The sequence below is a fragment of the Mchenga conophoros genome, unplaced genomic scaffold, assembly GCF_057382185.1.
Source record: "Mchenga conophoros isolate Kocher_MC1m ecotype Shallow Benthic unplaced genomic scaffold, M_conophoros_male_GT1.1 unmapped_scaffold_5, whole genome shotgun sequence".
Lineage (NCBI taxonomy): Eukaryota > Metazoa > Chordata > Actinopteri > Cichliformes > Cichlidae > Mchenga > Mchenga conophoros.
The window spans coordinates 170117-241489 of NW_028182332.1; the positions used below are offsets into that span (position 1 = coordinate 170117).

The following is a 71373-nucleotide window of genomic DNA, read 5'->3' on the forward strand; positions in this document are numbered from 1 at the left end:
CATTCATCAGTGATTTAAAGATCAAGGCTAAATGTTGTCACTTTGGGGACCTCACTGACGAGATGCTCAGTGATCGTATCGTCTGTGGTGTCATTAGCGACACGTTGAGAAAGGCTCTGCTAAGAGACAGCGAGCTAACACTTGCTAAAGCTATCTCGGTGTGTCGAATACACGAAATGACTGAAAAAAACAGCAAGACACTAGCAACACAAGCTACCAGTGTCGACGCAGTAAAGCCCATTCTGAACAGCAAGCACAAGCCTAAGCCCCTTTCATTCCCACAGACTGTCACCAATTGCTCCAATTGTGGAGGCAGCCACGCGGCCAAGCGAGACAAGTGTCCAGCATTTGGACAACAGTGTCACAACTGTAAAAAACTGAATCACTACAAAAGTTGCTGCAAGTCTAAACCACGCAGCCATCACAGAGCCCCTAACAGACAGACTGCAAGGCGGCTTGTGAACGAATTAACAGTGAGTGAGCCACCACTTCAAGATGAAACGTTTTACGTGGATGGTGTAGAGCTTGACAGACAGATTGACTGCATCCACGCTAAAGCTAATAAAAAAGATGAGGGATTTGTCACAATACACATAAATGGCGTGCCCACAGAGATGAAAGTAGATACGGGAGCGAAATGCAACGTCATGTCACTCAAGACTTTCGAAACAGTGAATGGCGGAAGACAGACTGTTAAACAAGAGAATCCTGTGAGCCTTGTTGCCTATGGAGGCACGAGAATTCAGACCACTGGAACTGTTACACTCCCTTGTTGCTTAAAGAAGCAGTGTCACACGTTGCCTTTCTTTTTGGTGGATAGAGAAGTGCAACCGCTGCTAGGATCTCGAGCATGCATGGAAATGGGCATTGTGAAAATGAGCCCTGAGGTCCACCAGATCAGCACAGAAAGCTGCACAGATTTCAGCTCCCACATATTCACACAATACCATGACCTGTTCAGTGATGAACTGGGGGAACTTCCAGTCACATACTCAATGATACTAGACCCTGATGTACAGCCTGTGGTCCGTCCAGCCCACCGCATCCCCGTCGCGATGCAAGAAAGAGTCAAAGCTGAACTTGAACGCATGCAACGCATCGGCGTTGTAACACCAGTCACCGAGCCTACTGACTGGGTGTCCTCAATGGTGGCAGCACACAAGAAAGACAAGCATGAGATCAAACTGTGCATAAATCCAAAAGACCTCAACACAGCACTGAAAAGACCCCATCACCCAATGCGCAGCGTTGAGGAAGTGGCAGCACAGATGTCAGGAGCGACAGTGTTCTCAGTGCTAGATGCAAAAAACTCCTTCTGGCAAATACGGCTCGACGAGAAATCCTCAATGCTGACCACATTCAGCACCCCATTTGGGCGATACAGGTTTCTGCGGATGCCCTTTGGTATCAACTCAGCCAGTGAGGTGTTCCAGCGCTCCATGGAACAGCTGTTTGCCGGTTACCCGTGCTCGGTCATTGTGGATGACATCATCATCGGAGGACACGGAGTGGCCGAGCATGATGCCAACCTGAAAAAAGTGCTGACACGTGCTCGAGAGATCAAACTCAGGCTAAACCCTGACAAGTGCAAATTTCGCCTAGATCAAGTGTCATATGTGGGCCACATCTTCACAAGGGACGGTCTAAAAGCAGACCCCTCCAAAACCACAGCAGTAGGAGCAATGCCAGTGCCCACGGATGTCACGTCGCTACAGCGCTTCCTCGGTATGGTTAATTACCTTGGGAAATACATACCGAACCTTAGTGAGATTGCCGCACCCCTAAGGAAACTAACCCACAAGGAGACTGCGTGGTGCTGGTTCCCACAGCACCAAGAGGCTTTCGACCACCTCAAATCATGCCTCTCCAGCCCGCCAGTATTGGCGTATTACAACGTCAAGGAGCCAGTCACACTGACATGTGATGCATCATGCTATGGGCTGGGTGCCGCGTGTTTGCAAAATGGCAGACCGGTGGCCTTCGCCTCGCGTGCTCTCACTGACACAGAGACGCGATATGCTCAAATAGAGAAGGAGCTCCTCGCCGTGGTGTTTGCCTGCACGAAGTTCAAAGATTATGTCTATGGCAAAGCAACAATCATTGAAACCGACCACCAGCCCCTGGTGACCATAATGAAAAAGCCAATCCATGCCGCCCCTGCCCGGCTCCAGAGGATGTTACTGCGACTACAGAGTTACGACATCAGTCTGGTCTACAAAAAGGGGAAATACATGTATATAGCCGACACCCTTTCAAGAGCCCCGCTCGCCCCGCTGTCACGCTGCCCGGTCGAACACACTGATTATGAAGTGATGACAGTGAGCTACATCTCCACTGCTCGCCTGGAGGAGCTAAGACAGCACACAGCACAAGATGATGTGCTACAAGCGCTCAGCACAGTCATTCAGCGAGGGTGGCCCAGCAGAGAGAGCCAAGTACAGCCCGCTCTGGCTCCGTTTTTTCCATATAGAGATGAGCTCAGCATGGAGGATGGGATCATCATGAAAAGCCACAAAACTGTCATTCCCCAGTCCCTGCACAAAGAGTACATCAACATCGTACACAAAGGCCATCCAGGTACCGAAGCAACCAAGCGCAGAGCTAGGAGTGTCATTTTTTGGCCAGCAATGTCAAAAGACATCGCAGAAGAGCTGCTCTCTTGCACTGTGTGTAACAGCACTAAGACACATCAGCAGAGAGAACCGCTACAACTGCACCCTGTTCCAGACCTCCCATGGTCAACGGTGGCTGCTGACATTTTTACCTGGCATGGAAAACAATACCAGGTCCTTGTAGATTCCTATTCAGGATGGATTGAGATTGACCTTCTCCGTGACTTGACCACAGCAGCGGTCATCTCCAAGCTAAAGAGACACTTTTCAGTTCATGGCACACCGCACACGCTCCTCACTGACAATGGCAGACAATACACTAGTCAACAGTTTGTTGATTTCGCAAAACAGTGGGACTTCATCCATTCAACCAGCAGCCCAGAGTTTCCACAGTCAAACGGTCTTGCTGAGAGAGCGGTGCGCAGTGCAAAACAGCTCATGGAAAATCTCACCGAGATGGAACCGATGTGTTTCTTGACCTCCTAAACCTTAGAAACATTCCCCGTGACACACAACTAGGCTCCCCTGCTGAACGCCTCATGTCTCGTCAGACACGCGCGGGCATTCCTGTGTGCAGCAAGCTGTTGGCACCCATTGCAAAAGACACAGGACAGATCCGTGACAGACTTCGCGACAAAAGACTCGGACTGAAGCGTCACTATGATAAGTCCAGTCGCACGCTACAGCCGTTGCAAGAAGGACAAGTGGTCCGCGTGCAGACAGAGAAAGGCTACGACAAGCTGGGAATTGTGGAAAGGAAGAGCAAGGAGCCACGATCCTATATCATTCAGGTCGATGGAAGATCCTACAGGAGGAATCGCCGCCACATCCTCCCAGTGGCAGAACCGCCTCCGCCACCACTCCATGACTATGACCCTGAGTGCCAGGACACTAACCATTCTACAATGGACAGTTCCACACTCACACCGCAATCACACACACGCTCAAACGAGGATTCACAAAACACATCCTCTCCTCAGCCCCAACCTGCTGTGCAGGTGCCCGGCCAGAACATTGTGAACCAGATACCATACACTACACGTGCAGGTCGCATCTGCAGACCCAACCCAAGATACACGTAAATGGAAAACACTAGGATGCCTTAGGTGTAATCAGTTTGTTGTCAGTATGTTGAAATATGATGCTTGCTATTTGCATTTTTCATAATTGCTGTTATGTTAAGGTGTGGGGTTACTCCGAGCAAAAAAACATTGTTACCGGTAAGTTAAAGTTGTGTTAAGAAGCACTGTTTAGAGACTTGTGAGTGAATTAGTTTTGTTAGGTGCTACCAGCTAAATGGGGAGGATGTAGATCATTGGTTAAATGATCACCAAGCAATATTTGTTTGTGCGGACCTGCCATAACTGTGGGGGACTAGTCCAACCGGAATAGTATGGTGGGGGGAGTTTTGTTCTTCCGGTGCGGTCTGTGTGTTTTGTCATGTGCTGGAGTACGCATTAAAAGTTTTACAGCGGACTAACATCGAGAGTGATTATTAGCTCGTCGCATCACACGAGAGTGCTACAGTAACTATTCGTTATAGTGATAAAATAGCGTGATATGTGATGCTAACTAGCGGCTTGCTAATTAGCGCAGCTTACCGCGTTATGTGCTGTGATGTCATGCTGTATGTTTAGCTCTGTGATTTTCAGTCAAAGCATGCTAATGCTAAATCGTTATGTGATAGCATTTGGTATTGTAGCTCAAGTGTTTTAATATGTTTAGAAGCCGAGGGACGCTCTGAAAGGAGAGAGAGGTTTCTGCCCGGATGGACCCTGCTGTTTTCTCACCCCTGACTGTTTTCTCGCCCCTGAATGTCTTCACTACTGGTGAACTAACTGCTAACTGCCCGTTTCTGATTGCCCCACTAACAAACTCATTGGACTCGTGAGTACTAACTGGAACTAAAGTGCACGTATTTTGTTTATTGCTCAGTTTGAGTGAAGCGGCCATCAGTTTTAGGCCTCACCGCACCCGAACTTCGAATCAGGCCTGCAACAAGCACCGTGCTACAGGTGTAGTGTGGACAGGTTAAAGTGTGTGTGTGTGGGGGCCCACTGTTACAAATTCAGTTTAATTTGAGTAAGTGTGTAGTTTTAATCAAAGTTATAATCAAAGGTTTAAATTCATCCATTTTAAAGGTGTGAGCTGTCGTAACTGAAATAACAGTTGGCACCTAAGAAAGAGGTATTTTGTGTGGATAATCTTTTATTTATAATTCATGTAGTCACATTTACAGCATTTTTGTTTATTTCAATCCAATTCATTTTATAAAAGTAACTGTTTATTCATTTCTTTTTTGTCTAAATAAATACCCAGTGAGGGATAAATTTGTATAAAATACAGTTGTGGTGGTCCTTATTAGTTAAATTAGAGGGTATCAGGTATCATTATTAGTAGCACTACGAACCCAGGCCCAGTCTCATTGTACTATATACTCTAGCTTTACCATAGCTACGTGGGACCTGGGTTACATATAATTTGAGGGTGAGTTGCGACTAAACCTAACCCTTCCCCTAACCATAACCTTAAGAAGTATTCCGGATGGGTGAGAGAAAAAGAAGTTAATTCAGCGTTGGTTTTGTGTGCATGCGCCGCGTCTGCGCAGAAACATTTTGTAGGATGTTTTTCCAGGTAGGATGGATTCCCAGAACAACGGCGGCCGCCTCGGGTCTCTCCTCCTTCTGCCTCCCCTTCCCTCATCCACCCGCTGGCCTCTGTGGAAGCTCCGGCATAGCCTCCACCAAACAACTGAGTTATTTTTACACATCTGCCAGCATCTGGCCAATCCACCACCTTTGACTGTTTATACCGTTACAAAAAAAAGAAAACGTTGGGTGAGTGTTGAGTAAGTGCATATGAGAGCATGAGGGTGGGAATGGATGTCTGTGTCTATATGTCAGGTTGGGTGTCAGGCACCACCTCTCTGGGGACATCTCAGGCCCTCCAAGGTTTGGAGGCCTATCTCCACCTACCACCACTTCCCCTGCCAGTGGCGGACTCCCTCAGGTGTCGGTGCGTTGGTGGTTCTTTGTGTCCGGGGATGGGCGTCCAGGTACACACCGGCTCACTCCTTGGCGGCCGCTTATCGGGGCCTGGAGCCTGGGGCTCGCTCGGGCCCCTTCGGAGGTGGGGTGCCCCCGGCCTCTCGGCCTGGGGCTCGGTCACTCAGGCACAGCTGGCTGCCGGCGGAGCGCGTCACTGCAACTCCCCCTGGCTTCTGCTCCGCGGCTGCTGAGTTATCCCTTGTTAAATGCTTGTTTTCTTTTTTCTTTCTCAACAGGTGATCCAGGTGATTGATAGATGTATTTTTGTCTGCTTATTTTGTTGTTTTTTGCTCTTTATCCCCGTCCCTCTTCTCCGCTATTTTTCTTTCCCTCTTTCTTTCTCCCCTTTCTTTTCCTCATTCAAGTCTGTCCCGTATCTTGCAAGTGAAAATAAAATAAAATAAACAATAAAAGGTGCATCAAATAGACCATTACGGAAAGGCTGGGATGGTCCATTTGGTAAAGTAAATCCGTTGGGCATCTTTCTTCACCTTTAGACAATAATTCTGATGCAAAACAGCCAAACGGGACAGAAAAAAAAAAAAGAGAAAGAAAAAAAAATTCTCAGCCCATAAAAACGAAAAATCACCATCGACCCACCGGGATGGCCAGTCCAGCTATGGCCGTGCCATCAGTAGTGATGTGCGGATCGATCCTGAAATATCGATTCCTCTGATACCAGCCATTTATGTTCTAGAATAGATTCTCACATTAAAATATCGATATGTTAGTAATTTAGGGTAAATTTGTAGTTTATCATTAACAGGAACACAGTGGAAAGAAACTATAACATTCGGATTGTCTACTTACTCCACCTTTCATAGTCATGTGTGAAACACGGCTGTATAACTGTGTGGCAGCCTCTGGCGTGCGCACTCACAACAATGGCTGAGTGTAAACAGTCATGTGTGGATGCATTTTACATCCACAAACAGCCAACACGTGGTTTGCGATACATGTGGCAAGACAGTGAGGTGTTGTGGCAACACCACTAACCTGGTCAAACACCTCAGAGTAAATCATATCACAGAATATGACGAGCTTATGTTGAGACGAACTGAAGAGGAGGAGAGGGACAGGTGCTGCCAGGGCGAGACAGACGTCTCTCACAGAGTCCTTTAGTGCAGACAGGCAACGTGGTCAAATAGTGCACAACTTATTTTATTTCTATATGATGAACCCTGCATTATTAAGTGATAAGATCAAGTACAGTAATCTGATGTCCTGTAATCATTATGACGCTTTAATTTGAGATACAATAAATAAAATAAGTTTCTGTAAAAAGTATCGGATCAGTATCGTCGACCCTGAATTTTACCTGGTATCGGATCGGAAAGGAAGTCAGTGGTATCGCACATCACTAGCCATCACCCCCAATCTAGAGACTTAAAATAGGGGCATGCGCCACACCTGCTTTATTTAATATCTGAAGGTTTTTTAAATTCGATATCATTTGTATATAAAGAAATGCCAGAGGAACGTGTGTTGCAGCAGGGACACATGAAGAAGTGTCAGGACACTGGAGTTTGACTCCTTGCAGTGCATTTCTACATTCTGACTTCAACCCACCACTTGCACCATCAGTTTTCTGATGGTCGCACTTTCCATACATTGTTGTTTCTGAAAGACTCCAACCTCTGCAGGGATGTTTGGCCTCCTCCTTTGAATGCCACATTTAGAAATGACAAACCTTCTCATTTAAAGATTGGTGTGAACAGGCACATCCAAGAAAACATTACACATGACCAGAGTGGCAGCACGGTGCACCTTTGTGATCATGTTACTCGTGGTATGTTCACACTGATTATTCTGTATCTCTGACCTGAGCAGGATACACTAACATTACACGATGCCCCACCTTACGACCAGTCAGACAGTTTTTCTGAAGCATCGTGTCGGCCTTGGTGTGTGGAAAGTTGTATTTATTGAGTTTTCTGCTGGGATAGTCAGGTAGTCTCATTGTGACTCAATATGAGGATTTACTAGAGAAAGCCTCATTTTGACACGTTCATCATGTTGCCACGCTCATCTGTCCATGTTTGTGATTGGTTACTTGTTGCCTTTATAGTAAAGGACACGTTTAGTCAACGCTGAATTAACTGACGTATAATATTAACATTAATATTAACAGTATTTTGCAAGTGCAACTCAATTAACGAGACAAAGCCTGAGTTTCTTTGATATGCAGACCAGGGAAGGAAGAGTCCAGCTCTAACCAACCCAGATAATTTCAACCCCTCCTAACCAGTTTAAACCAGATCATGGGTTTCATTAACTGGGTTTGGATTTAACGAGCTCACTTCTGACCAGTTCAGAGTATCAATTAGCCAAGACGATTTCAACTGAGATCAGGGACAAACGGGTCCAGTCCAGATCAGATGACCCTGTACAGGTGGATCTGTCTGAGAGCGTCGGGGTCTGTGTCTCTGCCCAGGTAGACGTCGTAGTTGATAGGAAGCTCCTCCACCCAGTCAGGCTGCAACACCTCCTGTTTGACACAGACACAAACACATTGAAGAACAGACCAAGAACGGCTTGGCTCATGATGTTAGCAGTCACTTTATCCATGAGAGGAACAAACTTCATCTGTCACAACATGAGAAACACTTTTTACTGTCCACATGTAAGAACTGCTAACATCCGCCGAGCATCACCTGCAGGGGATTCAGACTCTCGTGCAGGCTGGGAACAGTGACCAGCAGAGATCCCTTCTTCCGGAAATTCTGCACGATGAACTTCCATGCCCTGAAAACAGAAAGTCATCATAGCTGTGTGCATCTGACAGAGCGTACAGAAGGGAAGCCAAAACCAAGGTTTTCTACATCAGGACATAATGAAACACATACGGTCTTTGGCAGGTCTCCATGTAGTTGAAGTGTCTTAAGGTCCCACCTGAGTTTTCAGTCACCTTTGACTGGCACATGGATTCTTTTCATGAATTCTCAGTAGATTGAGAACAAGCTGGACTGTCAGACCAGGGAGCTCACATCCGACTCTAGAACAGAGGTCCCAGGTCTGCTCTGGCTGCACGACGAACCCAAATCATCACGTGTTCGTGCCAGTGTGCTGTGTTTAACTAATTGTACTGCTGTGGATTACAGACACACATCTCCACTTTGGTCTCACCTGTCCAGAGCACATTGTTCAAATGAAGTTTGCAAACCTAAGCCATGTCACCATGTTTTCTTAAAGAGAACACGCTTGCCTACCCTGCACATTCAGTCTTTTTCCACCTGCACATGAACTTTTCAGCATGCTTAATGGAGTCCTCTGGTGTCTGAGATAATCCTCAGATACTCCCTGTTAGTCTGGGAAGGGTTAACTATTGTTTCTCTACTGCTGACAGCTTTCATCCTTGGCAGCGAGTTAACACACACCTGAAAGTCACAGTCATGCAACCTGCCCGACCCGCTTGTATAGAGGCGCTCACACCTGCTCATCACCTGATACGGTGCGTTCACTAGCAGCACCGAGCTGCTTTCGCACTCTTGGTTCCTCTGGAAGCAGAAAGTTAGGTTGTATTCTGTTCATTATAAGACCTGCTAATGAGCTGAGGCTTCTTATTATGTGCTGATGAAACTGTACTTTCCTATTACCATCACTGTATCACTGTTTCTGTTGCTGCTTTATCTTGTATATACTTTGAGTGTATTTCTGTGTGCATTGTAGTGTAGTTATGTACATTTCTGTGTGTTTATGTACGCATCCTTGCACATTTTGTACATGTATTTCTATCAGGGTTCATACGCCTTTTTCAGGGTCAAATTCAAGCACTTTTTAAACACTTTCAAGGTCCCTTAAAACAAATCATCCTAGGTGAACTTCAACACCTTTGTTCCCCTTTTATTAAGACCACACAAAAATACTGCAAAAGGAAACGGTCGCATTCTATGCATAAACTCAAAATGCACATTTCACTCAAAAATTAAGATGTGAAAATGTGAACAAATCAACTTCTCCTGTTGAAAAACAAAGTCTTCTCATCAGATACTGATGCTTCTTTCCTGTACGACACAAAAATAGGAGACAGGTCAAGGTCAAATTTATTTATTTATATAGCACATTTCCAACAGCCGATGCTGCACAAAGTGCTTAACAATAACAATAAAATTAAAAAATACAGTGTAATACAATAATAACAATAGAAACAATAGAATCGAAGAATTAAAACAATACTAACTAATTCAGATAAATCCAAAATGCTTGGGTCATAATGTGTTAAAAGCCAGAGCGTAAAAGTGTGTCTTTAGTAAAGATTTAAATTGCTCAAGAGTTTGAGCAGATCTAATATTAAAGGGGAGACTATTCCAAAGTCTGGGACCTGCCACAGAGAAGGATCTATCACCACGAGATTTGAGGTTAGTCCGTGGAATGGACAACAATAGTTTTGAACTAGATCTCGTGGGTTTTCCTGGAGCATAGGCAGAGAGGAGCTCTGACAAGTAGGGGGGGGCTCGGGCGTTGAGTGACTTAAAAACAAAAAGTAAGAGTTTAAATTGGATCCTGTAGGGGACAGGGAGCCAGTGTAAAGAGGCTAAAATTGGGGTTATATGCTCTCTCCGTTTGGTACCGGTTAGCAGGCGAGCAGCAGCATTTTGAACCATCTGAAGGCGATGGATGGTGGCATGATCTAGGCCATAATACAATGAATTGCAGTAGTCCAATCTGCAAGTAAGAAAAAGGTGGATGATACGCTCGAAGACGTCAGCCGGAAGGTATGGCTTTATCCTGGCTAGCTGTCTTAGCTGAAAAAAACAGGACTGAACTACTGCACTCACCTGCTTATTCAATTTAAAAGAACCATCAATGTAAACTCCGAGGTTTTTTACATGTGTTTTACAATACGAGGAGAGGGTACCCAACGTGCTGTCGATATGATTGAAATTGCCAAAAATGACAACCTCAGTTTTGTTTTCGTTTAGCTGTAAAAAATTTAATGATAACCACTGTTTAACGTCGTCAAGGCAGCGTAATAAGAGCTGCGGTTGATCTGATCCTGATTTTAAAGGTAGATAAATCTGTAGATCATCCGCAAAGCAATGAAATGAAATGCTGTACCGCGAGAAGATGGAGCCCAATGGCAGCAAATAGAGTGCGAAGAGGGCGGGACCCAAAATAGAGCCTTGAGGAACGCCGTATTTAAGAGGAGCTAATTTGGAGTTGTGGGGGCCCATATTGACATAAAAGAACCTTTCTGTCAAGTAGGAGCGAAACCACTGAAGGGCAGATCCTTTTAGGCCAGCATGCGATTCTAGCCGTGATAACAGGATGTCGTGGTCAACCGTGTCAAAAGCTGCTGACAAGTCCAACAGTAAAAGGGCAGCAGGGCTGCCAGAATCCATAGTTAAGAGAATATCGTTAAAAATCCTTAAAAGTGCCGTCTCAGTGCTATGTAATGATTTAAAACCAGATTGAAATTTTTCTGAAATCATATTAGAATCGAGGTGTGCCTGCAACTGTAGATAGACCACTTTCTCCAAAACTTTAGATAGAAAAGGAAGCTTTGAGATGGGCCTGTAATTAGACAGAACAGTTGGGTCCAGGTTTTGTTTTTTAAGAAGAGGCTGAACTACAGCTTGTTTGAAGCATAGTGGGACGCAGCCTGTAATAAGGGACGTATTAATCAATTTCAGAATAAAAGGGCCAACAATATTAAAAGTGTTTGTTTGTGTTTAAGTTAATTCCCAATAAAACTAACTGTGAGATGTTTAACGACACTACATTATTGCTGAAGTCCTACATGATCACCTTTAAAGTGCTAATAACATCATGTCAGACAGGCCTGGAGAACAGCACTGACTGGGAGGCTTTGAACACATCACATATGTAGTTCAATTCAACATAGAAGACTTGAAGAATGCACAAGCATCTATTTAAAATCTATTTATTTATCATCTGTGATATTATTATGTACAAGTCCAATGTATTTTGTTCATCTGTCTTAAATAAATAGGCAGCCTTCCTGGGTTTTAATTGCACCTTAGAACACACATGCATCAACACTACAATGAGCGGGTGGAGGGAGGTTTGGAGTCTTCTCTCACCCCCGTTCTCTGCGGCCTGCTGGAGCGGGGGGCTGGGAGGAGGAGTTGGCCGTCCGACTGCGGTCTGGAGTGTGGGGCCTCCCTGCTACTGCGGAGTCGGGGCGGTCTGCCTCTCCCCACCGCAGGGAAAAGGGTAACACCACCTGGGTCTGGGTGCAGTTCCCCCCTCCAGGGGCAAGGGTACCTAGACCCGGTTTGTAGAGTACGCTTGGGGAGTGTGATCGTGTGTACAGCGTCTCTTTATGTCTGTCTCCACGTTGGTTGAGTGTGGAGTGAGTGTATATGAGAGCATGAGGGTGGGAATGGATGTTTGTATCTGTGTGTGCCTGTATGTCTGTGTCTATATGTCAGGTTGGGTATCAGACGCCACCTCTCTGGGGACATCTCAGGCCCTCCAAGGTTTGGAGGCCTATCTCCACCCACCACCACTTCCCCTGCCAGTGGCGGACTCCCTCAGGTGTCGGTGTGTTGGTGGTTCTTTGTGTCTGGGGGTGGGCGTCCGGGTACACACCGGCTCACTCCTTGGCGGCCGCTTATCGGGGCCTGGAGCCTGGGGCTCGCTCGGGCCACTTCGGAGGTGGGGTGCCCCCGGCCTCTCGGCCTGGGGCTCGGTCACTCAGGCACAGCTGGCTGCCGGCGGAGCTCACAGGCGCGTCACTGCAACTCCCCCTGGCTTCTGCTCCACAGCTGCTGAGTGAGCCCTCATCTGGGACTCTCCTCAGCTCTTTCTGGGACAGTGGCACGGCTGCCCCTCTGTTGGTCTTCCTTGGTCTCTTGTGTTCTGGGGGCCTCTGGATGTCTGGAGTTTTGATCTCCTCCATACCTGCTTCATACCCTGGAGGACGGGGCTGTGGCCCCCCCACACTCCCTAGCAGATCATTACATGAAGGAACCTTTGGAATGCAAGCATGCTGATCCACACAGGTGTACACACGGGTATTCACAGATGCGGACTACAGCTTTCTTGGCTGCTGCCTCAAAGCACATTGTGCGCTGTCTATCTTGCGTGCTGCACAATATCGTTTATTATTTAGTATCTACTGATATCTACTGCTAGCTAGTTTATTGTGATGGTGTTGTTTTTATTATGTTGCTCTTTGTTGTTTGCTGTCTCTTCTGTTTTTTTTCTCCATACAGGTGATCCAGGTGTTTTGTTTGTTTTTCTTTCTTCCCCCCTTCTCACCGTCTCTTCTCCCCTCTGGTTTTCTTTCTCTCCCTCTCTTTCTTTCATTCTTTCTCCCTGTCCTATCCCCCAGTCATGTCTGTCCCGTTTGTAGCAACCGAAAACAAAATAAATACATAATTATAATCAAGGTCAATCAAATGGACCAATATGGCAAGGCCATGATGATCCACTTGGTAAAATAAATCCGCTTGGCATCTTTCTTGGCCTTAAGACAACATTTCTGATGCTAAAGATCCAAACGGGACACAAATAAATAAATAAATAAATAAATAAACAAATAAATAGGCAGCCTTAAAGTATGAAATACTCATGTACAAACACACATAAATGTGTGTACTGTCTGAGCGGCTGATTGTGCCCCACAGGCCTCAGTGTGAGCTTGAAGACATTTATAATGTGTAAGTAGTTTGATGTGTCGGTGCTGACCAGAAACACAGTTTGAATGAAACTTTGGTAGCACAGAAACAAGTGACTATTCTCTGTGACCATATGGATCAGTCATATTATCATATTACCATTATTTCACCCAAAGGCACCAAGTCAATACTCAAAGAAGCTGCAGCTGTACACACAAATATAAACAGTACTTGGTGACACCTTTGCTTTTAGCCTCTAGCCCTCTGGGGTCCAGGGTGTAACTGGCTGTTTCTGACTACTGGATTTGTTCTCTATATTTCACCTTTGAAACTGTTTAACTTGCCAATCTGTTATTTTCTCATTTTGACAAAATGTATCAGCACCATTGATCTAAATTCAGACAAAATATAAAATACGAGTAGAAAGTGATCATTTTGACTGTAAAAACCATGTTTAACGAATCATTGTCATAACTTGAAATGCAAATAGAAATTGTACATTGTAAAAAATATGCACAAGTTTTGCAAACAACAAAGTTATTTGGTTCTATTTACCTAAAAATGCAGCCAAGGCTCAGACGTTTTTTATATAACCATTTAAATCTATTTACAGAACAATCAGCTGTTCTGCATCAAAGAAGAAGACACACAAATTATTTATGCAACTGCAAAAAATAATTTGTGTCACTCTGACACAGATGAGAACAGCACAGGGATAAACCTGCAGGTCTGACAGCAGCTGTGTCAGCGTTTACACTGCAGTCTGCCTTTGGTGGCTTTTTTGCAGCTGTGACGTTCACTGACACACAAAACAACGACTACACACTGACTGCACAAGACAACACACTAACTTGAGACTCCAAACACAGTAAACGTCACAAATCTCTCACCTATCAAAACTCGCTCTCTCTCGCTGGCGTCACTCCTAAAACTTCCCCCTCTTCCTAAACAACCAGATGCCACATGTTGCCGTATCGTTTTTTGATTCTCACAGTTTTTACGGTTTCTTAAACACCACTGTTTTATTCAGAAAAAATAAACAGCGTATAGAGATGTGGGCACGAGTGGCACCAAAATCTAAACATCAAGCGCCAGCATTTCCAGCACCTGTAATCATTAACTCTGCGGTTTTAATCCCTACTTGCATTTCATTTGCCCCAAAAACAGTCATGTACAAAACGACGGAGAACTCGGCAGGTCTGCACGAAGACAGACGTGACGAAGAGGCAAAAAAAGCACGAGACAGACCCACACGAGCATACAGAGTGGAGTAAGGACGTTAGCGTGCTGCCAAACTGTCATCACGCACATATTTATTATTTTATGGTCCTAAGTGAGAGCGCACACACTCACAACACGTTTAGTAACTTCAGATCCTGCAACAAGCCCAGCTCCAGTTTACTTTGGTGATTTGGACGATTCCATCTCACAGCTGTTGTTACAGGCCGACGATGTGTCGTTTCAGGTTGTAGTGTTACACAACATTTTCAGATCTAATAGAAATAAAAAGAGTGTTTCGTAATTCATTCAATTCATTGTCTTTATTTATTAATCCAGGCCATCCGTGGCTCTTTGTTACTTCGGAAACACGGCTCGAACAATTTCTCTTCAACGACGTAATCCGATAACAACGATCTCTTTACCCGTCGGCTTCCCGTGGCTGTCATGCGACCGGCTATTGCAGTTAATACAACAGCTTCTTGCCATTTTTTGGGTTTCTTTTTATTGCTGTGTGACTGTTTTCTTGTGAAAGCCTGCGTGCGCTAGTACCACTTGCCACGAGTTCCCAGAATCCTTTGCGGTTTTACCCCAGAAATGATGTCATATTTTCAATCTCTATATAATTTGAAGTCCGCACTTTCGACCCAGGTTGAAACTGAGACTTCTCTGGGTCAGAGGGTTCATCAGAAAGCCTTAAGTTAGCTAGGCAGCCCAGGAGGAGAAATCTTGCTTTTAAATTTTGCGACTCATTTTATTTCTCTCTGATAAGAAAACTATTCAATCAGATAGTTATTTGTGGTGAAGGAAACACACTTTCAAGCACTTCCTCTGAAATTCAAGCACTTTTCAAACCATGAAAAGACAATATTAAAATTCAAGCATTTTCAAGGATTTCAAGCACCCTTACGAACCCTGTCTATAAAAGATAGTTATAGCTCCCGGTCGGCAACCCTGGGCATGTGCGCCACAGCTGGCACGCGAAAGGTTAACTGACTGCATGACCATGGCTGGACTGGCCATCGACCCACCGGGCATCGGTCCTAAGTGTGAGTTTTTCATTTTTATAGGCCGATGATTTTTTTTTTGTGTGTGTAACGGTATAAACAGTGAGAGGTGGTGGATTGGCCAGATGCTGGCCAATGTGTAAAAATAACTCAGTTGTTTGGTGGTGGCTACAGCGGAGCTCCCGGAGGAGGAGAGCCCCGAGGTGGCCGCCGGTCCGAGTGTCAGGTGAACTGAACTTCAGGTAAGAAGTTATGACCTGCAGTCCATCTGTGTCAGATATAAAGTTTAGGTGGAGTTTATTTTCATTATGCTGACTTTTTCGTACTGCTACTAGCTAGCATGACAGAGTTTCTATACAGCTGGGTGGGTGCTATGTTACTGATGTTGAACTTTATTTTGTTCATAAGGTTAGTTAGTAGAGCTTCCAACCGTCCTGTAAAAACAGAATCGTCTGGTATTCAGAGAAAATATTACGCGTTTCGTATTGAGGTGAAAAGGAACAGTTTGTCCCGGACTTTCGCTACAATGAAAAAGACACAAAGCTGGAGTTATTCTGTGTCTTTGCTGCACAGCTGCCTCTTCTTCTCTCATTCTCTCCCCCTCCCTCTCCTGTTGCTACTTCAATCATGAAACTGATCAATGATCAGCTGATCGGCTTTTCTCTCTCGTTTATTTATCGCCCACTTTGGGCCAGAAAGAGGAAACCAGCGGATGTCGCGCTAAACAACAGCAGCACGTTTAAGCTTGATCAGCTGTTGTTAGAATTTATTTAATATTAATTTCTAGTATCAGCTGATGTTTGCTGGAGCCACAGCTGTAAAGCTGCTGGTCATGATGTCGGTTTGGATATGTGGTGAGAGGGAAACATGAAGATGAAACCAGGAGATGTCCTTACTGAATCATCAGAGCTGAACAGGTGATGGAGAAACAGGTTTACCTTTTAGGTGACATGGATGAGTTGAAGTTATGAACTGTTTCTGAGAGACGAATAACACCAGGATCCTTTTCTAAGTAGCTGACAGCTGGTAACTGTGCAGGGGCGGGTCTAGCAAAGTGTTGCCAGGGGGGCAGGTAGGGCATTAACAGGGAGAGGGGGGCACAAAGACATACTTTCTTATTCTCATTTAAAATGATTTTAATAAATAATTATCTGAGTCTTGCAACCAAAGTTTTTATCTGATGTAACATGTATAGAAATCATACATATACCAACAAGCTTTTTAAATTTATTTATTTACAGAATTTCCCAGAGGAATCCACCCAAGGGATTAATAAAGTTTCATCTAATCTAATCTAAGACAGTGTACATCACTGTCACAACAGGGTTGTTTTCATTCAAAGGCTTTATGGCTTTAATACCTGGGGGGCCGGTCTCCAGTCAAAAGGCCGTTCTTTTTGTCCCAGTCCAGCCCTGGGCACGACACGCAGTGAGTTAATCTGAGAAGGTGCATTCAAAAATAAATGACCAGCGGTGCACATCGCAAATCAGCTCGCATAGAAACATTGGTTGTGCTGCTTCTTAATGACGGTATCTTAGCTAACAACCCAACTACCAGATTCAGCTTGTAACTGGCTAAAAGTAACTTAGCCTACCAGTGAAAGGGACGTTGTTAGCTTTCCACATTCTGACACTTCAAAAGCTTCAGCAGCTGTCGGCTCAGCGGAAATACACAGATACATACATAGACTGGAGACAGAATTCACAATGCTGTTTCAGGACTTTCAGGTGTTTGGACCAGTGTTTTCTTTTCTGATCAAACCAGAAATCTTTAATGAGCAGCTGGATTTGTCTCACATTAACCTGCTGGACACAGAGGACATCGAAATGCAGCTGATTGAACTGAAAAGCTCGACTCTGTGGGGTCAAAGTTTGCAGAACTACGAAGCAGCTGGAATCCACAGCTGTGTGAGTTCATGGAGCTGCATGTTCACCTGCTGGACGTCACTACCTGACAGTTTAACTGTCTTCAGAACATTGCAGAGGCCTTATTGACAGTATTTATCATTGTTGTGAGGAGACCATAAATAGCATTTGCATTATCTCTTGTACAGTTCATTTGCTGTTATGGATAAAAAGTCTTTTGTTTCCAAATAGCTGAAAACTATTCGCTGACAGCTGCCAACATCTGCGAACAAATATAATCCTATAAAGTGGTTCTATATAGTGGGTAACTTTTAATATAGAGCGTTATTACATTTATTGCTAATGCAGTCATACGGCACACTGACCTCTGAGGAAATGTTAGATGCACTCGTCATCAGAAAGGTTGCCAACCCTGCTCTACACAAACATAAATAACTGAGTACTGATTGCTCCGATCAGACGTTACTATAGAAACAGATGATACAGATGTATAAAGAATAGAAACAGGATGACAGAGCAATGCAGCAAAAATCACTCAACTGAGAGGTGAAAGAAAAACTCCAGCTAATGCACTGATCCTGTTCATTTCTAATGTGCGGGCTGCAGAGGCTCTTTAACCTCCTGGGACCTGTGTCCACATATGTGGACGTCACATTTTGGGTTATTTAGACCAAAATACTCAATTTTGCTCTACAAGGGCCTGATGTCCACTTACGAGGGCATTATAGTGCGCCTGTTCTATCAACATTTTAAATAAATATCCTCATATGTGGCTCTGATTTTTTTTAAAAACAAAAATAAGGTAAAAACAAATCTGGTCATTCTTTGTTTTTACATTCATCAGGTCCCAATCAGCCCAAATATCAAAGAGAAATTCAAAATGCTGCTGTGGAAGAGCTCAGGAGGTTAAAGTGCATCCATTCAAACACTAAAGGTTACTTTAGGACTTGTAGTGTTTCACCTGATCACAATTACATTCATTGCTCTGAGTCAATCAGTATGCTTGGTGACAAACAGCCTGCAAGCACACCTGATGTTTGTTGTAACTTGTGCAATTCACTGTATTACTTTTGTAATACAGTGAATTGCAGTGACAGGTTTGTGCTGCTGTAACTGTAAGAGCTGGGCTGTGGTGTAAAGCTCCTTCATGACACTGAACACTGAGTTGAACAAACCTCTTTAACTAAATTATGGCACTTCTTCGTACAACGTGAAGCCAGGAATGTCTTAAACCTGCATTCTTTCTAATGGCCAGCAGGGGGAGACGACTGGCTGCAGAGACGCTGTGAGAAAAGGATCACTACTTTCATGTTTGAACACAAAATGCTGATCATTCGTTTCATTACAGGAGCAAACCAGTGGGACGAGTCTGAAATAGTCCATATGGAGGCTGTCCAGCCTGCGCCTTCACGTGAACAGTCACAGTAGGAGATATATGCCAGCGCTGTCCTGCTGTGCACATACGTCACAGGACTAAACCCTTATTTTAGGGCAAAGTCAGCACATTTTTTGCTGGATTCGACCGATGATTCTGTGCATACAGCTTTCTGTGCCTTCAGAGACGCCTGCCCTGATTCAACGAGTTCAGTCAGACCTGAGTGCATGTCAGCATGTCCTCTCAACCAAAACCCAGATCAAACTTTCACACAGACAACCAAACACAACAAAACTGCCCTGCAGGGCTTATATCTGTGTAACCTTACCTGACCTGTTGCTCGGGCTCCATGAAGTACTCAAAGACGTTATTCATGACAACAACATCTGCGTTTTGCAGCAGAACATCCTGCGTGCAGACGTCAGCCTGGAGGACCTGTAGAGAGAAGAAACCATCTGTGGCTGAGCGTCTTCTAGGCGACCATCACAACCCGAACACACAAACCTGAACTCTGTCAGTCAGCTTGTATTTGTGCAGCATGGAGTCCTGCAGCCTGACGAAACCCTCGCTGATCTCCAGGCCGAGCAGCCGGGACGCTGAGCTGTACACGTACCCCTGAATACACACACACACACAGGTGAAAAAGAAAGACTTCCAAGCAACAACATTTGTTAAATTAAACTGAATGATTTACTTTTTTAAAAGTTTGTCACAAAAGTGCATTCAGACCAAACGCCTGAGCGTCTGCTCGTGTTCCTGGAAAATCCTCCTGCAAGTCTGTACAGCTCCACTTATTAGGAAGAAGGACAGTCGTTCTAATGTCCTCTACAGTGACAAAAACACGACAGCAAGTGTGTGTGTGTGTGTGTGTGTGTGTGTGTGTGTTGACCTCTGACCCCATACAGCACGGCCCCCAGTCTGGATCCTACATCCACCAATGTCCGGCCACTCAGATCTGGAAGAACGTGCTGGAACAGGAACCGAAGCTCGGTCACGGAGAACGAGTGAGAGATGAAGTCTGCCAAAGGAGACGATGACAGCAAACGGTTTCATTCAGCTGCCTGCACCATCACCTCGTGCATCCACTGACGTGCTGACAGTGGAGCAGCTTACTGGCTTAAGCCCGGGTCATCTTTGCAGAAGCCCAGGGTCTTTTGGAGTGTCATTTGTTTCATAGTTAGATGCCTGACTGACAACTGTATAAAACAAAAACTACACACAATATTTGAAGCACATAGCGCGCAGTCGTAAATTCCCCCTAATTTTGGTACGATCCGAGCTCAGGCACTCGGCGACTGAGCGCAGCATGTGAGCGAGGGGGGAGGAGCTGCTGCCTGCGAGTTTGCTGTAGGAGAAGCGCAGCCAGGCAGACAGAGGAGAGCTTAAGTTTGAGCAGGTACCAAAGCAAATCATTCGTACTGTACAAATAATGTAAATATGGCGGTGAATCACGAAAGATTGATGTCAAACTGATCTCTTGACCCATTATTACGTTACTTGCTCTTGGAGTGAATCAACAAATGATGAAATGAGAGTCTCAGCTCACATGTGTGTTTATTTCATATTTTCAGTTGTTTCCCTCCACGGCTAAACAAACTCTCTAAACCGGTTTCAGTTGTGTACTGATGAACACAACAATGCTATAAAGCTGTCCAGAGATAGGGCAACCTTCTCTAATCCCTCTCCGAACCGGCACAGGACAACTCAACCCTCCCACCTTCACAACACAGCAAGCATCGCTATACAACAGCTTCACCCAAGTCAGAAACCCCCGCCCAACACCAAAGGTCTTCAAGGTGGAAAAAAGAAAATCATGGTCCACACGGTCGAAAGCCTTCTCCTGATCAAGAGAAACGATGCCGACTTTAGCATTGTACACTTTACAAATATCAAACACATCTCTCATCAAAAACAAGTTATCAATCACAGACTGATCCGGAATACAGTAAGATTGATCCACACCAATCAGCAGGTCAATGACCATTTTCAGTCTGTTCGATAAAACCTTGGAGAGAATCTTGTAGTCTGCACATAAAAGGGCCACTGGTCTCCAGTTTTTAAGAAGGGTTAAATCTCCCTTCTTTGGTATGAGAGAGATAACTGCACGCCTGCAGGAAGCTGGAAGTATCCCTCCTACAAAACACTCCTTAAACACGTCCAGCAGGTCCCAACCCAGAAGACTCCAGAAGTGCTTAAAAATATCTGATGGTAAACCATCTATTCCTGGAGCTTTGCCTGAAGCCTTCTGAGACACCGCCGCAGACAGCTCATCCAAGGTCATATCCCTGTTCAAAACATCCCGATCCCCTGGGCTCAGCTGAGGAAGCCCCTGCAGAAGGTCCGAAGCAGAGTCCACATCACAGCCATCCGCACTAAACAAGTCCGTGTAAAAGGCCACTGCATGCCGTCTCATCTCAGCCGGATCCGTGGTCACTCTTCCATCCGAAAGCTGAAGACACACCATCTGCTTCCTGTGAACCACAGACTTCCCCAAATTAAAGAAAAACATGGTTGGAGCGTCCATGTCCTGGAGCCTGGTGAAACGTGCTCGAACCAAAGCTCCTTTAGCCCTCATGTAAAAAATGGTTAAGCTCTTGCCTTTTAGAATGAAGACAGGCATTATCCTGCTGACCTAACTGTGAACCAGAGACAGTCTCCACACGTGTTATCTCCTTTTCAAGGTCCTGCACAGTTCTCATGATATTGGCCGTCAAAAGAAAACTATATTGCTGACAGAACACACGAATTTGGGCCTTTCCTACACAGAATATCCGATCATGTAATAATTTTATATTAAACCACCAAAAAGATTTGGATTTGCTGGTGGGAGATAGAAACAGCTCCAGTAAAACCAAGTGATGATCAGTAAAAACAACAGGAAAACACTGACAGTTAATAATTCGAGCAGTAAATGAAACAGACACATTAAACCTGTCTACTCTCGCTGCACTAACCCTGCCATCAGTCACTTTCACCCAGGTATACTGCCTGGATGAGGGATGCTTCACCCGCCACGCATCAACCAAGTTAATTGTCCGTAGGACATCTGTTAAAGCAGAAGATGACTGAAGATGCGGCTCCGCCCCAGTCCTATCCAAAGTAAAGTCAAGACAACAGTTCCAGTCCCCACCCAACACAACACAGTCCCCTTGAGCAGCACCACTTAATTTTTCTTCCAATGTTTTAAACAAAATCCCACGCTCCGCCCCTGAGGTTGGTGCATAGACATTAACAAAAGTAAAAATAAAACCTCCAATGTCAGCCGTCACCAAAAGGACTCTGCCCGCCACCATCTCTATGCTGAAAATAACATTCGCATTTAGAGAAGGAGAAAACAAAATAGCAACTCCTGCGCTAAAACTTGTCCCATGGCTAAGAAACTTCCGCCCTCCCCACCACAGATCCCAGTCTATCTCATTCAAACTGTCAGTATGTGTTTCTTGGAGAAAGACTATATCTAATCTCTTCTGTTTGATCACCTCAGCTAATAAGGCTCTTTTATTGGCATCCCTGCACCCATTCACATTCAAGGAGGCCACCCTCAATCCCGGCACATAAGAGGAAGCCATCAAGAAAGCAAACAGAAAAACCCAGCAGAGATGAAATGATCATAACGTTTCAGCGTAAAAAACTCCAGTGTCTCTACCGATTCAGACGCTTCAACTGTTCCCTCAGACCAGTAACATGTTTCTCCAGATGATAACGCTCTTTACCATCCAGTAAGTCCAATCCTCGCCTGGCCCAGCCTCCGTGTCTTCAGCCTCGCCTGGCCCAGCCTCCGCCTGTGCTTCGCCTGGTCCAGCTTCAGCCTGTGCTTCGCCTGGTCCGGATCGCCATCGCCTGAGTCGCCGCTGTTGCCGTCCGCACGGTCGGCCCTCGGAACTGCTCCGTCGTCTCCCTCGTCGCCGCCGCTGCCTTCCGCGCGGCCGGCCTCCGGATCACCGTCGCCTGAGTGGCCGCCGTTGCCTTCCGCACGGCCGGCCTCCCGAACTGTGTCCACGTCGCCGCTGTTGCCATCCGCACGGTCGGCCCCCTGAACTCTTCTGTTTTGGACTCTGTTTTTTCCTGTGTTCTGGTGTGCTTCGTTTCTTTTGGTTTTGGATTCGTTTTTTGTTTTTGTTTTTTGGCCTTCTGGTGAAATCTAGGCGATCGTGGCTCAAGAGTTGGGAGTTCGCCTTGTAATCGGAAGGTTGCCGGTTCGAGCCCCGGCTCGGACAGTCTCGGTCGTTGTGTCCTTGGGCAAGACACTTCACCCGTTTCCTACTGGTGGTGGTCAGAGGGCCCGGTGGCGCCAGTGTTCGGCAGCCTCGCCTCTGTCAGTGCGCCCCAGGGTGGCTGTGGCTACAATGTAGCTGCCATCACCAATGTGTGCGTGAATGGGTGGATGACTGGTTGTGTAAAGCGCTTTGGGGTCCTTAGGGACTAGAAAAGCGCTATATAAATACAGACCATTTACCTACAACCTTCTGAAGAGTCATAGCTGACGAAACGAATTTCTCAACATCAGGGAAATATTCCCTAACATTCACCTTCCTACCAAAGGTGTCGTCCAGAAAAGCAACGATTACCTCCAAAGAATACAAATCTGCATTTTGAGAGACACTGTCTGCCACAGAAACATTATCAGAGTCAGAATCACACTCCATGTCATTCATGTCGTAACCATAACCACCAGCAGGCGTCCTGCGCTGCTGCTCCTCCACCTCTCCGTCCCCCGAGGCAACAACACACTCTACACCCAACTCAGAGCTCCCCCATTTCATCCCCAGTCTGCGCCGTACTGACCGCAGGTCCAGCCTCCACCCTCTCTGTCGGCTTGGTTGTAGTCATGCAATCACTCACCTCACTCCACACCAATGCCGTAGCGTCCGCGGGAGAAACGCCGACCTCACCTCACACCGAGGGCGCAGCGTCCTCTTTAGATAGGGCAGTTTCACCACGCGCCGGAGGCACAGCCTCAGCCAGGGCAACGACTGCTTCGCCCCGCACTATAGACACAGCCTCAGCCAGGGCAACGGCGGCCTCGCCCCGCACCATAGACACAGCCTCAGCCAGAGCAACGGCGGCCTCGCCCCGCACCATAGACACAGCCTCAGCCAGGGCAACGACTGCTTCGCCCCGCACCATAGACACAGCCTCAGCCAGGGCAACGGCGGCCTCGCCCCGCACCATAGACACTGCCTCAGCCAGGGCAACGGCGGCCTCGCCCCGCACCATAGACACTGCCTCAGCCAGGGCAACGGCGGCCTCGCCCCGCACCATAGACACTGCCTCAGCCAGGGCAACGGCGGCCTCGCCCCGCACCATAGACACTGCCTCAGCCAGGGCAACGGCGGCCTCGCCCCGCACCATAGACACTGCCTCAGCCAGGGCAACGCCGGCCTCGCCCCTCACCATAGACACTGCCTCAGCCAGGGCAACGCCGGCCTCGCCCCGCACCATAGACACAGCCTCAGCCAGGGCAACGTCTGCTTCGCCCCGCACCATAGACACAGCCTCAGCCAGGGCAACGGCGGCCTCGCCCCGCACCATAGACACAGCCTCAGCCAGGGCAACGGCGGCCTCGCCCCGCACCATAGACACAGCCTCAGCCAGGGCAACGCCGGCCTCGCCCCGCACCATAGACACAGCCTCAGCCAGGGCAACGTCTGCTTCGCCCCGCACCATAGACACTGCCTCAGCCAGGGCAACGCCGGCCTCGCCCCGCACCATAGACACAGCCTCAGCCAGGGCAACGGCGGCCTCGCCCCGCACCATAGACACAGCCTCAGCCAGGGCAACGGCGGCCTCGCCCCGCACCATAGACACTGCCTCAGCCAGGGCAACGGCGGCCTCGCCCCGCACCATAGACACAGCCTCAGCCAGGGCAACGGCGGCCTCGCCCCGCACCATAGACACAGCCTCAGCCAGGGCAACGACTGTTTCGCCCCGCACCATAGACACAGCCTCAGCCAGGGCAACGACTGCTTCGCCCCGCACCATAGACACAGCCTCAGCCAGGGCAACGACAGCCTCGCCTCGCACCGGAGGGGCAGCCACGTTTAGCGCCTGCTGCCCGCTAACCCCCTCCCCACTATCATCCACAGCAGGTCCCGCTGCAAGCTGTCTGTGAGGACACATTATTTTCTTATGACCCACATCTCCACACTCAAAACATTTCATGTTCCCAGAACTAGCATACACCGTGTAGAGCCCTTCTTCACGGGGTGGCTGTAGCTCAGGTGGCAGAGCGGATCAGCCACTAACCAGAAGGTCGGTAGTTTGATCCCAGGCTGCTCCAGTCTGCATGCCAAATATCCTTGGGCAAGATACTAACCCACGTTGCTCTCCGATGCATCCATCGGAGTGTGAATGTTAGATACTTAGCACTTAAGCTTAGAAGTGCTTGTGTGAATGGGTGTGATTGGGAATGAATTAGCTATATAAAGCACTTTGAGTGCTCGGACAGAGTAGAAAAGCTCTATATAAGAACCAGTCCATTTACCATTCATGTTTGACACGGAAGGAGACATCCAGTGTCTGTGTCTAAAAACATGAACACTTGCCTCCGAAGGGACTGAACATGCTTTAATCCGTCCCACTTATAATCTCAGTCTCTAGCCTCTTGAGCTCTCGTTCTAAGTCCTCAAAGCAGTCTTTAACAGTGGCCGTTGCATGTGATGTGTACTGGTGACAAAAAAGCTTAATCTGTGTTTCCCCACCTCCCACCATTGAGCCAAATTGCAAAAGTCCATCTTCCTTAGTTTCCAGTGGCACCAGAAGTCAGAAAAAGCTCGACAGAACTCTTTGTCATGAATCAGCAGCACGTTAAAGCGCCAGTGCGAACCGATGTTAGAATGCATCAATAAGGAAATATCTGCAGTCACTAAGTGATGATCAGAAAAACCAACAGGTGAGATCTCTGCTTTAACCAGTCTATTATTGTCGCGCTGACCTAGTAGGTGTGGCTGTTATTCCTCTTTTCCTCCTCCTGCCCTCTACCTGTTCGGTGCTGCTGCTTACCCATGGCCGCTGATTAGACCTTGGGTGCAATCAACAACTAAGCACGGCCTGGTGTGCGCCGCCCTGCCAGGTGAGCCACATTAGAGCAATCAAGGGTGGGCGTGCCGAGTAAACCTTTAAATGCATGCAGCAGTCATTTGACCCGGGTGCAACATACTGAGAGGACGGCAAACAAAGCACTTTTCCACTGTGAGGAAGACTTTGAACAAGACAGGCTATCGGTAAGCTCTTGAGTTCACATTTTGCTTTTGCAGATGTATCTGGGACTATGGAAGCTCAGTTGTGCAAATGTTTTACGCTTAGGGAAATAGTTGCTGCATTTAAGTTTAATTATATTGACAAAAATGAATGTTTAAGTTTGAATAAATTGTTTGTGCAGTTAGTGTTCCCACATATTTATGTTAATTAATATTAAAAATAGTTACCCCAAATCCTTGGGTGGATCGTAAAACTAGTGAATAAATGTTTGGTTTTGATTTAAAGAAAATAATTCTTTGTAAAGAAAATCCTTAGTTAAAGTCTATTAAAATGTTTGTGAACGCTAAAATGTATACTTTAAAATACAATTGTTTATAAAAAAGTGTTAAATGCAAAGAAGACACATTGTGTATATTTATTTAAGAACCACAGTTAAATTAACACAGTTAACCACATGGTAAATGGCTTTACTGAAGTGTATTTTGTTATTTCATCTGTCTTCTGTGTAATTTATCTGAATGGTTAATGAAATGTTCTTTATTTTTGTGTTGAAAGGTTTTTTACCTGCTGCTACCTACCAGCTATCAAACTAGTTGGTCTAAATAAAGTTGAGTGAAATTCAAAGTCTGGTCTTTTTCAAGTGTGGACACCTCACAGTCAGAGGAACACTTGACAGTAAAAAACCGGCCTGGCCAGTAGAGAAACCGGCCTTGACCAGTGAAGACTCCACAAAAGCTCACCACAAAGACGGAGAAGACTCCACCTGGGGGCCTGGAGGAAATCGCACGCCGTTTGCCAGTCCAATCAACAACCGAGAAAACAGCATGGCTGAGTCCAAGTCACTCGAAGAGCTGAAAATGGAGCGAACCACTGCAAAGAGACTGTTTTCCAGACTCACCAACCATATAATAAGGACCCACATGGATATGTCTGTAGAGGAGCTGCAGGATTCCTTCAAGAGACTCACAGCAGAGGGCTCCAAAGTGATTGACGCGAACGAGGAGCTTGAAGCCGCCTACATCACGCAGTGTGAAGCAGAGGGCACACCGGAGCTGATGGGCCAACAGAGAGCAGACGTCGAAAAAACGGAGAAAGAATGTGAGCAGAAGTTGAAGGAGGTGAAGCACCTGATCAGAGAGACACTGTGGACATCATATGGTGAAAAAGAACTGACCCTTGCTCTGAAATCAGCAGAAATGGCGTGTGAGAACGTCACATCCACTCAGCCTGATACACCGCTGGAGGCATATGATTTTATGCTCCACCATCTAGAAGAACTGGTGAAGAAAGCTAAGCAGGCACACCAGACATGGAACCGCTGGGCGCCACCTGCTGAGAGGCGAGATTGTGATCGTCGACTGATGGAGCTCGAAACCTGCCTTCCAAAGCTGGTGTCAGGGAAGGCCGCCGTTATCAAAGCAGAGAGAATTAAAAGAAATGCCGACCAAGCATTTGTCACAGTCCGCAACGCAGCCTCGGTCGCAGCCATAAAATTGAAAGCCACAGCTTTACCAAAGTTCACCGGCAGCCAGCGTGAGTTCTACAGATGGCGGAAGGAATGGGAGGCTCTGCAAAAGCAAGGTGAACCAACCGGGTCCGTGGAAGTAAAGAAATTCCAACTTCTTGATAGCCTCGATGATAAAGTGGCCAAAGATCTGCGCCTGTCCACATACACCTCAGCCGATGAGATCTTCAGAGTCCTCGAGAACCGCTATGGAAATCAAGCCACCATCGCCATTGAAATCATTGAGGAGCTTCAAGCTATCCCTCCTGTCCGTAGCAACCAGCCTAGAAGAATTATAGAGCTTATCCACGCAGTTGAAAAGGCCCTCTATGATTTGAGTGAGCTGGATGAAGCAAATGCCATAAAGAACCTCTTAGTAATAAAGTCTATTGAAAGCAAGCTGCCTGAGTCCCTAAAGAAAGACTGGCTTACCCACGCTGCTGATCCAAAGAATGCTGTGACTCATCAGAACCGGTTTGACAAGCTGCTCGCATACCTCCAATCTCAAGAGTCCATCTACGAGCAGTTAGACCAGCTGAGAGACATCGACCCTGCCAAGGAGAGAATAAAGTTCCCAGTGAAGTACGCCCGTACCAAGTCAGTTAAATCTAGTACTGATCCAGCAGGCTGCATCATCTGTGGGGACCCAAAGCACAAGAGAAAGCTCTACATCTGCAGGCGGTTCAGAACCAATGCAAAGTTACAGGAGAAAGAGGATGCAGTGCAGCAACTTGGAGCCTGCAAGAGATGCCTCGAGATCCACGATGAACCCTGCAGAAAGACTACTTACCTGTGTGGAAAACCAGAGTGCAAAGACCAGCATCATTACCTTCTTTGTCCCTTGCCACGACCCTTATCACAAAGGCCCAAGTCTGGTCCGGCGAGAGCTGAGGGGAGGAGGTATACAGAGGTTCAAGAAGAGTTCATCTCTAAACTATCGCCAGAGCTAGCGCAGGAGTGTCGGAGAGCTTTCTGCAACGTCTCATCACGAGCCTTCAACTCCATGGCAGCAGAGAGAGGTCTACTGGAGGAGACTGGTCTAAAAGAGTACCCTGTGATCCTGATGCTCCTTGACGTCATCGCCAATGATGGGCAGAGAATTGGGACACTAATTGATCTAGCATCTGACACAAACTACATAACCCATAAAGCCGCAAGTAAGCTCAACCTTCGCAGTGAAGACGTCATGCTTGTCATCCAGGGTATCGGAGGTATGAAGGTGTCTGTGGCAACCAAGCGCTACCTTCTCAAGATCCGTGTCAACACCTCAAAAGGAACTTTAAAGCCTCACCAGTTAGTCTGCTATGGTCTTGACAAGATTGCTGAAGTGGAAAGACATGTTCCACCTCAGAAGCTACAAAAGATCTTCCCTGACATCCCTCTCCAAGACCTCATCAGACCCAGAGAGATCCAGCTTCTAATCAGCCATAAAGAAGGCCAGCTGGTGCCCCAAAAGATCCGTTCCATCGGTGACCTGGTTCTCTGGGACGGTCCACTTGGCAAGACAATTGGGGGCGCACATCCAGACCTCTTTGAGGAAGTCACTTTGATGGCCCACACCTCCAAAACTCACTTCGCAAGATCAATGAGAGCTGCTGCATTCAAGTACCAAGAGTTCACTAAAGACCTAGCTTCCTGTCAGCACCCTGATCACCCTGAGACTCTATCCACCACAGCTACCAGCAGCAGAGACTTTCTGAAGTGGTGGAGGTGGGAAAGCATCGGAGCCGCTTGCCAGCCGAGATGTGGAGGGTGTCGTTGTGGGAGCTGCCAGCCAGGGGGTAAAGAAATGACGCTTGCAGAAGAGAGGGAGATGGCGATCATGAGGAATGGCCTGACTTACTCAACTGGAGATGCCCACAACAGTGAACCGCATTGGCATGCTAAATACCCATGGGTAGAAGATCCAGCAACCTTGCCAAATAACAGGAAAGCAGTAGAAGCAACATTCATCAGAACCGAGATGAAGCTATCTAAAGAACCTGAATGGAAGAAGGCCTATGCTGCACAAGTTCATGAGATGGTAAACCGCAGAGCTGCAGTGAAGCTGTCCAAAGAAGTCCTGCAGAGTTGGACTGGGCCAGTATGGTATATAAGCCACCTCATCGCGCCAAATCCACACTCTGTCTCTACCCCAGTGAGGTTGGTGTGGAACAGCAGCCAGAAGTACAGAGGCCTCAGCCTGAATGACATCCTCATCAAAGGTCCTGATGTCCTGAACCCGATAAGAGCTGTCCTGCTGAGGTTCCGAGCTGGTGTCTACACCGCCCTTGGTGACATCCGCAAGATGTACAACTCCGTCTGGCTGGAAGATCGAGAAGTCCACTTGCACAGATTCTTGTGGCGTGACACAGAAGATGCAGACATAGAAGACTATGCCATAACAAGAGTCAACATTGGAGACAAACCTGCTGGTTGCATAGCCCAAGTCGCCATGAGAGAAACTGCAAACCTACCTTCATTCAGTCACTTCACAGAGGAGAAACGTGTGCTGGAAGAAGATGCTTATGTCGATGACATCCTGACATCACACAATGACCTCGACCATTTGAGACGCCTAACAGCCAACATCGAGCACATCCTGAGAGCTGGAGGATTCTACATGAAGCCTTGGGTCTACTCCAGTCAAAGTGGGAGGGAGGAGTCAAAGACAGAGTTGCCTCGATCAGAGCCAAAGACTATGATCCTGCCAAACCAGCTGACGGAAGATGACAACAAAGCCCTTGGCCTTGGCTACACCATCAATGATGACAAGCTTCATGTCATGGTCGCAGTGAACTTCTCAAAGAAAAGGAGGAAAATGCGCCTTGGTCAAGACCTGCTCAGAGAAGAAGTCAGAGAGCAAACACCTGATCCACTCACCAGGCGAGAACTGCTAAGCCAAGTCTCCGGCCTATACGACCCACTCGGTCTAGTGACTCCCGTCAAACAAAAGGGTGCCATCCTGGTAAGGAGAGCTTTCCAAGAAGCAAAAGTAAAGCACTGCCTCGAAGACACATGGGACGCAGCCTTGTCTGAAGGTCTCCGAGAAGACGCTATAAAGCTTCTGGAAGAGTATGCTGACCTGAAGAAACTGCATTTCACTAGAGCCCTGACTCCACCAGATCCTTGTGCAGAGCCCAGTGCCATCACGTTCTCTGATGCATATGCACATGCATATGGTGCAGTGATGTACCTTCGCTGGAGCTGCAGCCATAGTGTCATTGTGAGACTAGTAGAGTCCAAAGCCAAACTGACGCCTCTCAATCACAAAGGCGATCCTGTTAAAGCAGAGATGTGTGGCGCAGTCTTTGCTGCCCGTCTGAAGACCTACTTCCAGAGACACTGCAGAATCCAGGTCAAAAAATGGTACCACCTCGTTGACAGCCAGACCGTCTTGGGTGCAATCCAGCGTGAGAGCTACGGTTTCCAGACCTTCTTCGCAAACCGCGTTGGTGAAATCCAGAGTAGCACTGATGCCCAGGATTGGTGGTGGATTCCTGGGTCAGCAAACATTGCAGACATCCTCACCAGAGGGGCCAGTCCGAATGCCCTAACCGAGGACTCCGAGTGGCAGTCGGGTCCAAAGTTTCTCCAACTTCCTGAAGATGAGTGGCTGAAGAAATCCGCCGGAGAAGTCGCTGCCCAAGCTCGAGAAACGGTCACAAAGCTACAGAAAAAGACTTTTGTTGCGGTCCTTACCAGAATGCACATCAAGGCGGCTCAGGACTCAGTACACGTAGAGTCGAGAAGACCACGAGGAGTAGCAACCCAACAGCTAATCGACGAAAGGCGATTCAGCAACCTGAGAAGGCTGATTGGGACCGTGGCGTGGGTCTGGAGGGTTGCCAAAAAGTTCATGAGATCAAAGACCAGAGACCAAGAAAAGTGGGAGGTGCTGTTGGAGACATAGTTTGGCTCTGCGACCAAAATGCCCTTAGAGGGCAGTTCAGACTCGCAAAAGTCATTAGCGTGAATCCTGATTCCAAAGGGATCGTTCGAGATGTGCATGTGAGGGTCTCTCCAAGTTCCAGCATTGCGATCAAGAGTCCAAGATCTGCTACCACAAGTCCTGAGCTGGGCACCATTTTACATCGGGACATCCGGCGTCTTGTGGTCCTTTTACCGGTGGAAGATCAAGTAAGGGACCAGCCCACCTGAGTGCGATCTTTCCAGACAGTGCTGAGCAAAGATCGAGTGGGAGGTGTCGCGCTGACCTAGTAGGTGTGGCTGTTATTCCTCTTTTCCTCCTCCTGCCCTCTACCTGTTCGGTGCTGCTGCTTACCCATGGCCGCTGATTAGACCTTGGGTGCAATCAACAACTAAGCACGGCCTGGTGTGCGCCGCCCTGCCAGGTGAGCCACATTAGAGCAATCAAGGGTGGGCGTGCCGAGTAAACCTTTAAATGCATGCAGCAGTCATTTGACCCGGGTGCAACATACTGAGAGGACGGCAAACAAAGCACTTTTCCACTGTGAGGAAGACTTTGAACAAGACAGGCTATCGGTAAGCTCTTGAGTTCACATTTTGCTTTTGCAGATGTATCTGGGACTATGGAAGCTCAGTTGTGCAAATGTTTTACGCTTAGGGAAATAGTTGCTGCATTTAAGTTTAATTATATTGACAAAAATGAATGTTTAAGTTTGAATAAATTGTTTGTGCAGTTAGTGTTCCCACATATTTATGTTAATTAATATTAAAAATAGTTACCCCAAATCCTTGGGTGGATCGTAAAACTAGTGAATAAATGTTTGGTTTTGATTTAAAGAAAATAATTCTTTGTAAAGAAAATCCTTAGTTAAAGTCTATTAAAATGTTTGTGAACGCTAAAATGTATACTTTAAAATACAATTGTTTATAAAAAAGTGTTAAATGCAAAGAAGACACATTGTGTATATTTATTTAAGAACCACAGTTAAATTAACACAGTTAACCACATGGTAAATGGCTTTACTGAAGTGTATTTTGTTATTTCATCTGTCTTCTGTGTAATTTATCTGAATGGTTAATGAAATGTTCTTTATTTTTGTGTTGAAAGGTTTTTTACCTGCTGCTACCTACCAGCTATCAAACTAGTTGGTCTAAATAAAGTTGAGTGAAATTCAAAGTCTGGTCTTTTTCAAGTGTGGACACCTCACAGTCAGAGGAACACTTGACAATTATCATACATCTGGTTGACATATAATCTATCAAGCCCAGCTGCCTTCACATTGCTCTCAGAAACCTTTACATATGTATACTGTCTGGTTTTAGGATGGAGCTTTCTCCACACATCAGTCAAATCATTCTGAAGAACGATTGTAGACAAAAGTGAGCCCGAAGGTGGGTGAGGCTCTCCTGTGTTGCTGTCAACCGAAGGGTGGGTTGTGCAATTCCAGTTTTTGGCCATATCGCCCTGCTCTACTAGATACAATTTGTTACTTTTCATATTCTATATTTATTAAGTTTTGCAGGATTGTTTGCACAACAAGGCTAAATAATTATATAAACGTTTCTCAATCTAAATAGTCTACTATCATCTAGTTCTGATTCTGGTTCTGTCTTGGTTAAACCTCAGTAGTCCTGATTTTGAACTGTTGCAATCCTGTTTTAATTCCGGATCAGTTCTGGGTCTGGTTGAATTGGGGTTTAGTCCCTGTGTCTTGATACAGCCCTGACTAGGGATGGGTATCGTTTAGGTTTTATCTGATACCAGTACCAAACCGGTACTTTTGAAACGGTGCCGGTGCTTAAACGGTGCTTAAATAATGGAGAACACAAACTTTGTCCAAAAACCTCTCATATTCAGCTGTTTTTTTGTAAAAAGATAACAATGTTAGCCTTTTCTGCAGCTATGGGGCATATATGGTATCACTCTTGGCTGGAAGCAGTGCTTAAACAATGGAAAAAACACAAACTTTGTCCAAAAACCTCTCATGTTTAGCTATTTCCGTCTTTTTCTTTGGTCATTTTAGCCATCATGGCACCGGATACCAGTACCCATCCCTAGCCCTGACTTTGTTCTGACTTGCTGCTTAATTAAAAAACTAGTTTAAGGTGTCCTGCATATGTGATATATATTTTTTCCTATATGAAGTCATTCTTTTTTGAACAAAACTCATAACTCAGCCTAATAAATCTTTCAGTCACCCTCCCCCTGCATACTACCCTTTGGGGCTAAGCCCCGGGTGTATAAAATGTCTGGCTCCGCCTCTGGAGTCAACAGTATCCATGACACACAACGTAGCGTTCGATAATGTGTCATTTCAAAAGCGTCAGCTCTAAGAGCCGTGCTTACAGAGCGCTTTGTAGTGAATCAGAAGAGTCGACTCCCACCGAGCGAGAGCCGGCTACATTTCCTTTGGCTGCTCAGCTCTCACACAGGGGCTCAGCTATGCTCCAATCCCTCCATATTGTGGCCAATCACATGCGAGGATATAGGATAATATCATTATGTGAAACACAGAGAGGGGGATGGACACGACAGTCAAGTGGAGCGTGCGTCGGTCCTCTCAGTGGGTGAGACAGTGGACAGCGGTGAGGAGGGCTGTGCGTCGCAGAAACACATAAATATGCCTGACACCCGTAAACAAAGCAGCATCTGGCTGCAGTTTAAAGACTTCTCGGTCTCGATACACTCTGGTCTCGGTCTGGGTTTAGGTGCTCTTGACTACAAGTCTAGTGCGTTCTAACAAACATCGTCTCTACTGCACGAGGCTGTAACATAACCCTGCATCTGCCTGTCAGGGTTAGCAGCTTTCTGCTGCATGTGTTCACACTCTTACACTGAGCACCGCACTGTGTTTGTGAGCTAAAAGACAAACCGTTTGCTTTCTTGTTATTCAAGCCGATCCTGAAGTAAGACTTGACTATGTCAGAGGGAACAGCGACTGTGCCAGTTTGTCTTTAAACAGCTGTCATCTTTTTCCTTAATGTAACACTTCTTCACACACATGCGAGTCTGCCAGCTAGCTACAGCTGCTAAACATGTAGACCTGAACAAAGGTGAGCAGTGGTGATGTGCTCCCACCCAGAGGTGCAGTCCTGTGGGATCCACAGCTGAGGCAGTAGTTGCGGCTCATCAGCCCCCGTTCACACAGGGAGTCCACCTGCTCGTCGTCGTACAGGAAGCCATCCACGTGAACCGTCGGCCGTGACCGCCGCTGCATCTGGAACACGTACCAAAGCTTCCTCGTCATCCTCATCATCACCACACCTCTCTCCATTAACATCATGAAGCTCAGACCTGTCTCCACTAACACTGCCTCGTTCTACCAACACAGTGTCCTCCTTATGTGAGTGTCCGAGTGCCGTTATGATCAGACGTACGCAGCAGGCGCACAAACACGAAATCAAAAACTGAAATATAATGGCTCAATATTTTTAAACTTCAGAAAGGTTTGAAAATGTTTGTAAGCCCCAAAAAATATGCCGTTATTTCTGTGCCACTATTCTGAGCGCACGTAAAAAAGTCTGCAGGTGCAAGTGTTGTATTTTGAAGAGAAATTTAATTTGAGCGAAGAAAAGCTGAATTTGAGTGAACAAACTTCATTCCTGCGTGCAAAAAATGTATTTCAGTGTTTGCTATTATCCACACACACACACACACACACACACACACACACACACACAACAGCAGCCCCTCTCGCTCAGGTTTTGCGCTCGCTCTCAATGTGTTGCTCGCGCTCTCAACATTTCTGCCCGTGCGCGCTCAACTCTTTCTCTACACCATTATATTTGTGCCACAAAACCAGCCAATCACAGACTTGGATGCAAAAAAATATGATTGGCTGTTCTGGTCTCCAATCAGCTTAAAGTGACGAAATGCAATATCCCAGAAACCATTTCGTCCAAAACGAGGCAGTGGTGGAGGAACACAGAGGGGCGGAGTTTGAAATATTACTCTGTCTGAGTCACAAAATCAACTTTAAAGATATTTTCATGCGAGAATGTTTCTGTGTAAACTTCAAACACCTGCTCGATTCATCAGGACATCACATATTTGCATAAGTGCTCTGACGTTTTCGGAGCTGCCTGTTACCCACCAGCTGACCATTGGGCATACCGGACATTTGCTCAGTGGGCTGATGGTGATTTTTCATTTTTATGTTTGTTTGTTTGTTTTTGTAACGGTATAAACAATGAAAGGTGGTGGATTAGCCAATCATGATCAACTCTGGGCTGGACCAATTACAAGACATCCGTATTGAAGGGAAAAGGAACAGTTTGTCCCGGACTTCAGCTACAATGAAAAAGACACAAAGCTGGAGTTATTCTGTCGTTACGCTGCACAGCTGCCTCTTCTTCTCTCATTCTCTCCCCTCCCTCTCCTGTTGCTACTTCAATCATGAAACTGATCAATGATCAGCTGATCGTCTCTCTTGTTTATCTCCCACTTTGTGCCAGAAAGAGGAAACCAGCGGATGTCTCGCTAAACAACAGCAGCATGTTTAAGCTGATCAGCTGTTGTTAGAATGTATTTAATATTAATTTCTAGTATCAGCTGATGTTTGCTGGAGCCACAGCTGTAAAGCTGCTGGTCATGATGTCGGTTTGGAAACATGAAGGTGATACAAATCATACATATATACCAACAACAGTGTGCATCACTGTCACAACAGCGTTTTAGTTCAAAGGCTTTATGGTTTTTCCTGTAACACCTGGTGGTGGTTTTGTCAGTTCAGCCTTTTATATTATGTTTAACCCGAGTGACCCGGTCAGCTGGTGGGTAACAGGCATCTCCGAAAACGTCAGAGCACTTATGCAAATATGTGATGTCCTGATGAATCGAGCAGGTGTTTGAAGTTTACACAGAAACATCCTCACATGAAAATATCTTTAAAGTTTATTTTGTGACTCAGACAGAGTAATATTTCAAACTCCGCCCCTCTGTGTTCCTCCGCCACTGCCTCGTTTGAGTTTTGGACGAAATGGTTTCTGGGATATTGCGTTTCGTCACTTCGAGCTGATTGGAGACCAGAACAGCCAATCAGGTTTTTTTGCATCCAAGTCTGTTGAGAGCGCGAGAAACACATTGCGAGCGATTGAAAATGCAAAAACTGAGCGAGAGGGGCTGCTGGTGTGTGTGTGTGTGTGTGTGTGTGTGTGTGTGGATAATAGCAAACACTGAAATACTTTTTTTGCACGCAGCAATGAGTTTTGTTCACTCAAATTCAGCTTTTCTTTGCTCAAAATAAATTTCTCCTCGAAATACAACACTTGCACCTGCAAACTTTTTTTACGTGCGCTCAGAATAGTGGCACAAAAATAACGGCATAAAAAAACTGTATAAAAATATAATATGACTAAATATCTAATAGTGTTTTTATTTTAAGTCAAATAAATATTGAGGAAAAGCTTGAAGTAAAATGAAAGCTGCATATTAAACACAATGTGGGCGTGGCTCTGTAGTACAGTCATGTAAACATTGATGGAAGTTGTGTCACATTAAAAACACTTATTTGCCTCCAAAACTGAATTTTAAAAGGCCAAACAGAGCTGTGATTATTAGAAACAACAACAATAATAATAATAATAATAATGGAGTGCATTTATATAGCGCTTTACAATGCCACTGTTCATTCACTCTCACACACTGGTGGAGGCAGCTACAGGTGTAGCCACAGTCTGTCCCAGGGCAGCTGTGGCTACACCTGTAGCTGCCTCCAATCACTGTAAAGTAAATAAAGTAGTAACACCACTTTAATTATTAACTTATGAAGGTCATAATGAGCTTCTGATCACAAAGTGATGCAGGCGCACTGATCAGCAGTGTGCTCTGTAGTACCTGCTCAGTTCAGACACAGTACCTTACTGTAGGCAGCGGTCTCACAGGGCAGCATAGCATCGGGGGCCACATTTGCCCGCAGGTCCTCTGCAATACTCTGCAGCAGCACCCGCCCGTTATCTCCCAGCAGCTCGTCCTCCAGCTCATCTGCAAGAAGACACACACACACACACACACACACACACACACACACACACACACACACACTCCTGAGTAAAGGGGAAATGACGGCTCGGCGGTGACAGCATGCTGTCAGTCTGTGGGCTGCTCTGTCAGCATCAACGGAAGATGTAACAAACTCGTAAAACCCCGAAGCGTCCCACTCTGTATTACTCCTGAAGTGTGCGTGACCGTGGAAACAGCGCGACATGGTGACGACACAGTGAGGAGTCCCCCGCTGAAGCCGTGACCCACGAAGCCCACGCCACACGTGCAGCGTGTTTACCTGAGTTCTTCATCCAGCCCAGCAGCTGCGTGAGTTCAGCCGGCCTCAGCCTGCTCAGCAGCCGCTTCAGCTCTGATTTCGCTTCAGCCACGTTCATGTTCACGCTGGAAAACACGCAGGAAGCTGTCACAGGCGCTGCACGCCTCCGAGAAACGCCAAGCTTCTTCTTCTCTGGGTTTAATGGCGGTCTGCACGCGTTCACGCTGCACTACCGCCGCCTATCACGCTATGCAGTCATTGTCTGAAAGGCGTAAAACTGGCTTAAATAAAACTTAAATAAAGCCGTAAAACCCGTCAGTGCGTATGAACGAGCTTCTAGTCCCGCTGGGCACTGCTGGAGGTCCGTGCTGGAGGTCTGTGCTGGAGGTCTGTGCTGGAGGTCTGTGCTGGAGGTCCGTGCTCGAGGTCTGTGCTGGAGGTCCGTGTTTCCCTGACCGGACAGGTCCCGAGCAGCAGCCTGAGGACATGTCAGCCCAGCAGTGCCTGCCAGCACTCCTGCTGCAGCATTTGGCATAAACACAAGGTGATGATGATGAATGACAGTAGTCCAGGAGAAATGAAGTGGTTTTTCAGCGACAGCATGTTTCTAATTCTAGAGATATTCTGCAAACACAAGAAATCATCCCAACATATTTGTTTAGTGGACACTTTGGGGGACATATCCAGGCAAACACACTGGCATCCTGTACTTGAGTAGACGTATAGACACCATTGTTTAAAAATACTCTGCTGAAAGCTAAAGTACTGATTCAACTTCTTTACTTAAAGGTGGAGACGGATGTGTTCCTGATGCTTTTTCTCAGCAGCTGATCAGAGTCTCCTCCTCTGGTGTTCGTCCCCCTCCTTTCTTTCTTTCCTGTCCCCTGGTCCTGTCGGGTTCTGATTGCAATACCTCAAAATGAAAAAATGAATAAATTCGTACATTTACAATAATAATAATAAAATATGACAGTCAAGTGGAAGCTGTATTAGTCTGCTTGGGAAAATAAATCTGTTCTGGTCTTTTTTCGGCCTTCGGACAATAATTCTGATTGTTACAGTGACAGGGGGAATAAAAGAGTAGCAGTAGTAATCCAAAAAATAAAGACATTTAATAAAACAAAAGAGGAGAGCGAAGTGATGCAGTCAGTCCTTCCAGCTGTCACCATCAGGCCACAGTCTCCCGCTGACAGACAGACGGAGAGATGCTTTCAAGCAACACAGCACTGCAAGCTGCAACTTCACGCAGCTCTCCTATTTATTCATTTATTTATTTATTTATTTATTCATTTATTTATTTATTCAACAATTTCTACAACTGACGTATGTAAAACTGGCCCAATCCTATTTGATGTCACATTCAGGTGCGCTCGGAAATCTCTGTTCAAGCATTGGTAGGAGAAACCAGACTACAGAAATCATTTTCTGGAAACGAAAACAAGAAAATGATCCTAAAAACCAAAACTGATGTTTATATTTTTGTTTGCTTTGTATTTTGAACATATTTTGTTCGTGCTGTAGTTTCAGAGAGGCTGTCATCAGAGCAGGTCGTCTGCTGATTGGCAGGTGGTTTCACCTCCAGTCTGAATGCTAAAGCTTTTGGGCATCACATTATCATTAGACAGAAAGCACCTACGCAGAGAATAAAAGGGCTTCATGGACGAGTCGTGTTACAGCGCTTTGAGTGGCTACAATAGAAATGCGCTACATTATAGCCGCTCCATTCACCATATTCACCTTTCTGTGAGCTGGCCCAGTTGGCTTACAGAGGGTCACTTTAAATAGACCATTTAAAGTGTGTGCTGGCACAGCTGAACGCCAATGAAACACGTATTGGTTCAAATACTCTACTGACTCCTTTAAAAAGCAGCTGAAGACATTTTTATACAAACGGGCTTTTAACTAATTTAATTAATTTTAACTTGTATGTCTGATCTTACTGTAAAGCACTTTGTGATTTTTATCTGTGAAATGTGCTATATAAATAAATTTTACTTACATGTTCGTCTGTCCCACTGTCTGTGAACGTCGCACAGACTGAAGCGTGTCTGCAGCTCTTCCATCAGTAACCGGACTAGGCCGACATGAACACGGAGGAGACCAACGTAGAGATGAAGGATGCTGAGCACAAGGACGAGGCGGGTCCCGCTCAGGTGGATGCTGATGCCACGGAGGCCGATGTGAGCGAGGCAGATCTGGACCAGGAGGAGCAGGAGAAGCAGCCGATGACGGGAGGAGACCAGGCCGCCGACACACCCTCTGCCAGCGGGCAGGAGGCACCGACGACGGCGGAGAAGAATGGCTTGGTAAAGCTGAAGATCCCCGACGAGGAGGAGGAGGTGAAATTCACTGGGCTGAACAAGGAGGAGCTGATGAGGGTGGCGGGCACCCCGGGGTGAGGAGGACACACTGTGCACACCCCTGCAGGGCGAGGCTCTGTCGTTCCTTTTATTTATTTATTTCTGCATGACACCAGCATGCATCTCATGTAAACCTGTGACGCGTACAGTACTGCTGAGCCTGTCTCTGTGTTTGGATACGCAGGTAAACGTTGGTGGTTTGATGGAAGTGAAGAAGGCTGAGATCGCCTACAGTTCAACACTGTTTGGCAATGATAACAGCTTTTATTATAATGTCGGTTTTTCACACCGTGATTTTTAATCCAGATTCCAAAACACGTTTGAAGTCCACCTCACATTCAAATAAAAACACAATACTTACAAATAGCTGCACATCTCAAAAATGGACCATTCCCATCTCCAGAAACATCTGGGAACTAAGGAGGCCGACTGCTGGACTGCTTCTTTTTCATATTTTTAATCAGCTGGTGTATGAGATGTTTGAATTAGTCTGGTCTGCAGGCTTTTCTGCTGTAATAGATGCAGTTGAGCAGTGTCTCTTGGAAATAAGCCTGAATAAGATGCCATCTTCAGTAGAGCGTATGTTACTCTCCAAACCTAGTTAGATTATTTTTGCTTTGCACACAGAAACTAAAACGATTAGCTCCCCTGATGCTAACAGTCAGCTGAATATCTTGCTGTCATTTGCACATGTCGCCTGAGCAGTCACAGACCGTTGCCCACCCTTCCTTGGTTAATCTCTCAACTCCTCCATATTTGATGATCTTCTAGCATCGACTTTAGCCAAGGCAAGTTTATTTGTATAGCACAATTCAACAACAAGGTGATTCAAAGTGCTTTACAGAGACATTAGAAACAAAAACAAATAAAAAGCATGATTTAAAATTGATTAAAACAAGCAAACTAACTAACTAACTAATTAACAAACAAACAGATAAAATCAGTAGTTAAAATGTTAGTTTTGAAATCTAAGCTGAAAAGTGTGGATTTGGTGCTTTATTCAAGTGCAGCTGAGAACAGGTGAGTCTTCAACCTGGATTTAAATAAACTGAGTGTTTCAGCTGATCTGAGGCTTAAACACTTTGGTCAGAGCGGTTTCAGTGCTGTGGTTCTGTCTAAAACCTGACTGGAAGGCATCGTAGCAATTATTCTGTTTTAAGAAGTAACTGAGCTGTTGAGAAACTGCTTTTTCAATGATCTTACTTAAAAACGGGAGATTTGAGATCGGCCTGTAGTTGTTCATTTGTGTCTTGTCAAGATTGTCCTTTTTCAGTATAGGTTTGATTACAGCAGTTTTTAGTGATTCTGGAAACACACCTGATAATAAAGAAAAGTTGACGATCTGTAACAGGTCTGACTCTAAAGTCTTTGAGACCTTTTTGAAAAAACTTGTTGGCAGGACATCTAAACAGCAGGAGGAGGAGTTCAGTTGACCTAAGATGTCCTCCAGGTCTTTGCTGTTAATAGGTTGAAACTGTTTCATGGTGTTTAAACAGTTTTTTGGTGGACACAGTACATATCCTGGATCTGCTGTTGATGTACCAATTGCTTGTCTAATTTTTTGGATTTTTTCAGTGAAGAATTTGGCAAAGTCATTGCAGGCCATGGTTGAATGAAGTTCAGCTGCCACTGACACAGGAGGGTTTGTTAGCCTGTCAACTGTAGAAAATAAGACCCGAGCATTATGACTGTTTTTAGTGATGATGTCAGAGAAGTAGGACCTCCTTGCACTCCTCAGTTGTAAATTATAATTGTGAAGTTTCTCTTTATAGATGTCATAATGAACCTGGAGGTTTGTTTTTCTCCATCTGCGCTCAGCTTTCCTACACTCTCTTTTTTCATTTTTCACCAGTGTGGAGTTTCTCCATGGAGACTTTTTCCTTCCAGAGATAACCTTCACCTTAATGGGAGCAATAGTGTCCATTACATTTAACATGTTAGCATTGAAGCTATTGACGAGCTCATTGACTGAACCTTTGGACAGGTCAGGTGTTAATGGGAAGACCTGGTTAAAGATCTCACTACTGTCGTCAGTTATACACCGTTTTGTGATCATTGCTGTTGATATATTTGTGTGGGCTGAGATTTTACTTTCAAAGAAAAGACTTTAGTCATTTTCAGTGGGGTTCAAGTCAGAGCTTTGTACATGCTAGGGTTGGCATGATACTAAACCAGAAACAGAGTAAAAACTGTACCTCCGTGCAGCAGCCCCCTATGAACAAGCACTTTGGCGACAGTGGGAAGGAAAAACTCCCTTTGAACAGGAAGAAACTTCCAGCAGAACCAGGCTCAGGGAGGGGCGGGGCCATCTGCTGTGATTGGTTGGGGTGAGAGAAGGATAAAGACATGCTGTGGAAGAGAGACAGATTAATAACAGGTATGATTCAGAGCAGAGAGGTAGCTGCCGGCATCTGTAGGCCATCACTGCCATTGACCCTGCGACCGCAGCAATATGGTAGCAAACACAGCCAGCTGGAGACTACACATTTTTCCTGAGGGTTAAAATCAGTCCCTGTCTTGTCTTACAGTTTTAATAAGAGGAGGGAGGGACGCAGGTTCAAATCTACCAAGGACAGCAACAAAAGCAAAGATGTTTAATTGTTGCATTCTGTTAAACCACAAAAAAGACTCGGAGATGGACTGAAGGGAGTTAATTGTACTAAAAAGGACGCGAGATTTGTGGAAATATCAGAGAAATGCTTCGTTTTTTCACCTTTCACAGTTCTTTAGTTCTTCTGTGTTAATTAGTATGCTCCGATGCTGTTGTACATGATGATACCTCTATACATTTTTATGCAATATAAAAATGTTGTATCACAATGTCATTGCCATAGCAACACCATTATTATAATCCTGGTTTAATATCTCAGTTCAGTGCACAACATTTTAGTTTTTCTGTAACAACAATGTGCAGGCTCTCAAACCGTGACAAGCAAAGTAAACTGCAGAGATTTTTCTGTCTGACTCGTGCTGTGTCACTCTATGCTCCTCTGTTTTCTGATTCATATAGTGTCAGGGATGACAGCAGTGAGACCAGCTGTCAGATGATATTTGGAGACAGTGGCGTTGACCAAAAGACAGGATGCAGTACCGGAGTGTAAAGAACGTAAAGATTTCTGTCTTCGGCTGACAGCAGAGGGAAAGCTCAGGTTTGGAGAAAAGTTAAGAGAAATCAAGAAGAGGTGTAAGAATGTGAAAATATGAAACATGTAACACAGTAGTTAATACAGTACTTTATTTTAAATGTAGTATTCTTGACATTTGATCAAATCTTAGGAAGAAGTTAAAAGGGTTAAATGTTAAAAGTTCAGAAAAATGAGTTCGAGGCATTTGTTGGGCTAAACTGGTTCTTATATAGCGCTTTCCTACTGTCTGAGCACTCAAAGCGCTCTACACAACTAATTCATTCACACCCGTTTACACAAGCACTTCTTCTAAGTATCTAACATTCACACACATTCACACTCCGATGGATGCATCGGAGAGCAACATGGGGTTAGTATCTTGCCCAAGGATATTTGGCATGCAGACACGAGCACCGGGATCGAACCACCGCCCTTCTGGTTGGTGGCTGATCTGCTCTGCCACCTGAGCTACAGCCACCCCCATCCCTGAGATGAAACAGTGCCCACAGCTGTCTGATAATTTTGCATGGCAACAATATCAACTGACGTGGGCTTTAGCAGATTTGTTTCACATATTTGAACACTTTGACCTTTACATGTTCTGGGTCTTTTGGCCATGACGTGAAAATCGTCGAAGGCGTCACAAAGGAAACACAAACATTTCAGCATTCATAGCCGTGGTGCGTTTCCAGATTCACTTCAGTCGTCCAGAGAGTCACGTTTGGGTACCTGCAGGACGCAGAGCCTCGGCTCATTGATAATCCAGCCTTTTCCTGTTTCTCAGCTGGGTGAGGACCCGCTGGGCGCTGCTGGTGGTGTTCTGGCTCGGCTGGTTGGGGATGCTGGTGGGGGCCGTCCTCATCATCCTGCAGGCCCCTCGCTGCAAAGATCTGCCCAACACCAACTGGTGGAACGATGGGCCTCTGTACCAGATTGGAAACATCCAGGCTTTCACCGACACCCACAACCTGAAAGGTGAGTCCAAACGTAGATAGAGATCACACATAAATATCATCTTTGCATCATTCTCCACTAAATGTGTAACATGCAACATGCTCTGTCTGCAACTCCCTGCTCGTCATCTGACCGTTTGCTGTGTTTTCTACAGTCAGATGTAAAATCAGGCAAACACAACGTCAGCAGCTGCTGAAGTATAAAAGAGTCACCACAAAGAACCATCACAACAGTAAACTACTGCTCCTCCTCACTGTGTGTGTTTCCACCTCAGGCCTGGAACAAAAGGTCAACAGTTTGGCTCAGCTGAAAGTCAAAGGGCTGGTGGTCGGGCCGATCCACGTGGCGCCTCCGGATGAAGCTGTGAACCTGAGCTTTGAGGAGATTTCCCCCGAGGCTGGAAACCTGGACCAGTTTAAGGGTTTCGTCCAGGCTGCTCATAAAAAGGGTCAGGGAGACAGCCTTCTACAGAAGCAGCAGTCTCATGATGTTTCACGTTTTATGTCCCATATCAGTGGGAGTCATGCTGACTACAGACCAGAATGAATGTTTCACTAAAATGCTCTGAAAAAGTCAAAGAGATCGACTCAAGTATATGAAGAACGACACCAAAGTACACATGTACTTACTGTAGTACATTTGCTCACCTGTGCAGGTGTTTTTGTGGTTCTGGATTTGACTCCAAACTACCTGGGCTCGTCCGGGCCCTGGTTCTCCAACAGCAGTGTGACGATTGTAGCAGAGAGACTGAAGGTGAGTGCTGATGTCACACACATGCTGCTGACTGCTGTTCAGCTAAATGTGCCAGAAATCTCAGTGCGCGGCAGTAAAGTCATTGTTGCTTCCAATATTAACATTAAAATCATTTGAATCCAGTTAAGTTATTATTCATTAAAAGCAGTCATCAGGTGGGTAACAGAAGTGACGAGTGTGTCCGTGTGCCTCAGTCTGCTCTGGTGTTCTGGCTGGACGAAGGCGTGGATGGCATCCAGCTGTCAGGGGTGGAGCGCGTGGCCACAGTGGTGCCGTCTCTTTGGAACGACATCCGAGCCATCGTGCAGAACAGGACGGACAAGCATCCCAACAGCAGGTGAGGAAAACAGTGCGCCTGGATGTCACCGAGTACTAGCAGAGATTTCATGAAGCAGGAGATGGCAGCAGCAGCAGGAAACCTCCAGCTGTACCCACGTCTGTGTGTCTGTGTCTTGTCACTTAGATTACATTTGAAGTTTGTAAAAGTGTTTACTATGCAAGTGTCCCTTTACTTTACGAAGCCGCTGGGTTGTTATTCCAACATAGCAGATGCAACAGCCCAACACTTCATGTGGCAAACACCTGCACATGAAAGTTCCCCACGGTCCAGAAAAGTTCTCTTTTGTTTTGGTTAATACGCTCGAGGACTTTCTCACTCAAATATTGCAGAACATTTACATACAGTAGAGTTTTTCTGTGGCTGACAGGCTGTGTATTCTGCCCTGCTGTTACTGCCTGGGACTGTCACCTTGTCCCACCAGGGTGGACCTTGCTTTCTCCTTCACAGGGGTTTTCTGAATCACTCTTCCTCTGGGAGACCCTACTGAGGCCATGTGTCCAGAACTACATAGCTCTGCTTTAGGACCAGATCATTTTTAGTCTGTGTTTATTAGCTCTACCTGAGAAAGTCCCGCATTAACATCAGTTAATCTCTGGATTACGTAAACCTTCTGCGCATGTGATTTTCAGAGTCTTGATTGGCGTCACAGACCGCTCCTCTGCTGAAGATGTGTCCACCCTCCTCTCTTCCACGGGTGTTGACCTCCTGATCTCCCGGGTCCTTCATTCACGTGACACGGATGTCATGGAGCTCGCTCGCTCTATCCAGCACTTGTATTCGTCCCAGAGTCAGATGAATCTCGCCTGGAATCTGGGGGGGCGGCTCGAGGGTCACATGGCTTCACTGGTGGGCCCAGCTCTAGTTAAACTGCATCAGTTGCTGCTGCTGACATTGCCCGGGACGCCCATCTTCAGCTACGGAGATGAGATAGGTCTGATGGACGAGGTGAGGACATCTGTACAGTAAACTCTCAGGACTTCAGTATTTTAATAAGCTCGTGTTCTTTGCTTTAGCCTCATTGTAGTTACAGAGAAGCACAAAGCATGAATACATATGAATACATATTGTACTATTACTTGTATTTGTTGTGATATTAAGATTTTATTATTTCCACGAAAGGGCACCAAGTTTCCCAAGATGCTTTGGGACTCCAATGAGGAGCTGAATGGGACTCTGCAGGTAAGATTAGATTAGATGAAACCTCATTAATCCCTCGGGTGGGAAAGTCAGTTTCCAGTAGCACAGCATCGACAGAAGTTGTTACAGAGTTGAAATACTAAATAAAGGGGAATGAGAGTAAGGACATGAGCATAAATATACCATGCATACACATATATAAATACAGGTTATATACAGTGGGGCAAAAAAGTATTTAGTCAGCCACCGATTGTGCAAGTTCCCCCACTTAAAATGATGACAGAGGTCAGTAATTTGCACCAGAGGTACACTTCAACTGTGAGAGACAGAATGTGAAAAAAAATCCATGAATCCACATGGTAGGATTTGTAAAGAATTTATTCGTAAATCAGGGTGGAAAATAAGTATTTGGTCACCTCAAACAAGGAAAATCTCTGGCTCTCACAGACCTGTAACGTCTTCTGTAAGAAGCTTTTCTGTCCCCCACTCGTTACCTGTATGAATGGCACCTGTTTGAACTCATCATCTGTATAAAAGACACCTGTCCACAGCCTCAAACAGTCAGACTCCAAACTCCGCCATGGCCAAGACCAAAGAGCTTTCGAAGGACACCAGGAAAAGTATTGTAGACCTGCACCAGACTGGGAAGAGTGAATCTACAATAGGCAAGCAGCTTGGTGTGAAAAAATCAACTGTGGGAGCAATCATCAGAAAATGGAAGACATACAAGACCACTGATAATCTCCCTCGATCTGGGGCTCCACGCAAGATCTCATCCCGTGGGGTCAAAATGATCATGAGAACGGTGAGCAAAGATCCCAGAACCACACGGGGGGACCTGGTGAATGACCTGCAGAGAGCTGGGACCAAAGTAACAAAGGTCACCATCAGTAACACACTACAACGGCAGGGAATCAAATCCCGCAGTGCCAGACGTGTTCCGCTGCTGAAGCCAGTGCATGTCCAGGCCCGTCTGAAGTTTGCCAGAGAGCACATGGATGATACAGCAGAGGATTGGGAGAATGTCATGTGGTCAGATGAAACCAAAGTAGAACTTTTTGGTATAAACTCAACTCGTCGTGTTTGGAGGAAGAAGAATACTGAGTTGCATCCCAAGAACACCATACCTACTGTGAAGCATGGGGGTGGAAACATCATGCTATGGGGCTGTTTTTCTGCCAAGGGGACAGGACCACTGATCCGTGTTAAGGACAGAATGAATGGGGCCGTGTATCGTGAGATTTTGAGCCAAAACCTCCTTCCATCAGTGAGAACTTTGAAGATGAAACGAGGCTGGGTCTTCCAACATGACAATGATCCAAAACACACCGCCCGGGCAACAAAGGAGTGGCTCCGTAAGAAGCATTTGAAAGTCCTGGAGTGGCCTAGCCAGTCTCCAGACCTCAACCCCATAGAAAATCTGTGGCGGGAGTTGAAAGTCCGTGTTGCTCGGCGACAGCCCCAAAACATCACTGCTCTCGAGAAGATCTGCATGGAGGAATGGGCCAAAATACCAGCTACTGTGTGTGCAAACCTGGTAAAGACCTATAGTAAACGTTTGACCTCTGTTATTGCCAACAAAGGTTATGTTACAAAGTATTGAGTTGTATTTTTGTTATTGACCAAATACTTATTTTCCACCCTGATTTACGAATAAATTCTTTACAAATCCTACCATGTGGATTCATGGATTTTTTTTTCACATTCTGTCTCTCACAGTTGAAGTGTACCTCTGGTGCAAATTACTGACCTCTGTCATCATTTTAGGTGGGGGAACTTGCACAATCGGTGGCTGACTAAATACTTTTTTGCCCCACTGTAATAGGGATAAAACAAACAAACTCTCAGTACCAGACTGCAGAGGTGTGTTATTTGAGTTGATTGTGTGGGTGGAGCGTGCTTTGAATAATAGTATAGTATTACATGCTGGTAATACAGTCGACCTGGTGTGGTAGTGACAGTATCAGTATAACCTACTAAAGCTTGGTCCCTGTTTGAATGTGCATTCAGCCTGCATAAACAAACAGTTTATTAACATTTATCACTGGGGGTAAGTTTGATTTAGTTACTGTATAAGTAGTCATTCAAAGAGGAGGCTTCGCTTCAGACAGAAGTAAAACTGGACAAACGATGCTCAGCTCTCTCGCCTGTGATCTCAGAAACCACTTCGCTGGTGTCTTTAGACTTTAGTGTCACGTCTTATTGAATCCAGGGAATCCATCCATCCTAGAAGGGAAATTCTGGTTTCATGCTATCTTGTCATTGAGTCTTGGCATTGAGATGGCGCCAGTGTGTTCGGCAGGCCGTCTCCACTGCTCTCTGCTGCTTCTTACCTTTCTGCTAATATGCTATTCAGGTGGCTCTGCATTGCTAACTTATGACCGGCTTACTCTTCTAAGTCTCTGGCCACCAAAAATTTCAGTCGGGGTTTAAACTGCATTACTGAGAGTCTTTAATGATCTTCTCTCAATCGCTGACTCAGGGCGCCCTGTGGTGTTCATTTTGCTTGATTTGTCCTCTGCTTTTGATTTGGTGGACCATAATGTCCTTTTAATGAGGCTTGAGCATCTGGTGGGCATCACGGGCAGTGCCCTTAGCTGGTTTAAATCTCTCAGAAAGGCCCTTTTCTGTCACCATGGATACCTACGCCTCCTCCATTGCCCCTGTTACCTCTGGTGTCCCCCAGGGGTCTGTGCTGGGTCCCATGCTGTTCTCTTTATACTTGTTACCCTTGGGCCAAATCTTTGATAAATACAATATTTCTTTCCACTTCTATGTGGATGACATTCAAATCTATTTTGAACTAGCTGAGGATCGTCGTTGCAACACTTCTTTGATTGTATGAATCAAGCTAAAATCTGGCTACTGAGCAATTCTCTCATTCTAAATGATAAGAAGACTGAAATTGTAGTCTTTGATACTCCCTCCTCTCGGGGTGAACTAACTGGTATTTTTGGGCCCTTTGCTGACTCCCTTTCTGACACTGTGAGGACCCTGGGACAGTTCCTTCAAGTTGGACAAACATGTGTCCTCCGTAGTTAAATCGAGTTCAATCAACTACGTCTAATCTCTAAGGCCAAGCCCTACATACCACGTAAGGACCTGGAGAAACGTATCCATGCCTTTGTTACATTAAGGTTAGATTACTGTAATTCCCTTTACACTGGTCTCCATTCTGCCCTCGTTCACAAACTGCAGCTCGTTCAATATGCGGCTGCGCGTTTCTTAACTGGAACTGGCAGGTTTGAGTCTATTACTCCAGCTCTTTCTGACCTGCACTGGCTCCCTGTTAAATTTCGTATTGATTTTAAAATCTTATTGCTCACTTTTAAAATCATAAATAGCACCGCGCCCAGCTATCTTACGGATCTCCTCAGCTGTTATACCCCTGGGAGAGCGCTTAGATCAGGCCAAATACTCCTGGTGCGACCTAGATCTCGGCTCAAGACCAGAGGTGACCGCGCATTCGCCGCTGTCGCATCCTACCTCTGGAATAACCTCCCTCAAGGTGTCTGATTCAATTCAATCTTTTAAATCTCGATTAAAAACTTATTTGTTTAGCCTTGCTTCCCCCGCATTTCTGGTGTACTGTAAGTTATCTTTCTAGCTTTATTAATATTTATAATGTTTTAACCTTCAGCCTTTCGGGTTGTGCCTACTACACCTGGTGTATTATTGGTTAGTTATGTCACCCGCCTGTTAGTATATTTTATTTGTATTTTGTGTTTGTATTTATTATTGCTCTAACTCGTTCTGTGAAGCACTTTGGCATACCTGTGGTTTTTTAAATGTGCTATATGTATTGTATCTGTGTGCATGTGTGCATCAGATGATAACTTAGCACTACATCATGTAGGCTAAATATCATAACCTGTGACTCAAACAACCCAACAACATGGCATCCAAATGACTGTGGCTTCACAAGTCATAGCCCAAACCAATGGCAGATGGTAGTCATGGTGACCACAGATGTGATTATGAACACCTTCTCTGCAGGTTTGCTGTTATTGGCTGTAGTTGTTCGAGCAGGAGTATTGTAACCTAGCATCCTACCGATAACAGTTAATATCACATAGTGATTGTGTGCTCTCTCTGTGCAGGAGGAGCGGGCTGAGCGCCTGACCTGTCGCAGGTTTTTCAGCACTGTGAGTGAGCTGCGGGGTAAAGAGCGTTCCCTGCTGTTTGGAGACTTCATCCTCCTTTTTAACTCCTCCTCCTCCCTGGCTTACCTGCGGGTGTGGGATCAGAACGAGCGTTACCTCGCCGCCTTCAACTGGGCTGCAGAGGAGTCAGCGGTGCTGCAGCTGAGCCACACAGTGCTGCCCCCGACGGCTGTGGTTGTTCTCAGCACCAACAGCAGCACAATGCCTGCCGACAGCAGCGTGGATCTTACAAACCTGCGGCTTGGCCCCGGGGAAGCTGCGCTACTCAAGTTTCCCTACACGGGATAGAAAAGATACTAGCAGAGATTAGATGTTGATGAAAGTCTGATTCAGAGAGACTGACATCATGGTGAGGTGAGGGGAAATATTGTTGTCTAATTACATACGACACATCATTTCAGATTCAGTGACTTAGTGATAACGACTAATGATATAATTTCATGTGAAAATAATATAAATGCTCTCAGAAGCTGAACAAAAAGGCTTTGTAAAATGTCCTGGTAGTTGCCTGTTTTTAACATGTCTTGCTAACAAATACGCTAATATTGAAGCATGCTTATATATTTGACACTTCCCAGAATCTGGTGTCTTACATTCATCCAGAATAAACATGCAGAAATATACTTCAGTGATCTGTGCTCATCACCTGTGATACTGCAAACAGATTCAGAACTGTGTTACTTAACCAGCAACAGTTAGAATAAATGTGGCCAATTATGGGCAAAGATGTGGTATTGTGTTCAGTTTAGTGACCTCCCTAAATCATGTCTCAACAAGGTCAAGCTTACTGGTTAGTAGCAAATGCTTCAGAGTGCTCTGCTGTATGATGTCATTTCTTCTTCTTGGATGTATTGGGTTATGTCTTATATGACACGTCACTTTTCCTTTCTGTATTGTGAATTCTAAGAAAACATGAAAAATAAAAATGAAAGAAAAGCACAGCATCCATGAGAGTCTGTCAGTTTTTGTAGTTTTAAGTTCCTCGTCTCCAGTTAAACCATTAAAGTCACATGCAGGCTTATATAGAGTGATGCTTGGTCTATTTAAAGGTCTTAAGCTTGGCGCGATGTCCAGGGGATCCATGGTGTAAGTGACCGAGAGCAACAGAAGGTTTAAGCATGCACGCTTACAAACATACATGATAGTATTCATTCTAGGCCAAAGGCCTGGGACACATTTAGCTTCTAATTGCATTTGAGTTTGCCTAGTAACAGGTGACAGAAGAAGAGTGAAGAAAAGTGTCAATCCTCAGGGACCCTCTGGAGGGTGAAACAGATTGGCATATATGGAAGAATGTGATAGAAGGAGGAACTTCTGTCTGCTTTCTAAATGAATATTTACTGTAACTGACATATATCACAATTATTGTAAACACATGAAGGGGCGTGGTTGGTTTCATTGCTCAACATTTTCGAATTCGGGACAAAGTCTAAACTGCTCATTCTGAAAACTGGATCTGTATTACACAGACCTTACTTTTCATTAATGGTTTTCATGGAAACAATATAGAGACTCCACATATCAGAAACAAGTAAAATAATAAGAAAAAAATAAATGTCAAGACTCAGTATGGGTTAAATGCCAAGGTGTTTAAAGTGTTGACTCCAATTTTAAAAATGTTTACAGAGTCCTTTCAAAAAGGCACCATACCGCAGTCCCTGAGAGGAGCATTAGTCGCTCTGCTCCCGAACCACACAATAAATGTGAAAACTGGAGACCCATCAGTCTGCTTAATGCGGATTTGAAAATACTTTGTAAAATCTTAGCCAAGAGAAACAAAGAAATACTACCTAAGATAATTGGGAGAGTTCAGAATGGATTCATTCAGGACAGACAAGGATTCCACAACGTCCGAAGGATTCTGAAGCTTCTTTATGACCAAAAGGGGCTCGGGACACTGCTTTACTGTCACGAGATGCTGAAAAAGCATTCGACAGAGTGGAATGGCCTTATTTCTTTGAGACTCTGGGGTGCTTTGGTCTGGGAGAGAATTTTTGTAATTGGATAAGATTACTTTATAAGGAATCATATGCACAAAACTTGACTAACAATAATATCTCAAAAAGCATAAAAATAAATTGATGATTTAGAAAAGGGGACGTTTTGTCCACACTGTTGTTCATTATGGCAATCGAGCCTTTGGCTATCACAGTGAGATCCCATGATAGTACTTCTGGTGTAACAATAGGACAGAACATCGCTTAGCCTTTCATGCAGATGATTTAATTATTTTTCTTAAAAATATTAACAAATCCATCCCGGCTCTGCTAGAATTGATTAAGGAGTTTGGTAAAATTTCTGGTTACAAGATCAATATGTCTAAAACATCAATTATGTTAATAAACCAATTAGATATGGAAAACCCAACCTCTGTTGTTACTCAATTTAAGGTTGTTAATAGCTTCACCTATTTCGGCATCCAAATTGTTCCTTTGCGTAATGATATCATAGAAATCAACTATAATTCAGTTATTCAAGATGTCTCAAACTCTCTGGATAGATGGACTGCTCTACCAATGTCATTAATGGGGAAAATAAATACTCTTAAAATAAATATACTCCCTAAACTGTTGTATTTATTTCAAAACTTGCCTCTGCCACCACCAAGCGATTTGTTTTCTCAACTGAGGACACTCTTCATCAAATTTTTATGGAAGAACAGATGCCCCATGCTGCGCCTATCTCTCTTCTATCTGCCTTACGACAGAGGAGGGCTTAAATACCCAAGCCCACTATGGTACTACTGGGCGGCGCAACTGAGAACACTAACATTTTACTATGTAGAAGAGAATGTGCCACTGTGCAGAGAGATGGAAGGGTATCCTGTGAAGTCCAACTTTAAAGATGTAGACTGTTGGTGAGGGCCTAGTTTGAAGATGCAGGCTGCTGGTGAGGGCCTAGTTTGAAGGAGGAGACTGTTGATGAGGTCCTAGTTTGAAGATGCAGGCTGTTGATGAGGTCCTAGTTTGAAGATGCAGGCTGCTGGTGAGGTCCTAGTTTGAAGGAGGAGACTGTTGGTGAGGTCCTAGTTTGAAGGAGGAGACTGTTGGTGAGGGCCTAGTTTGAAGGAGGAGACTGTTGGTGAGGGCCTAGTTTGAAGGAGGAGACTGTTGGTGAGGTCCTAGCTCAAAGGAGGAGACTGTTGGTGAGGGCCTAGTTTGAAGATGCAGGCTGCTGGTGAGGTCCTAGTTTGAAGATGCAGGCTGTTGGTGAGGGCCTAGTTTGAAGATGCAGGCTGTTGGTGAGGGCCTAGTTTGAAGATGCAGGCTACTGGTGAGGTCCTAGTTTGAAGATGCAGGCTGCTGGTGAGGGCCTATTTTGAAGGAGGAGACTGTTGGTGAGGTCGTAGCTCAAAGGAGGAGACTGTTGGTGAGGGCCTAGTTTGAAGATGCAGGCTGTTGGTGAGGGCCTAGTTTGAAGATGCAGGCTGTTGGTGAGGTCCTATTTTGAAGGAGGAGACTGTTGGTGAGGTCGTAGCTCAAAGGAGGAGACTGTTGGTGAGGGCCTAGTTTGAAGATGCAGGCTGTTGGTGAGGGCCCAGTTTGAAGATGCAGGCTGTTGGTGAGGTCCTAGTTTGAAGATGCAGGCTGCTGGTGAGGTCCGTGTTTGAAGATGCAGACTCTTGGTGGGGTCCTAGTTTGAAGATGCAGGCTGTTGGTGAGGTCCTAGTTTGAAGATGCAGGCTGTTGGTGAGGTCCTAGTTTGAAGATGCAGGCTGCTGGTGAGGTCCGTGTTTGAAGATGCAGACTCTTGGTGAGGGCCTAGTTTGAAGGAGGAGACTGTTGGTGAGGTCCTAGTTTGAAGATGCAGGCTGTTGGTGAGGTCCTAGTTTGAAGGAGGAGACTGTTGATGAGGTCCTAGTTTGAAGATGCAGGCTGTTGATGAGGTCCTAGTTTGAAGATGCAGGCTGCTGGTGAGGTCCTAGTTTGAAGGAGGAGACTGTTGGTGAGGTCCTAGTTTGAAGGAGGAGACTGTTGGTGAGGGCCTAGTTTGAAGGAGGAGACTGTTGGTGAGGGCCTAGTTTGAAGGAGGAGACTGTTGGTGAGGTCCTAGCTCAAAGGAGGAGACTGTTGGTGAGGGCCTAGTTTGAAGATGCAGGCTGCTGGTGAGGTCCTAGTTTGAAGATGCAGGCTGTTGGTGAGGGCCTAGTTTGAAGATGCAGGCTGTTGGTGAGGGCCTAGTTTGAAGATGCAGGCTACTGGTGAGGTCCTAGTTTGAAGATGCAGGCTGCTGGTGAGGGCCTAGTTTGAAGATGCAGGCTACTGGTGAGGTCCTAGTTTGAAGATGCAGGCTGCTGGTGAGGGCCTAGTTTGAAGATGCAGGCTGCTGGTGAGGGCCTAGTTTGAAGATGCAGGCTGCTGGTGAAGTCCCAGTTTGAAGATGCAGGCTTTTGGTGAGGTCCTATTTTGAAGGAGGAGACTGTTGGTGAGGTCGTAGCTCAAAGGAGGAGACTGTTGGTGAGGGCCTAGTTTGAAGATGCAGGCTGTTGGTGAGGGCCTAGTTTGAAGATGCAGGCTGTTGGTGAGGTCCTATTTTGAAGGAGGAGACTGTTGGTGAGGTCGTAGCTCAAAGGAGGAGACTGTTGGTGAGGGCCTAGTTTGAAGATGCAGGCTGTTGGTGAGGGCCCAGTTTGAAGATGCAGGCTGTTGGTGAGGTCCTAGTTTGAAGATGCAGGCTGCTGGTGAGGTCCGTGTTTGAAGATGCAGACTCTTGGTGGGGTCCTAGTTTGAAGATGCAGGCTGTTGGTGAGGTCCTAGTTTGAAGGAGGAGACTGTTTGTGAGGTCCTAGTTTGAAGGAGGAGACTGTTGGTGGGGTCCTAGTTTGAAGGAGGAGACTGTTGGTGAGGGCCTAGTTTGAAGGAGGAGACTGTTGGTGAGGTCCTAGTTTGAAGATGCAGGCTGTTGGTGAGGTCCTAGTTTGAAGGAGGAGACTGTTGGTGAGGGCCTAGTTTGAAGGAGGAGACTGTTGGTGGGGTCCTAGTTTGAAGATGCAGACTCTTGGTGGGGTCCTAGTTTGAAGATGCAGGCTGTTGGTGAGGTCCTAGTTTGAAGGAGGAGACTGTTGGTGAGGGCCTAGTTTGAAGGAGGAGACTGTTGGTGAGGTCCTAGTTTGAAGGAGGAGACGGTTGATGAGGGCCTAGTTTGAAGGAGGAGACTGTTGGTGAGGTCCTAGCTCAAAGGAGGAGACTGTTGGTGAGGGCCTAGTTTGAAGATGCAGGCTGCTGGTGAGGGCCTAGTTTGAAGGAGGAGACTGTTGATGAGGTCCTAGTTTGAAGATGCAGGCTGTTGATGAGGTCCTAGTTTGAAGATGCAGGCTGCTGGTGAGGTCCTAGTTTGAAGATGCAGGCTGCTGGTGAGGTCCGTGTTTGAAGATGCAGACTCTTGGTGGGGTCCTAGTTTGAAGATGCAGACTCTTGGTGGGGTCCTAGTTTGAAGGAGGAGACTGTTGGTGAGGGCCTAGTTTGAAGGAGGAGACGGTTGGTGAGGTCGTAGCTCAAAGGAGGAGACTGTTGGAGAGGTCCTAGTTTGAAGATGCAGGCTGTTGGTGAGGGCCCAGTTTGAAGATGCAGGCTGTTGGTGAGGTCCTAGTTTGAAGATGCAGGCTGCTGGTGAGGTCCGTGTTTGAAGATGCAGACTCTTGGTGGGGTCCTAGTTTGAAGATGCAGACTCTTGGTGGGGTCCTAGTTTGAAGGAGGAGACTGTTGGTGAGGGCCTAGTTTGAAGGAGGAGACTGTTGGTGAGGTCCTAGTTTGAAGATGCAGGCTGTTGGTGAGGTCCTAGTTTGAAGGAGGAGACTGTTGGTGAGGGCCTAGTTTGAAGGAGGAGACTGTTGGTGGGGTCCTAGTTTGAAGATGCAGACTCTTGGTGGGGTCCTAGTTTGAAGATGCAGGCTGTTGGTGAGGTCCTAGTTTGAAGGAGGAGACTGTTGGTGAGGGCCTAGTTTGAAGGAGGAGACTGTTGGTGAGGTCCTAGTTTGAAGATGCAGGCTGTTGGTGAGGTCCTAGTTTGAAGGAGGAGACTGTTGGTGAGGGCCTAGTTTGAAGGAGGAGACTGTTGGTGGGGTCCTAGTTTGAAGATGCAGACTCTTGGTGGGGTCCTAGTTTGAAGATGCAGGCTGTTGGTGAGGTCCTAGTTTGAAGGAGGAGACTGTTGGTGAGGTCCTAGTTTGAAGGAGGAGACTGTTGGTGAGGTCCTAGTTTGAAGGAGGAGACTGTTGGTGAGGGCCTAGTTTGAAGGAGGAGACTGTTGGTGGGGTCCTAGTTTGAAGATGCAGACTCTTGGTGGGGTCCTAGTTTGAAGATGCAGGCTGTTGGTGAGGTCCTAGTTTGAAGGAGGAGACTGTTGGTGAGGGCCTAGTTTGAAGGAGGAGACTGTTGGTGAGGTCCTAGTTTGAAGGAGGAGACGGTTGATGAGGGCCTAGTTTGAAGGAGGAGACTGTTGGTGAGGTCCTAGCTCAAAGGAGGAGACTGTTGGTGAGGGCCTAGTTTGAAGGAGGAGACTGTTGGTGAGGTCCTAGCTCAAAGGAGGAGACTGTTGGTGAGGGCCTAGTTTGAAGATGCAGGCTGCTGGTGAGGGCCTAGTTTGAAGGAGGAGACTGTTGATGAGGTCCTAGTTTGAAGATGCAGGCTGTTGATGAGGTCCTAGTTTGAAGATGCAGGCTGCTGGTGAGGTCCTAGTTTGAAGATGCAGGCTGTTGGTGAGGTCCTAGTTTGAAGGAGGAGACGGTTGGTGAGGTCCTAGTTTGAAGGAGGAGACTGTTGGTGAGGGCCTAGTTTGAAGGAGGAGACTGTTGGTGAGGGCCTAGTTTGAAGGAGGAGACTGTTGGTGAGGTCCTAGCTCAAAGGAGGAGACTGTTGGTGAGGGCCTAGTTTGAAGATGCAGGCTGCTGGTGAGGTCCTAGTTTGAAGATGCAGGCTGTTGGTGAGGGCCTAGTTTGAAGATGCAGGCTGTTGGTGAGGTCCTAGTTTGAAGATGCAGGCTGTTAGTGAGGGCCTAGTTTGAAGATGCAGGCTACTGGTGAGGTCCTAGTTTGAAGATGCAGGCTGCTGGTGAGGGCCTAGTTTGAAGATGCAGGCTGCTGGTGAGGGCCTAGTTTGAAGATGCAGGCTTTTGGTGAAGTCCCAGTTTGAAGATGCAGGCTTTTGGTGAGGTCCTATTTTGAAGGAGGAGACTGTTGGTGAGATCGTAGCTCAAAGGAGGAGACTGTTGGTGAGGTCCTAGTTTGAAGATGCAGGCTGTTGGTGAGGGCCCAGTTTGAAGATGCAGGCTGTTGGTGAGGTCCTAGTTTGAAGATGCAGGCTGCTGGTGAGGTCCGTGTTTGAAGATGCAGACTCTTGGTGGGGTCCTAGTTTGAAGATGCAGGCTGTTGGTGAGGTCCTAGTTTGAAGGAGGAGACTGTTGGTGAGGTCCTAGTTTGAAGGAGGAGACTGTTGGTGGGGTCCTAGTTTGAAGATGCAGGCTGTTGGTGAGGTCCTAGTTTGAAGGAGGAGACTGTTGGTGAGGGCCTAGTTTGAAGGAGGAGACTGTTGGTGGGGTCCTAGTTTGAAGATGCAGACTCTTGGTGGGGTCCTAGTTTGAAGATGCAGGCTGTTGGTGAGGTCCTAGTTTGAAGGACGAGACTGTTGGTGAGGGCCTAGTTTGAAGGAGGAGACTGTTGGTGAGGTCCTAGTTTGAAGGAGGAGACGGTTGGTGAGGGCCTAGTTTGAAGGAGGAGACTGTTGGTGAGGTCCTAGCTCAAAGGAGGAGACTGTTGGTGAGGGCCTAGTTTGAAGATGCAGGCTGCTGGTGAGGTCCTAGTTTGAAGATGCAGGCTGCTGGTGAGGTCCTAGTTTGAAAATGCAGGCTGCTGGTGAGGTCCTAGTTTGAAGATGCAGGCTGCTGGTGAGGTCGTAGTTTGAAGATGCAGGCTGCTGGTGAGGGCCTAGTTTGAAGATGCAGGCTTTTGGTGAGGTCCCAGTTTGAAGATGCAGGCTGTTGGTGAGGGCCTAGTTTGAAGGAGGAGACTGTTGGTGAGGTCCTAGCTCAAAGGAGACTGTTGGTGAGGGCCTAGTTTGAAGGAGGAGACTGTTGGTGAGGTCCTAGCTCAAAGGAGGAGACTGTTGGTGAGGGCCTAGTTTGAAGATGCAGGCTGCTGGTGAGGTCCTAGTTTGAAGATGCAGGCTGCTGGTGAGGTCCTAGTTTGAAGATGCAGGCTGCTGGTGAGGGCCTAGTTTGAAGATGCAGGCTTTTGGTGAGGTCCTAGTTTGAAGATGCAGGCTGCTGGTGAGGTCCTAGTTTGAAGATGCAGGCTGCTGGTGAGGGCCTAGTTTGAAGATGCAGGCTTTTGGTGAGGTCCTAGTTTGAAGATGCAGGCTGCTGGTGAGGTCCTAGTTTGAAGATGCAGGCTGCTGGTGAGGGCCTAGTTTGAAGATGCAGGCTGCTGGTGAGGTCCTAGTTTGAAGATGCAGGCTGCTGGTGAGGTCCTAGTTTGAAGATGCAGGCTGCTGGTGAGGGCCTAGTTTGAAGATGCAGGCTGTTGGTGAGGTCCTAGTTTGAAGGAGGAGACTGTTGGTGAGGGCCTAGTTTGAAGGAGGAGACTGTTGGTGAGGTCCTAGTTTGAAGGAGGAGACGGTTGGTGAGGGCCTAGTTTGAAGGAGGAGACTGTTGGTGAGGTCCTAGCTCAAAGGAGGAGACTGTTGGTGAGGGCCTAGTTTGAAGATGCAGGCTGCTGGTGAGGTCCTAGTTTGAAGATGCAGGCTGCTGGTGAGGTCCTAGTTTGAAAATGCAGGCTGCTGGTGAGGTCCTAGTTTGAAGATGCAGGCTGTTGGTGAGGTCCTAGTTTGAAGATGCAGGCTGCTGGTGAGCTCCTAGTTTGAAGATGCAGGCTGTTGGTGAGGTCCTAGTTTGAAGGAGGAGACTGTTGGTGAGGGCCTAGTTTGAAGGAGGAGGCTGTTGGTGAGGTCCTAGTTTGAAGATGCAGACTCTTGGTGGGGTCCTAGTTTGAAGATGCAGGCTGTTGGTGAGGTCCTAGTTTGAAGGAGGAGACTGTTGGTGAGGTCCTAGTTTGAAGGAGGAGGCTGTTGGTGAGGTCCTAGTTTGAAGATGCAGACTCTTGGTGGGGTCCTAGTTTGAAGATGCAGGCTGTTGGTGAGGTCCTAGTTTGAAGGAGGAGACTGTTGGTGAGGTCCTAGTTTGAAGATGCAGGCTGTTGGTGGGGTCCTAGTTTGAAGGAGGAGACTGTTGGTGAGGTCCTAGTTTGAAGATGCAGGCTGTTGGTGAGGTCCTAGTTTGAAGGAGGAGACTGTTGGTGAGGTCCTAGTTTGAAGATGCAGGCTGTTGGTGAGGTCCTAGTTTGAAGATGCAGACTCTTGGTGGGGTCCTAGTTTGAAGATGCAGGCTGTTGGTGAGGTCCTAGTTTGAAGGAGGAGACTGTTGGTGAGGTCGTAGCTCAAAGGAGGAGATTGTTGGTGAGGGCCTAGTTTGAAGATGCAGACTGTTGGTGAGGTCCTAGTTTGAAGATGCAGGCTTTTGGTGAGGTCCTATTTTGAAGGAGGAGACTGTTGGTGAGGTCGTAGCTCAAAGGAGGAGATTGTTGGTGAGGTCCTAGTTTGAAGATGCAGGCTGTTGGTGAGGTCCCAGTTTGAAGATGCAGGCTGTTGGTGAGGTCCTAGTTTGAAGATGCAGACTCTTGGTGGGGTCCTAGTTTGAAGATGCAGACTGTTGGTGAGGTCCTAGTTTGAAGATGCAGGCTGTTGGTGAGGTCCTAGTTTGAAGGAGGAGACTGTTGGTGAGGTCCTAGTTTGAAGATGCAGACTCTTGGTGGGGGCCTAGTTTGAAGATGCAGGCTGTTGGGGCTGTCCTACACTGAAGGAGGAGACTGTTCCAAAGTTTAGGTGCAGCTGTACAAGAATGCCTGATCTCCTCTCTGCTTTATTCGGCTTCTTGGTGCAGACCGAAGCGTCTGGTCATTTGACGTCAGTGTGCCGCAAACCCTATCAGTGATGTAAAAACCATCAAATCAATTCTAACAGACACTGGGAAGCCAAAATGTGAGACTGCTTGCGTGTGCCTCTCCAGAGTCAAGCTAAATACTTAGTACTTGCTCATCTATGTGCATGCTGCTAATTAAACGGTGCTTCTCACAACATTTGAAAGGTGATTTCTTTTCTACTATTTCCTTTCAACTGTCCTGTTTTCCTTGTTCACATACCCCAATTTCTCTGTTTGCTAGTAGAAGTGCCTCTGACCAAAAGAAACAAATGAAGGCCTGTCTATCTCGGGAATGTAAAGCACAACTATTCAAAATAAATATTACTACTGAGGTTTTTTTTGGTAGCTTTTCCAAAATCACCATAAACCACAAAATGCTTAGAATTACATTTTTAAATGCATGTAAAGAAAACAACCTACTACTAGGAAAGGTGTAGGCTTTAACCAGGGTTAACTATCTTATCTATGAATAAATGAGCTTATCTTTCATTAAAACATTACTCCTATCATAAGCAGGTATGCAGATCTCATCACATAAAGTCTAATTTCTTGGCCCACTGTCCCAGGGATGTTGGAGGGCTCCTTTGGTATTCTTTTTTTGCCTCTTACAACATTGCCATCATTCTCCCCAGTTCACTTCCAGGTAAAGCTTTTTCCTTACATGCCGTCAAATTTAAGATAAAAAGATGTTATGTTTAGGTCAGTTTTGCCACTGTAAACGTTTCTGCTGTCTCTCCAAACAGCAAAACCTTTTCAAAGGTGCACTCAAAACTAACCTAATAATGGCCTTTCTATTTTAAAGTGTGACAGTCATCATGTAAAATCTACAAAAGAATTATGATTAGCAGAGATGTGTCCTCACTAACCTTTTTAAAAGGAACAATTTGAATCTTAGGGTGAGCTGAGAGTTATGCATGAGGAGTTACAGCATTCTCATCTCTGCCTGGTGTGGTGCTGCAAACATATAAATGTGAATTTATTGTAGCACACACTTTCTCCTGCAGAGGGCAGAAGATGCTCATAAAAGAAAAGCACTTTAGCAGCAGACCCATGAACCTTTCTCAAAGTATTGAACAGACAGTGTTGGGAAGGTTACTTTTAAAATGTATTCTACTACAGATTACAGATTACATGCCCCAAAATGTATTTTGTAACGTATTCTGTTACATTACTCAATGAGAGTCACGTATTCTGGATACTTTGGATTACTTAATATATTATCATGCTTTTTACAACTACATGAATGTACTATTGCTGTGATTTATTACTGAAGTTTACTCTCCATACCAACACCAACTAGATGTTTAAATCTTAATATAAATGAGCAACAGTAGGTGGACATTGTGTGATTCTTACTCTGATCTGAATAAGTACGCGGGACCACTGTGTGCGGTAAGACCATCTCTTTACTCACTGTATTACCATCTCCCGGCATGCATTGCCAGTGCGTAACACGTAATTACACAATCAAACAATGAACACATACAGCCCATACAACAAATGTACCAGAGACAAATATGAATACACCACATCTCCCCTTTTAAACAAAAACAGAATATTACTTTTCTCAGGACAGAACTTTCTACCAGCCTACCTTTTGATTCTTTTTTTTCTCTTTTTCAAAGCCATACAAGAACATCTGGCAAACAATCTGCATTACATTTTTAACCTTTTGTTTTTGTTTTCTTGTTCTTTTCTTTTCTTAACAACTCTTTTTAGATTTATTTTACTGTGCTCTACAAAACCATTATAACACAGTTATATAACAACAACCTTTTTTTTTTTTTTTTTTTTTTTTTTTTTTTGCCTGTCCCGTTTGGCTCTTTTGCATCAGAATTGTTGTCTAAAGGCAAAGAAAGATGCCCAACGGATTTACTTTACCAAACTGACCATCCCAGCCTTGCCGTAATGGTCCATTTGATTCACCTTTTATTGTTTATTTTATTTTCACTTAATGAATACGGGACAGACTTGACTGGGGGAAAGAAAGAGGAGAAAGAGAAACAGCTGAGAAGAGGGACGGGGGAGAAGGGCAAAAGACAAAAACCAACAGAACGGGCAGAGAAAAAAAAATGCATATATCAATCACCTGGATCACCTGCTGAGAAAGAAAAAAGAAAGCAAGCAGAAGAGAACAAGAGTAATAGAATAAACAGCATCACAATGATATATGGGAATATGACAGTAAATACTAAATGTTAAACATTATTGTGCAGCACATAAGATCAACAGAACACAGTGTGCTTTGAGGTAGGAGCCAAAAAGGGTGTAGTTTGTGGGTGTGATCACCCGTGTGTACACCTGTGAGCATGGACGCGCTTGTTTTTTGTTTTTTTAAAAGGTTCCTTCATGTAATGATCTGCTAGAGGGTGTGGGGGGGCCACAGCCCCGTCCTCCAGGGCATGAAGCAGGTATGGAGGAGATCAAAACTCCAGACATCCAGAGGCCCCCAGAACACAAGAGACCAAGGAAGACCAACAGAGGGGCAGCCGCGCCACTGTCCCAGAAAGAGCTGAGGAGAGTCCCAGATGAGGGCTCACTCAGCAGCCGCGGAGCAGAAGCCAGGGGGCTCTCTCTTACAGATCTAACTTTTTAGGTTTAACTATTGGCCTCCCTGACTTGGTTCTGACATCAGTGTTAACAGGTGTAGCAGGGATCACACTGGGTGTTTGAGGCTTCTGCAACACAGGCACATTAGCAGGTTCATGCACTGGTGAACTTAAAGGAATCAAATGCACGCGATTACGCCTCACAGTCCCTTGTGGTAACTCCACTGTGCATGATCAGGGTGTAGAGTGATTTTGGATAACAGTGCCTGTAGTTTTGACATCAGTCACCCAAACTCGCTCTCCTGGGGACAGGCTGCATAAAGGTTTTGCGCGGTGGCGCCTGTTGAAGTTTGCCACGTCCATCATCCTCTTCTCCCTTTCCTTTTGAGCGAGCAGTGCGTCGTCCGGCAGTGTAGGCTCCAGCTGCGATGGAAGTATCGGCAGTGTGGTTCGCAGACGTCTGCCCATTAAAAGCTCTGCAGGGCTGTATCCGGACTGTAGTGGTGTAGCTCTATAGGCAAGAAGAGCTAGATAAGGATCAGCTGCTTTTTTCAGAAGATTTTTTACAGTCTGCACAGCACGTTCTGCTTCTCCATTACTTTGTGGAAACTTGGGGCTGCTTGTGATGTGTTTAAAGCCGTATGCTGCTGCAAAGTCTGTAAAGATTTGACCTGAATACTGTGGCCCATTATCAGACATGAGGACCTCTGGGATGCCATGGCGGGCAAAGAAAGATTTCAGGTGAGTAATGACATCGTTTGATTTTGTCCTGTTTAACAAAGCAATCTCAACAAATCTAGAGTGATAGTCAACAGCGAGAAGGTAAGATCTGTGCCCACTCTCAGCCATGGGCGGGCAGGGTATTCTGTTGGCATGAGTGGCTCACTGTTATTGTGTCTTTCTTGAATACACGTTTTGCACTTGAGCAGCATCTCAGAGATTTGTTGACTCAGCCCGGGCCACCACACTGTTTGGCGTGCATGAGCTTTACATTTTACAACACCTCGGTGTCCTTCGTGTAGTTTTTCCAGCACCTCGTTTCTCATCGCTGAAGGAATGACAAGCCGTGTGTCTTTTAGCAAAAGGCCGTCTTCAACAGTGAGCGTGGCTTGGTCAGGCCAGTAATTTCGCAGTAAAGGCTCTTGTTTTGCATGTTCCGGCCAGCCTTTGGTGCACATGTCCATGACGCGAGCAAACACACTGTCGCTTTTCAGTTGTTCCTTCAGTGTTTGCATATATGAGGAACTGACAGGCATGTTTGCTACAATACTGTCCACATATATGTCTGTGCTTTCCATCAGCTCTTTGTCTGACAGGTTCATTGGTTTTTTCAGAGGTGAGCGGGACAAAGTATCTGCTGTCCAGAGCGATTTCCCTGGGGCGTACTGCACAGTTTACGAGTAACGCATGACTCTCATTCTGAATCGCTGGATCCTGGGTGGCAAGAGATCCAGAGCTTGTCCTCCCAGTAAGGAAACGAGAGGTTTGTGGTCCGTTTCAAGACAAAAATGTTTACCAATCAGGAAATCACGAAAACGCTCACACGCCCATGTAGATGCCAGTGCCTCTTTTTCCACTTGTGCGTATCGTTGTTCTGCAGGAGAAAGGAACCTCGACGAATACGCCACTGGTCGCCATCCTTCTTCCCACAGCTGCAAAAGAACACCTCCGAGACCATAGGATGAAGCATCTGCTGATACTTTAATGTCTCTGTTGGGGTCATACATTGCGAGCACTGGGGGTGAGGTCAGGGCATCTCATAATGTTTTGAAAGCTCTCGCTTGGTCAGTTCCCCAATACCATGCGTTCTTTTTGGAAAGAAGATCTCGCAGGGCTTTGTCTTTTTCGGCTAAATGGGTGGAGAACTTGCCCACTTGATTCACCATGCCCAGAAAACTGCGCAACTCTGACACATTAGTTGGCTCTGTCATTTCTGTAATCGCCTCCACTTTCTTTGGGTCGGGACTGATTCCTGTATCCGCTATGATGTGACCCAAGAAAGCAACCTTGCTCTGGGAGAGCTCGCATTTTGAATCGTGCTCCTGATGGTTACGTCCCCACACCAACACATCATCAATGTGACACACCACTCCTTCGAGACCCTCGATGACCTCCGCCATCATGCGCTGAAAGTGTTGATGAGTGCTGAGTTGATCCCAAACGGTTAAAGTGGAACCGCCCAAAGGGTGTGATGAAGGTGGTGAGTTTGGCAGACTCATTGGACAGGGGAATCTGCCAGAAGCCCATGTTGGCATCCAGTTTGCTAAACACTTTGGCTCCTGCGAGCATTCCAAGACTTTGTTCAACCGATGGCAGCACATATTTTTCCCTGCACACATACTCATTTAGTCCGGTAAAGTCTACGCAAAGTCTCAGCCTAGGGCTGTTTTTCTTTGGAACAACAACCATGCCAATCTGTAGGTTCCTCAACTCGGGTAATGACACCAAGCTCTTCCATTTGTTGGAGTTCCTCCTTTACCCTTCCCATTAGAGGCAGAGGAAGCCTTCGCAGAGTTTTGAGCGAGTACGGCACAGCGTTCGGTTTGAGTTTATGTGATAGGCCCGCTGCACTTTCCCTAGACCATTGCAAAGTTTAGGGTAAGTAGTCTTCAGAGTGTCCATTGAAACCGCGTCAACTCGCACCAGCAGGCCAAGAGCTGTAATGGCGGGCAGGCCTAGCAGTGGAGTGCTCAGGTTTCTTACAACATAGACCTTCTCTGTTGTCTGTTTTGCTCCGTAGTTGAGCTGTAGCTTTGTAAAACCTGCAACGTCCAGTGGTGTTTCTCCAGGGCCTAACAAAGGTTTTTCTGGCTGCTGGAGGACTGGTCTGTGTTCGTTGGCAAAAATCTTTGATAAGTCCGAGTCAGCTATTACAGTCACATCTGCTCCAGTATCCAGTTTGAAATAATTTCCCCCAGGGATCAATAAAGTATTCTGATTCTGATTCTGATTCTGATTCTGATTTTTGCATCTTTCACTTGTATGATGGCTGTCCACGCCTGGCCGTCACTGGAAACTGAGCCTAGGAAGAAACCGTGCTCCTCTTCCTCCTCAATACTTTGTACTGTCTTGCTTTGTCTGCAGACGCGCTGGTAGCAGAAATGGGCAGTAACGCATTACTGTAATCCGATTACCTTTTTCAAGTAACGAGTAAAGTAAGGGATTACTATTGCAAAAACGGTAATTAGATTACCGTTACTTTCCCGTAGGAACGCTGCGTTACTGCGTTACTAAAACCGTGATTTCTTTGCGAGAATGTCTCACGACAGTGACGTAAGCGAGTGCGACGTTCGTGACAACAGCTGTGTGCAGATCAACAATGGATAATATATCGAGTGCAGAGAGAGTATGAGCGTGCAGCGTTTAAAGCGTGGAAGTACTGACCTTACTTTGAGTTTGATTCCATAAAAAGTGACAAAAACATTAGCGTCCGCTGTGCGTGGGAAGAAAACTTCTTTTTACAGCGAAAAAACCCCTAAACTTCCAAACAAGCACCGAGTAGCTACGACGTAATGGGAAACTCACAGAGAAACTCGCGGATTCTTCCACTGACCGCGGCACACCTGCACCAGGGTAAACCTCCGCCTACCTCACTCCTGCTTTACAGGTGAAAATAGATCAACAGGACCGCTGAGTCTGTGACTTTATTTATTTTCTGCTGTGTTTTACTTGCATCTATTTGAAAGACTGAGTGTAAACACAAAAAAATTATTTTATGTGCTGGAATGTGCAGAAAATAGGTTTAAATGTTAAACTAATTTCTTCCAGTCAGAGAATGTTGCATATAATTAAATTTTTGCTTGATGCATAAAGTTAAAAGATTAAAACTAATAAAACAAGTTTTAAAAAGAGACTTTTCCATTTGATTACATTTTGTATGATGGATTATGCAGAAAAAGTAGAATTGGGCTGAGAGATCTATCACTTTATCACCTATTCAGGTTGTAAATCGGGTTTTTAAAAAGTAACTAAGTAACTAAGTAATTAATTACTTTTGAAAATAAGTAATCAGTAAAGTAATGGGGGAAGTAATGAGTAATTAGTTACTGATTACTTTTTTCAAGTAACTTGACCAACACTGGCTGGTAGTGACCTTTTTTTCCACATAAATGACATTTTGCATCATTTGCTGGGCACTCAGGTTTCGGATGTGGAGAGCCTCCGCACTTGTAGCATTTGTTACTTTGTCTCTTGCTATATTGCTGTTGTGTTTTGACAGTTTTATTTTTGAACATGTTGAACTTTGTTTTGTCGTGCTTTTGTATCACTCTGTCAACTGTTTTCGCATTTACTTGCATTACATTTGTTTCACTTCTCAAAGCTGACTGTTGCTTTTTGATTTCTTCTGACTGCCTGGCCATATGTATAGCTTTATCCAAGTCCAAGTCTTTTTCCATCTGCATGCGCTCAGACAGCCTCGTGTCGGCCAAGCCCACTACTATTCTGTCTCTTATCAGCTCATCGTGGAGCGGCCCGTAGTTACAGTGCTCTGCTAATGCATGCAAGGCAGTCACGAATGCATCAACAGTCTCATTCGGCTCTTGTTTGCACATATTAAAACGTGCGCGCTCATAAACAACATTTCTCCTGACAATGAAAAAGTTGTGGAAGCTATCTCTCACTTTAGCATAGTCCCGTTGGTCTACATCACTTAACTTTAGTCCTCTCAGGACGTCATCCGCTTCGTCTCCCATACAATATATGAGAGTGTTCACTTGATTTTCCTCCGAGCTCGCAGACAGATTACTTGCCTGACGGAATCTCTCGAAGCGACGGACCCATCTTGTCCATTTGTGTGGTTTGGAAAAATCAAAGGGCTCTGGTGGTTGGATGCTAAACGTAGCGCTGGGGGTGCTAGCCGCGGTGCTAACTCCTGCCCTCGGACGATCGTCTACGTCGTCATTCGGCATTTCGTTTCCACCTTCCCCTTCTCCTCACACTCGGCAGATGTATGGAGTCTTACAAGTCACACAGCACTTCTGACACCATGTGAGATTCTTACTCTGATCTGAATAAGTACGCGGGACCACTGTGTGCGGTAAGACCAACTCTTTACTCACTGTATTACCATCTCCCGGCATGCATTGCCAGTGCGTAACACGTAATTACACAATCAAACAATGAACACATACTGCCCATACACCAAATGTACCAGAGACAATTATGAATACACCACAGACATTAGGTAAGGCTGCACTTTTTGCAGTGATCTCGTATAGAAAACTATTCCTCGCGTATATAAAACAGGTCCGCAGCTCCGAACTGTAGTAAAGGGACCTCTGGCTAATACGTCGGGTTCGTGTCGGCTCGTAGCCGAAAAATAGCTTTACTTTGTTGTCTGGGTCAACTTTGCTAGCGAGAGACAGAGCGAGGCGTTGAAAGGCTGCTGCAACAAAACTTATTGTTTGGGAGGAAAACATGAACACAGCGTACAGTCGAGTCTTAATAGCTTACTTACAGCTGGGCTCGTCAGGCTCTCTTCTTGGCTGCAGTGGTTATTATGATAAACCCTCGCACTACCACTTATAGGGACGCCTCCTCTGCTCTTTGTGATAAGTTCTTAAAGTATTTCTCTGAAAAAATCTCAGCTCTAAGGGCTTCTCATCCATCTCATTCATCGTTAGTTTTAGACCCAGTTGTGCAACCTATTATGAAAAAGAAAAATCTTGACCCTAATGGTCTCACTAACTACAGGCCGATCTCCAAACTCCCTTTTATTTCCAAAATATTGGAAAAGGTAGTTCTAAAACAACTTCAGGCCTTTTTAGATGCAAATGGTATTAATGACAAGTTTCAGTCTGGTTTGAAACCTCGCCACAGCACAGAGACAGCCTTACTTAGAGTTTTTAATGATCTTCTTTTAACTGTTGACTCTGGCTATTCCGTGGTTTTAGTTTTACTTGACTTGACTGCTGCTTTGGTTAACCACAACATTCTTCTATCAAGACTGGAACATGTTGTTGGTCTCAAAGGTACGGTTTTATCCTGGTTTAAATCCTACCTCTCAGAGAGGTCGTTCTCTGTTGCTATGGGGCAACACTCCTCGGCTTCTGCCCCTATTTATTGTGGTGTGCCTCAAGGGTCCGTGCTCGGTCCTGCTCTCTTCTCTTTGTACATGTTGACGTTGGGATTAATTTTTAAAAAATACAACATCTCCTTTCACTGTTATGCCGACGATATCCAGATTTATTCACCTCTGAAATCCGATGTGTCTGCTTCTTTGCAACCTCTGTTCAACTGTCAACTGTTTGCATGAAGTTAAAATTTGGTTATCACATAATTTTCTTACATTGATAGTCTTTGGTACTCACACTCCGCTAGACCAGTTAGCTGATGTCCTAGGCCCTCTTGCTAGCCATCTCTCGCTCACTGTAAGAAACCTCGGAGTGTTCCTGGATGGCTCTTTTAAACTTCAGAAACACGTCTCCACTGTGGTAAAAAACAGCTTTTGCCAGTTGCGTCAGATATCTAAAGCAAAGCCATTTCTTCCTTTAAAGGACCTTGAAAAGCTTATCCACGCATTTATTACATCCAGACTGGACTACTGTAACTCCCTCTACTCGGGCCTCCAACACTCTTCTCTTTACCGGCTTCAGTTAATTCAAAATGCAGCTGCGCGTCTTTTAACAGGTACGAGAATCTATGAACGCATAACTCCAATTTTAGCCAAACTACATTGGCTCCCTGTTAAATATCGCATAGATTTTAAAATTCTTTTGTTTTAAAATTCTGAATAATTTAGCGCCCAGCTATCTTTCTGAACTCCTCCACTTATACAATCCCAACAGAGCAGATCGTCCAATCACAGGCTCCTTGCACAACCTAGGTCTCGACTGAAGTCGAGAGGTGACCGGGCCTTTGCATCCGTGGCACCCAGACTCTGGAATAACCTCCCTGTTTATATTCGTACTGCCGAGTCTAACCAGTCTTTCAAATCACGTCTTAAAACCTCTTTTTACTTTGGCCTTTGTTTCTAACTAGTTGGCTGTTCTAGCTTGTTGTGTTGTTACCTATTGTTTGTTGTCCTGTTTTATTGTTTTGTCTTAATTGTCTCATGCTTTTACTGACTGTGAAGCACCATGGTCAACACTGTTTTTAATATGTGCTATATAAATAAATTTTGATTCTATTTGATTCTATTTACATGCTTCCAGCTCCCGTTTCTGCTCGGTGACAGCTCGTACTTTTCCTTTTCCTCCCTCGCTCACAGACACATCACGGGTACAGCAGTCCATCCTCCCTGCAGCACGGACTACACTGCCCATCAGGCTACATGCTTTAGGGCTATGCCTGTAACACTCTGCTATTGCCTTCATATTAAATAATTTTTTGAATATTAATTTTTAAAAATATTTCTTCATGTCATTATGTGGGCTGCAAGTAGAGGTGACATGGGCCGCGAGACTGAGACACAGACATCAGAGCCTCTTAATGCGTTTTCTGTTTGGGTTTCCACCAAATGTTTTGGAATCACCAAAAACAGAGAGAGCATAGCTGAACATATGAAACAGGAAAATACCGCCGTGTAATCCATGTATTTCAACAAAGTAACTGTATTCTGAATACCACCTTTTTAAATGGTAACTGTAACAGAATATGGTTACTCATATTTTGTATTTTAAATACACAACGCCGGTACATGTATTCCATTACTCCCCAACACTGTGAACAGAAACTGTCATGGTCCGCAGCCCGGTGTCCAAGGAGCTGATGGGATGCCCACGCCCACGGGTGTGGCTGTCGACTCCACACCTGCATCCCATCCCAGGCGATCATCAGGTGGACTATTTAACCCAGCTCAGCCAGCTGCTCCACGCCAGTCCGTTAGTCACCTTTCAGCGGTAACGTGGCCCCACGTGAAGGCGGTTGTGAGATTCTGACTTGCTTTAAACAACGCTAATCCTTTCCTTCTGCGCTCAGGTAACCGTTCGCCGTGTTTTGAGCCCTCACCTGCCTGTCCTCCTGCTCGCCTGGAATTCAGATCACCACCGGTCTTCATCTCCTCTGTTTTCCCTGGAGTTGCCCCGCGGATCCTCCCTCCGGTTCCCACGGCCCAGCCTTGATCGTAAGATTAACAACTCTACCCTGCTTATGCTGTTATTTCCCCGTTTCCCAGTAACTCTCTTCCTCTTTCTGTTGCAGCTTACCGCAGTCCCGACTACGGCGTTCCTGAGTTGTTTACCTCCCGGTCCCTTGGTTTTCCAGTTAATCGGCGTGTTTTCCTTTGACCCTTCCGAGACACCCTTAGTTAAAAATAAAGTTTATTTTGCGTTCACCTTGGCGTGTTGTCTCTGCTTCTGGGTCCAGCTTGTGTGCTGAACTACGGTTCGTGACAGAAACCATTAAAATAGGTGTTCTACATGCAAACACAGAGTCAAAGACTTTCATCCCTGCATACACACTCCTACAGACATTAGAAGAACAAACGACCACAGATAAC

At 45.8% G+C, this 71373-nt stretch overlaps 2 protein-coding genes across 2 annotated transcripts; one reads left to right on the forward strand and one right to left on the reverse strand.

Moving 5' to 3' along the window:
• Positions 1-6024: 6024 nt before the first annotated feature.
• Positions 6025-37801, reverse strand: LOC146546192 (uncharacterized). The gene is made up of 8 exons (XM_085266640.1): positions 37605-37801; positions 37182-37306; positions 34403-34541; positions 19607-19728; positions 19215-19325; positions 19039-19145; positions 8314-8404; positions 6025-8147 (listed from the first exon to the last, which is right to left on the reverse strand). The coding sequence occupies exons 1-8, from the start codon at positions 37699-37701 to the stop codon at positions 8034-8036; spliced, it is 906 nt and encodes a 301-aa protein (XP_085122766.1). The 5' UTR covers positions 37702-37801; the 3' UTR covers positions 6025-8033.
• A 1807-nt stretch (positions 37802-39608) lies between these two features.
• On the forward strand, positions 39609-51359 carry slc3a2b (solute carrier family 3 member 2b). The gene is made up of 8 exons (XM_085266638.1): positions 39609-39978; positions 43853-44043; positions 44297-44470; positions 44678-44775; positions 44970-45112; positions 45745-46060; positions 46235-46294; positions 50353-51359. Exons 1-8 carry the CDS (start codon positions 39668-39670, stop codon positions 50701-50703), a joined length of 1644 nt encoding a protein of 547 aa, XP_085122764.1. The 5' UTR covers positions 39609-39667; the 3' UTR covers positions 50704-51359.
• The last annotated feature ends 20014 nt before the right edge of the window (positions 51360-71373 follow it).

What these genes read in the sequence shown, in the direction of transcription:
- LOC146546192 (XM_085266640.1), bottom strand. Translation starts at nt 37,701, where the DNA reads ATGAACGTGGCTGAAGCGAAATCAGAGCTGAAGCGGCTGCTGAGCAGG. An exon ending in AGCTGACTGACAGAGTTCAG is followed by an intron (nt 19,146 to 19,214) that starts GTTTGTGTGTTC and finishes TTCTCTCTACAG; the next exon opens with GTCCTCCAGGCTGACGTCTG. An exon ending in GAGCCCGAGCAACAGGTCAG is followed by an intron (nt 8,405 to 19,038) that starts GTAAGGTTACAC and finishes TTCTGTTTTCAG; the next exon opens with GGCATGGAAGTTCATCGTGC.
- slc3a2b (XM_085266638.1), top strand. Translation starts at nt 39,668, where the DNA reads ATGAACACGGAGGAGACCAACGTAGAGATGAAGGATGCTGAGCACAAG. An exon ending in CGACACCCACAACCTGAAAG is followed by an intron (nt 44,044 to 44,296) that starts GTGAGTCCAAAC and finishes TTTCCACCTCAG; the next exon opens with GCCTGGAACAAAAGGTCAAC. An exon ending in AGATAGGTCTGATGGACGAG is followed by an intron (nt 46,061 to 46,234) that starts GTGAGGACATCT and finishes TTTCCACGAAAG; the next exon opens with GGCACCAAGTTTCCCAAGAT.